The 72,089-nt window shown below is 43.0% G+C and overlaps 1 protein-coding gene across 2 annotated transcripts; it reads left to right on the top strand.

Annotated features, from left to right (window-relative positions):
- The first annotated feature begins 14,767 nt into the window (after window positions 1-14,767).
- Window positions 14,768-57,605, top strand: HTR1E (5-hydroxytryptamine receptor 1E). Of its 2 annotated transcripts, none has more exons than XM_054021476.1 (2): window positions 14,768-15,267; window positions 56,122-57,605. In XM_054021476.1, the coding sequence occupies exon 2, from the start codon at window positions 56,307-56,309 to the stop codon at window positions 57,399-57,401; it is 1,095 nt and encodes a 364-aa protein (XP_053877451.1). In that variant the 5' UTR covers window positions 14,768-15,267; window positions 56,122-56,306; the 3' UTR covers window positions 57,402-57,605. The 2 variants fall into 2 exon arrangements, with proteins under 2 accessions (XP_053877451.1, XP_053877452.1); XM_054021477.1 differs by lacking the exon at window positions 14,768-15,267 and adding an exon at window positions 53,270-53,348.
- The last annotated feature ends 14,484 nt before the right edge of the window (window positions 57,606-72,089 follow it).

Here is a 72,089-nt window from a genome sequence, read left to right as displayed (position 1 = left end):
AGGGCTGGTCCACACTAAGCCCCCAGTTCGAACTAAGATATGCAACCTCAGCTACGTGAATAACGTAGCTGAAGTCGAAGTATCTTAGTTCGAACTTAAAGGTACTTACCGCGGGTCCACATGCGGCAGGCAGGCTCCCCCGTCGACTCTGCCTATTCCTCTCGCGGAGCAGGATTACCGTTGTTGACGGCGAGCACTTCCGGGATTGATTTATCGCGTCTAGACAAGACGCGATAAATCGATCCCAGAAGATCGATTACTTGCCGCCGAACCAGCGGGTAAGTATAGAAGTACCCTAAGCTTATGTCTACTTAAGTTGTAAAACAAGTTTGATAAGATTTATGTTATAAAATGGATCTGTTAACAAATAAAACCTTTCGAAAAAGCAACAGGCATTCCCAATTCATTAGCATTAGGCCAAAAATGTTATCGGAAAGACATTTGAATTATGCTCAACCCACATTAGCAGAATGCATCGTGTTGTAGAGTCAGCAAGTTCTACATGCATCTCATGGGTATATAAGTAGCTATAACTGGCAAAATTGGTGTGGGAAGTCACCAAAATGAGTCAAGGTTTTGCAGAAGTTATTTTAAAAATACAGTTCTATAGTGCTTTCCATCCCAGAGGAGTTAACAAATTGTGGCCTTGTTCCTACATACACTTACTCATGTGCATAAAGTTATGCACATGAGTATCTCGTTGAGCTCTCTGTGAAAGTGATCTTGCTTTTTTACTATTCCAGTTGTCTTTCATCTACATTTTCTGTTGCTTTCAAGCGTCAAATTCAATCACAGAAAGCATCTACTTCTTCAGTGTTTTCGGCTTTTTAAAATTATTTTAAAAATTACACTTAGACATTTAGAATTATAAGGTTTTAATCTACTGTTCTTTAGATATTCATCTATTTGTTATCTGTGCATGTGAAAGTCACTTCAGAGAATTTCTGCTACATTCTCAGAACATCACTAAACTATTAAAAAAATACTTATAGACACTTAAAAGCTATCTGTCATTTTAATCTTTTTGGAATAGATTGCAATGTACATTTTAATACAAATCTATTTTCCCTTGTGAAATAGTCTGCCTATGCATACTGGCAGACATTTTGACTGATGTATTAGAATCTGCTCCTAATATACACTGTAATTGAATAAATTCAATATAAATTTTGAAATATTTATTTAGCAAGTCTGTAGTTTGCACAATGCTCATTTTCACAGGTTTTTTAAAAATGAATTTTCTTTCCAGTATCTCTTTTCCATCAGCAAGGATAAGTTTATATTTGATACCCTGCACAATTTACACTAGTGCCATACAAAGATAAGTGAACGGGATTATGGTGTAGGCCAGATCATTGCTACAATATTTGTGCTTAATATTGTTGGTGCTTAATGCATACTAACATATATAGTAGGGCTGTCAAGCGATTAAAAAAATTAATCGCAATTAATTGCACTCAAACAATAATAGAATACCATTTATTTAAATATTTTTGGATGTTTTCTACATTTTCAAATATATTGATTTCAATTACAACACAGAATACAAAGTGTACAGTGCTTACTATATATATGTATGTTTTTATTACACGTATTTGCACTGTAAAAAACAAAAGAAATAGTATTTTTCAATTCACCTCATACAAGTACTGTAGTGCAGTCTCTTTATCATGAAAGTTGAACTTACAAATGTAGAATTATGTACAAAAAAAATAAAACAATATAAAATTTTAGAGCCTGCAAGTCCACTCAGTCCTACTTCTTGTTCATACAATCGCTCAGACAAACAAGTTTGTTTACATTTACAGGAGATATTGCTGCCCACTTCTTGTTTACAATGTCACCTGAAAGTGAGAAAAGATGTTCTCATGGCACTGTTGTAGCCAGCGTCTCAAGATATTCATGTGCCAGATGCACTCAAGATTCATATGTCCCTTCATGTTTCAACCACCATTCCAGGGGACATGTGCCCATGCTGATGACGGGTTCTGGTCAATAACAATCCAAAGCAGACCAACGCATGTTCATTTTCATCATCTGAGTCAGATGCCACCAGTAGAAGGCTGATTTTCTTTTCTGGTGGTTCGGGTTCTGTAGTTTCCGCATCGGAATGTTTCTCTTTTAAGATTTCTGTGAGCATGGTCCATAACCTGTCCCTCTCAGATCTTAGAAGGCACTTCAGATTCTTAAACCTTGGGTTGAGTGCTGTAGCTATCTTCAGAAATCTCACATTGGTACCTTCTTTGCATTTTGTGAAATCTGCAGTGAAAGTGTTCTTAAAACAAACAACATGTCCTGGGTCATCATCTGAGTCTGCTATAACATGAAATATAAGGTAGAATGCAGGTAAAATGGAGCAGGGGACATACAATTCTCCCCCAACAAGTTGAGTCACAAATTTAATTAATGCATTATTTTTTAACGAGCATTATCAGCATGGAAGCATGTCCTCTGGAATGGTGGCTGAAGAATGAAGGGACATATGAATGTTTAGCATATCTGGCACATAAATACCTTGAAATGCCAGCTACAAAAGTGCCATGCAAATGCCTGTTGTCACTTTCTGGTGACACTGTAAATAAGAAGAGGGCAGCATTATCTCCTACAAATGTAAACAAACTTGTTAGTCTTAGTGATTGGCTGAACAAGGAGTAGGACTGAGTGGACTTGTAGGCTCTGAAATTTTATAATGTTTTGCTTTTGAGTGCAGTTATGTAACAAAACAAAATTGACATTTGTAAATTGCACTTTCACGACAAAGAGATTGCAATACAGTATTTGTATGAGGTGAATTGAAAAATACTTTTTCTTTTGTTTATCATTTTTACAGTGCAAATATTTGTAATAAATAATAATATACACTTTGATTTCCAATGTCAACACAGAATACAAAATATATGAAAATGTAGAAAAACATCCAAAATATTTAATAAATTTCATTGGTATTCTATTGATTAATTTTTTGAGTTAATCACGTGAGTTAACTGCGATTAATTGACAGCCCTAATATATAGATAGGGTCTGGATAATACATATTAATAATATGACATATATTTATTTGCTAGACAGCATATATTAGTCAACACAGTAGACAGCAGAAGCGCTTGGGCCTCTCTTCTATTAACATTCTTTTTCTTTCTCAGAGAATTGTACATAACAATTAATTGTACATAACAATTAAGGCCAGTGAATTTTGCAAAGTTTGACCAAAGGTCCATGTAGACTCCTGCTGAGATTATAGACATTGCATGGATGCTGCTGAGATTTCAAACAGTGCATGGATTCTTGAAGCCTCCCAGAAATTCTAACATTGCCACTTCCTCACATCCCTCCTCAAACACAAGCAACTGGAAAATATATAGGTGTTCCATCAGCTCCCTGGAACTTTTATAAAGTTCCATAAAGGATTGATGGATGTAAGAAAGTGGGCAAAAGTAATGTATAGTCCCAGACTTCACTGCAGGTGTGAACAGTGAGGAAATAGGGTTTGACCACTGAGGTTGAAAGTTTCTTTCCACCTACATACACAGAAATCCAGATTAATGCACCAAACTCATTGGTTCTCAGGCAAGGAGTTTCCTGCGCGGTGCCAGTGACCCTTGGAAGTTTCTCCACACACAACACTACAAACTCCACTAGAACCCAAAGCCTGGGGCATTTTACTAATTACCACATACCCAGAACTCCATTTCCAGGGATTTTAATGAGCATTGGAGATGCTGTGGTTCCAGAAGCATTTAATTTCCTTGTTTTATAGAAAAAAATCATTTTCCTAATAACATTATTTAATAATTCTAATTAGAGTACATCTACACAACTTTCAATAAACCTTGTAACTAGTTAATGGCATGGTTCATTCGAAACATGGTGTTCACACACCCAATATGGTTTAGGATGTCCCATGCCAACTCTGTCCACATATCTATTCAAGTGACATCATCATAGGACCTAATCACATCAGCCATACCATCAGGGGCTCGTTCACCTGCACATCTACCAATGTGATCTATGCCATCATGTGCCAGCAATGCCCCTCTGCCATGTACATTGGCCAAACCGGACAGTCTCTACGCAAAAGAATTAATGGACACAAATCTGACATCAGGAATCAAAATACTCAAAAACCAGTGGGAGAACACTTTAACCTGTCTGGTCATTCAGTGACAGACCTGCGGGTGGCTATATTACAACAGAAAAACTTCAAAAACAGACTCCAAAGAGAGACTGCAGAGCTAGAATTGATATGCAAACTAGACACAATTAACTCCGGTTTGAATAAGGACTGGGAATGGCTGAGCCATTACAAACGTTGACTATCTCCCCTTGTAAGTATTCTCACACTTCTTATCACACTGTCTGTACTCGGCTAGCTTGATTATCACTTCAAAAGTTTTTTTTTTTTTTTTTTTCTCTTAATTAATTGGCCTCTCAGAGTTAGTAAGACAACTCCCACCTGTTTATGCTCTCTGTATGTGTGTGTATATATATCTCCTCAATATATGTTCCATTCTATATGCATCCGAAGAAGTGGGCTGTAGTCCACGAAAGCTTATGCTCTAATAAATTTGTTAGTCTCTAAGGTGCCACAAGTACTCCTGTTCTTCTTTTTCCAGAGTTCATTGTTCAGGCACAATGCCATCCCGTATAATGTCCTCTGGGCATCTATCCCCCACTGAGGCAGAAAGGCTGAATGTCCAAATTTCCAAGATATGCACTGATACAGCTGTGCCTAGCATGGTAGTTGTGAATGCAAAAATATGATTGACAAATAGAATCATAGAAATGTAGGGCTAGAAAGAACTTTGAGAGGTCATCTACTCCACCACCACCACCACCACCACCACCCTCTTCGCCTTGCTGTTCAAGTATATCCTAGGATATCTCTGACAGGTGTTGTGGGAAAAGTCACACATGCATCACTTTGATCAGAGACTCAAGCCTGAGGCCCGTTTATTGAATGCATACCAACGCATTAGGGATAGCAGCTAGATACTGCGCCCCCGATACAAAGTACGCAGAGCTTTTTTAAAGCAAAAAACCGCAAACAAATTACACACCATTTTTGCAGAGATAACCATATTAGGAATAGGAGAGTTAGGGTCTTTCCATAATTTCCAGCACTCTTTTGCAATCGTCCCAGAATAGGGTGCAAATTGAGTGAAGGGCTTCTTGGTGGTTTCCAACAATGTCATTACTTTGCCTTATATGGAGTGCCCATTACACAAATGTTCCAGACAGGGTACAGTTACATAATGGGGGGCTTATGCAATTGGAGTAGGGGGAGGCATGGTTACACAAAAGGGGTAAGGGGCGGCATTATTAGACATTTTAGCTGATTGCTTTATGCTTATTGCTTCACACAAGCGGTTATTATATTTTAACAGTCATAGGCACATACACATGATTATTCCTGCTGGTGCGGCTTTTCATCCCTCTTTTCCCCGGCCCCCATCCCTCCTCTGGTCATAACCCTTGGCTGTCACTGTTAGTGAGTACAACACTTAGCTTGGTTCAGGCTTATGGCCTGCAGGGCAGGCCTATATTGATCCAAGGCTTAAACTAATAGGGCTGGCTTAATTTTCTCCCACACAGATGTTTGTCTAACCCAGTGGTTCCCAAACTTGTTCCGCCGCTTGTGCAGGAAAAGTCCCTGGCAGGCCAGGCCGGTTTGTTTACCTGCCGCGTCCGCAGGTTTGGCCGATCGTGGTTCCCAGTGGCTGCAGTTCACTGCTCCAGGCCAATGAGAGCTGCTGGAAGCGGCAGCCAGTATGTCACTCAGCCCGCATTGCTTCCAGCAGCTCCCATTGGCCTGGAGCAGCGAACTGCGGCCACTGGGAGCCACGATCGGCTGAACCTGCGGACGCGGCAGGTAAACAAACTGGCCCAGCCCACCAGGGGCTTTCCCTGTACAAGCGGCGGAATAATTTTGGGAACCACTGGTCTAACCTGTTCCTAAAAAACCTCCAAAGATAGGGATTCCACAACCTCTCTTGGTAACCTATTCCAGTACTTAACTATCCTTACAGTTAGAAAGTTTTTCCTAATAACTCAACTAAATCCCCTTTGCTGCAGATTAAGCCCATTAAATCCTACCTTCAGTGGAAATGGAGAACAATTGATCACCGTCCTCTTTATAACATTCCTTAACATATTTGAAGATTATTATTGGTTCCCCCCTTGGTCTTATTTTCTCAATACTAAACAGGCCGAGTTTGTTTTTAACCTTTCCTCATAGGTTTTCTAAACTTTTTATCCGCTCTGTATGCATCCGAAGAAGTGGGCTGTAGTCCACGAAAGCTTATGCTCTAATAAATTTGTTAGTCACTAAGGTGCCACAAGTACTCCTGTTCTTTTTGCGGATACAGACTAACACGGCTGCTACTCTGAAATTTATCATTTTGTTGCTCTCCTCTGGACTCTCTCCAATTTATCCACATCTTTCCTAAAGTGTGGTGCCTAAAACTGGACACAGTACTCCAGCTGAAACCTCACCAGAGACGATTAGAATGGAACAATTACCGCCCATGTCTAACTTACGACACTCCAGTTAATATACTCCAGAATGATATTAGCCTTTTTTTTACACCTGCATCATATTGTTGACTCATATTCAATTTACGATCCATTATAACTAAGGCTATGATTTTTTCACAGAGATCGCAGATTTTTTCACAGAGATCCAGTGACCTCTTTGAATTCAGCCCTGTCATCCACTGTGGCAGGGGGACCCTGCAGCTCCCCATGGCTGGGAATGCTGGTATAGGGCCATGCCACAGCCTGAGGCATGTATTTACCCGCACTCCTCTGGCATGCTAATTTATTCACCTTCTACTCGCCTTCAGACATGTGCTTCTGGGGTTTGTATGTGGCCAATAGAGAGGTTATGGCACAACCTTATGCATGAATACATGAACGGTTGCTAGTGCAGCCATAACCAAAGATAATCGCTAATTGTTCATCTGTTATTGTCTTGTGAAAAAAGCTGATGTGTGGACACAACTTAACCATGCTGCTTGTAATCAGATCTATCAAGAGTGTCAAACTATTTACAAGAACACTGACTTCCCATCAAGTGCCACATTCCTGACAAGTTTCAAATTTCAGCTGCTTTTGCTATAACACCATTTTAAAAAAACACTTTTCCCACTGTAAAACTAACATTCTTTTTTTCCCAGTATCCCATATCTCAAAAATAAAACCATCTTTGTCAGAGACCTCCACATGGAAAATGTCAGCCAAAAGTGAGCGTTTCTGAAAGGCACGGGCTTGTGAATACTGGATATTATACTGGAATCTTACATATATTCATGCAGCTTTAACTATAGTAAGCATGATCAATGCCTACTGCTCCAAATACAATGAAGGATGCTGTTTTGTTAATTGGCTTGTGGAGCAGTGAGTGGTGGAGAGTAAATTATTGAATGCTGAGGGTTCACTATTTCTAGCAACAGAGGGTCCTGTGGCACCTTTAAAACTAACAGAAGTATTGGGAGCATAAGCTTTCGTGGGTAAGAACCTCACTTCTTCAGATGCAAGCGAGGTTCTTACCCACGAAAGCTTATGCTCCCAATACTTCTGTTAGTCTTAAAGGTGCCACAGGACCCTCTGTTGCTTTTTACAGATTCAGACTAACACAGCTACCCCTCTGATACTTGACACTATTTCTAGATCATTCTTTTACATTAGATAACAGAGAACTTCTCCTAACACAGAAAACTGAACTGAATCCTGGGATCATTCTGATTAAGAAGATGTGACTATACAGGAACATAAGAACTGCCAAACTGAGTGACATCTAAGGTCCGCCTAGTTCAGTATTCTGTGTCTGACTGTAGATGACACCAGATGCTTCTGGGGAAGGTGCAAGATACCCTGAAGTAGACATTTGAGTTAATCTCCTACTGCTGAAGAATAAGACTCTGAGTAAGAGAGTAAACCTTTGGGGAGCACATAGTATATGTACTATATGCATGCATATTATATGTACGTGATCATGTGCACATGCATATTACATTGAAAACGCTAGATTTTTTTGTACATTATTTCTTTATCCCTTCTTCAGCGAGTGTCTTCTTTCAGAATTTTGGTTTAACTTGCTAGCTCAACATTATTCTTATTCACTTGGAAATTGTAAAGGGGTTCAGTTTTGTTGCTAAGTTACTGACTTATTTGATATGCAGTAAAGTTCCACTGGAATCTAATAATCTTTAATAGCTAGTGACTAAAGCAATTAGTTACAAGGAGGTTCCCATAGATTAATCGAATGACCTTTGAACTACAGTATGTTAATCTGCGAACATATATTAAGAAATTAATAAAGGCCAACAAGAAAAAGAAGGCTGGATGAGTCAGGAGATTGGTACTTGGATGAGGAATATTAGGTTTTCAGTTAAAGGTTATGTCTATATTGCTATTTTATTTGTTTCTAGTAGTGCCCACAATGTGCTCGCCACCGAAATAAACTGTTTGGTAGAAATGAGCTGGTTGTCTCAGTGCTGTTTATAGTAGAACATCACATTTAACCCTTGTTCGTAGAGTCAAAGGACTGAATGAGTATGGAGAACAGACTAGCCTCTTGCCCCTGGAAGTTGTCCCTTTTAGTTGCAGTTTAGGTACAATGACTTGCTGGAGAAGCAGCAGCAACCATGAACACAGAAGAAGGGAGTTGGATGGGAAAGGAACACTGAAAAACTAGAAAAAGAGAGAGAGAGAGAGAGAGAGAGAGTGTGTGTGTGTGTGTGTGTGTGTGTGTGTGAGCAAGCGCACATGTGTAAACTAGAGCCATTGTCTCTTTGCTAGATTTTACCAGCTGAGAATGAGATGGATCTAAATCGGAGGTTGTAGCCTGAAGCTCCAGAACCTCAGTGAACAAGATTAGCAGAAACCCAAGTAAAAAAGACATCACATTTTCCATCCCCCTCCTGTCTGACATGGATCTGCCCTGGTGGAGGCCTCCAGGCAATCTATGACTGAATGAATGCCTGAATCCAAGCAATCTTATCTGACAAGGAGATTTCCCTTCATAGTGAGAAACACTTTACAGTGCATCTAAAAGAAGGTCACTCCATTTCACCACACTGTCCAGCACCCATGTACAAATTCACCCTGCCAAGGATTGAATGTGCACAGATTAGGGTACGGGTACATTGCTAGAGCTATGTGGGAATGGTTTGCCAATACTGCCCATCTAACATGTGGCCCCCATTACTCTAGTATCTGACTGCCTCATGATAATGTCTTCATTCTCACAACAACTAATTGTGGTAGGGAAGTGCTATTATCCCTATTTTACAGCTAGAGAACTGACGCACACAGACTGAGCAGTTTGTCCAACATCACACAGGAAATCTGTGGCAGAACAAGAGCATCAAACTCGGGTCTCAGATGTCCCAGCCCAACATCTTAACCACTAAGAAGTCCATTCTTCTTCTGTATACATGTGATGAGAATGGACACCTGATTTCAGTAACTATAGCTGTCTTTCCAGCACCTTTCATAACAACTGAAATTCATTTAATCTTTAAAATTAAGAAAAGATAATTACAAGACTTAATTAGTTAATGATGTTTTCTTGACAGCCACTCCACCATAGCTGTGAGAAGCTCTTACCCATACAGCTCTGAGTGACTTGATATTTGTTCCTTTCACTGAGATTCCATTGTCTGAGTACAATGCTTCCTTGAATACTTTATTTGTTTAATATTGCTCTTTCACAATCAAGTAAGTTCTAAATTATATTATAACTATATTTTTATCATCCAGCACTTTGAGAAGTTTGGCTTGAAGGCTCTCAATAAGTAAATGATGGATGAATCCACATACTATCCTCTAAAGTAGTTAGACTGAATTGGGTGGAAATCATTTATTGTAGCTGTACTTGAAGTATGGCTTGGGAGCGAGGGTAGGATGCAGTAATCACTACTTGGGAGAGATGGTATTATATAGTTATATGACAAGATGTCTCACTCAGCCTAATGAGTATCTAAATAAATATTACCTTTAAATAGATTATTATTTGTATTTAGGTAGAGCTAAAGGCCCCAACTTAAACTAGGTCCCCAGGTGCTATGCACTATGAAAGAACATAATATGAAACACTCCTAATCCCCAAAAGTTTACAATATAAGTATACAAGACAGAAAGTGCTCTGAAAAGTCTGAATGTTAACCTCACAAGCTATGTTGCTAATAATATAAAGAATGCTAAAGAATATTTTCCAGTTTAATGAAAACAAATTGCATAATGGGATTTGCTTCTCTGCTCCCCACTTGGTGTCACAGGAAGAAAAGGCACCTGAGTTGGATGCTAGCTTATTTGTGAGTTGTTTATTTAAAGAGGTGCTCAGTGAAAGAAAGGAACCAGTTCTCAGGCTATGGCTTGGAGCTCAGGCAGTTAGGAGTGCTGCGGTCGCAGGGATAACTGCATCTCTGACAGAGCTGGCGCTAGACATAAGCAGACTATTGCTTAGGGCCCGAAGCAGCTCAAGAGCCCCCTTATTCACTTTTTTAGTATGTGCTGGGGGGGCGGAATATTCCTGCTGAGGGTCCCCAGTGGGGTCTGACCCCATCCATAGGCTCTGGTGCACTCCCTCAGGTCTCACACCTTCACCTCTCCGGGTGGAATCCCACAATTCTCCCACTCTGGGACTGCACCCTAGGCTACAGTACCCTGTGTATCAACCGTTCTTACCCTTCAGGTCTGACTGGGTTCAATATCTGCAAGTCTTCCCTTTGGGAATCTGTGACCGGGGCATTACCAAGACCCAAAGCAGCCTTCTTAAAACAAAAGTATTGTTTATTTAACTAGAGTAACAAAACCCAGCACAAGAAAAAAGGATTTTAAAATAAAAGGTTTGCTGTCAGAGGAGGGATGGCCCCTTTACATGAAGCAGGTCCAACTCCCCTGTGCTAGAACAACAAGGAGTCCGGTGGCACCTTAAAGACTAACAGATTTATTTGGGCATAAGCTTTCGTGGGTAAAAAACCTCACTTCTTCAGAGGCATCTGAAGTTTTTGTGGATACAGACTAACACGGCTACCCCTAATACTCGTTCCAGAACAGGTGTTCCAGTTTGGCCAGTTAAGAAGGCAGGGCAGCACCTGGGGATATAAAGAGCCAGACAGTCAGTAAGGAAGGGGCAGCAGCAGCAGCAGGGAGTTCCTAGGGAGAGGTGGCTTGAGGTCCCTGGGAGGGGGAGTCAGTGGGAAGCTGCTGGGGGAAGGGCGTGCAGGGAGAAAGCCCTGGGAAGTCGTGCTCACTGAAAAGAGCAAGGAAGAATCATTCAGTAGGCCCTGACGCAGGAGGGACTGAGAAAAGCAAAAAGGGGAGAATCCTCTGGGAGCTATAGCCCAGGGGGGGGCTAAGGGACTGTTGATCTGCTTTGCCCAAAATAAAATTGTGCCTGGAAAGAGACTCTGGATGTGGCAATGGGTCCTTCATTGGCTGGGTACAAACCAGCTCCATACATCTACACAAACCTCTGTTTTACCTACATTCTAATCATCCTCCAGAGGGGGACTCCCAATAGGCCTAGCTTCCCTCCAGATTCCCACAGCAGGCTCTGGCGTCTCCTTAGCCCAAAACCCTGTGTGACTCCTGGAGGGAGTGTCTCTCTCTCTTTAAACCCTCCTGGGTCTTTTTTACTGCCTCCCCACCAGGACCAAGTCACACTGGGGGAAACTGGCAGGCCCAGCAGGGGGCTGAGCCAGGGCATCAAAAAGTGAACGATTCTTGTATTTTCTTGCTGGTTGCTTGTTGAGAAGAGTCTAAAAGGATCTACTACAGCTCTCTCTTCCTGGGCACATTTCCTAGCAATCCTGAATTAACTCAACAGAGGCATATGGTAAGCACCACAAGAACCCAGTTACAGTATCCATCTACCATTACAGGCCGCTCCAAAGCCATCACAAGGGGACCTGCTACCTTCCTGCCTCTGTTCTGGATCCCTGAGAACAGAGCTTCAAAGGTACATCTACACTTTCAGCTTGCTCAGACATACCCGGGGTAGCTCCAATGGAGCTAAAGCTCTCAAAACAGCGGTGTAGCCATGGTGGTACAAGGAGCAGGAGGGTCTAGCCACCCGAGGAGGATCCCGCCTGAAATCCTTGGTACATATTTGGGTGGCTAGCACCTCCTGCTGCTGTGGCTACATTTCTACTTTTAGCATGTTAGCTCAATCAGCGCTAGCATGCATATGCCTACCTGAGCTGGGAATTGCACCTCCAAGCTCCAATATAGATGGACCCTTAGAGCAGCCAGGCTAGCTTACTGTTACCCTCTGTGGAGTGTCTGGCACCCTAGCAGGAGCACAGAGTGTCCAGCAGAGACTGACCTCACCAGGATTGGACTTGCTTTCACCACCGCCTGGGTACGTTAAACCCACATGGAGGTTATAAGTGAAGGCGCAATGAAGATTCCAATTGCCAAATGGCATTCTCAGAAGAAAACAGAGTTCATAGTTTGACGCAGATATCCCCATGGTCTGTAACTGTCACAGATTTCTCTGAGGTACTACTTCTCCCACCCCTTCCATGCTTACTGGCCTTATTTGGCTATTATTTGAGCAAGTTTCATCCCATCCATCCCTCACGGTGGAGAGAAGGCTATGGTCTCATATCTTCTGTTTGAAATAAGCATGACGTTTCCAAACATTATTATGTATATAAAGGGCAGAACATCTCTAACACTGTTTCAGCTTTCCCCCTGACTTCACTTGGCAGTATACCATTGAGATATGTTTAAATTTCAGACAATATGGTTGTGAAACAGAACAAGTAGAACCCTGGGCTGTTTATCAAAGGACAAATTCTGGCCATAGCTACATAAATGTTGCTCCCACTGACTTCAATAGGAACTGCACATGAGTAACCATCGGCTGACTACTGTCCTAAAGTGTTGTTATAAAACACTTTGACAATTTAATCCTTTATATCCATCAAAACATGATAATTTCATCACAAATTCAGATACATCAACTTGAAACAGGTCCTGTAATGGAATGGTAGAAAAATCACTGGGTAAGCAAGGGTAAGCTGAAATGTCTAGACACATAAAAGTAATAAGAAATTGATCAAACTACAAATACAACAGACGTAAAATAAATTAAAATAACCCCAAATAATTTTTTAGAAAACTGGATAGGCACAAAAAAATATGCTGAGTAAAACAAAGCAAGCATTACTCATTGGTTCAATTAGAAAGTAAAGGGGCATTTTTGTTCCAGGTACAGTTTTTATTCTTATTAAAGATGAATACAAAGTTATTTTCTTATAAAACTTATTACTTTGGTAGCTATTATGAGTACAGCTATGTTACCTAATGTTCTTATTAATTTGATCTTTCCTATCTACCTTTTAAAAAATTATAGCAGATGCTAGTCCAGGAAGGGGTCTAGCAATGTTGTTTAGGTGCTTTAGCCTGGTTTATATACTGACCCTAGAAATCCTGTTTTGCCTGTGCTAGAACACATTTTTAAAAAAATATTGGGTCATATTCTCAAATACAAATCAACTTCCACTGATTTCACTTCAGCTGAGCACATTTCTGCCTCTGAGTCCTGTCTCTGCTCTTTACCCTTCACTCACTCACTCTGCCAACCCTCCAACTGAACTGTTGTTTTTGCCAGTGATATTATTTCCTACCTAAACACGCCCTGTCTGGAGGATTAGGAATAGCTACATAGATACCAAGTTTAGATGGCAAAACTGGGGAGTATGCAGCCAAAAATCAGCTGAATTTGCAGGATACAGGTGCCAAATCAAAGTTTCCAGGATGTGTCGGGGTCCAGTTTTCTGTTTGTTTTGTTTAAGTAGTAAAAGCAACACTTGTTCTCATTTCGATGGTTCACAATTTACAATTGCCTGGTTTATGACCAAAATTTGGCAGGATCCAGATGCCAGATCCGAGTTCTTGTGCTACTGCTCTGCGGAGGGAGTCCAAGTTTTTAAGAGGCAGTAGGAATGGCTATAGACACAGTCTGTGGCTTAGGCATGCCAATTTGCCAGAGGAGGGTCAAAATCTGGCAGGACCCAGGTAATGCATTTGTGTGCAGATCATGTAGCTGGAATAAGGCTGGGTCTACACTACCCGCCTGAATCAACGGGTAGAAATCGACCTCTCGACAATTGATCCCCGAATCAACGCTCTTACTCCACCAGCGGAGGTGGGAGTAAGCGCCGTCGACGGGAAGCCGCAGAGGTTGATTTTGCCGCTGTCCTCACAGCGGGATAAGTCGGCTGCGATACCTCAAATTCAGCTACGCTATTCACGTAGCTGAATTTGCGTATCTTAAATCGACCCCCCCCCTGTAGTGTAGATGTAGCCTAATAGTGGCTAAACTCGTTCCCCGTTGAAGCCGTGGATTTGGGGAGAGGGGAGCCCCAAAGTGGTCAGGATCCAGCTGTCACTCAACCATGGATTTGCTTAGGGGGACTGGAGTTGTTGGGTGCACTCAGAGCAGCTGGGCTGTTACTGACTTAAGCAATGGGATTTGGGGGGTTGGGGCAGGGGCTGGCAGATCCCTGCTTTTATCTTCCCCTCGAACCAAAAACCTGCCTCACTGTCTGCGCTGCGCAAAGATTCAAGGGGGAGCTTTGCATTCCCTGCCCTGGGCAGCTCCGCTCTGCGCAGGCACCAGCGATTAAACCGGGACTGGTCCGCCTGCCGCTCTCCTCCCACCCGTATTGAATGGGAAGCGGTGCCCCCTAGTGTCCACGGTGGGACTGGCAGCAGCTGGTACAGGCTTCCCCGGCAGAGTTTTCCTCGCAGCCTGAGCAGCTAGAGAGAAGTCAGACCAGCAGCTCCCCAGCTCGCTGCTCCTCTCCTCTCTGGCACTCATACCTGCACTACCTCTCTTTCCTCCTCCTGCTTCTTTGTCTTTTTGCGCCCCTCTGTCCCCTCCCCTTTGGCAGCTGGCTCCCTTTTCCGACAGAGACTGGGATCAGATTACACTGTGTTTCCTGGACCCACTGCGACTTCCCAAGTGGATGTAAAAGGCTTCCAAACACCTAACTCGCTGTAGGAAGCTCTATCAGCTGCTGGGCTGTGACCGGGCGGGACCCGCTGCTGCCGCATGCCCTGCTCCTAGGGCTGCCACAGAACTAGGAGACCCTTGGAGGTTCTGCTTGGAGGGATCTGGCTTTGGGAGACTGGAGCTGAAATCAGCAAGGAGAGGGCATGTCACTTTAACAGCACAACAGACCGTGGTGTTGTGATGACAGCAGCGCGGCTCAAGCCCGCGGGAGCCTTGAAGAGCCTTGGTTTTCGAAGGTGAGTAACACGCAGTGTGTGTAATATCAAGCAGGTTACTGTAAAAAAATGTATCTCGGATCGTGGCTTAAACAGTTGATCCAGCACTGTGTAATCAGGCAGGGTTGGTGTGTGTGCTGGTTGTCTAACAGCTGGAGAGCCTTCAGCATAAGACATTTCACTTACTATAAAGTTCCTTTTGTTCTTAGCCTTATGCTTTTGATTTGTGAGGTGGGATTAATGGAATTAATGTGGCATCTAAAATTCAACCGAGAAAATGCTACTGAAAGTGTGAAATTTTCTCACTAGCAGGGAGGGAGGGTCCATGAGCTAATAGGTTTTGTCTTTTCCACCTCCAAAGTCGGTGGTCCTGTGAGATGGCAGGTGTGAGGAGACTGCACTTCGATAATGCTGGATTTGTAACACCCGTAACCGAAAAGAGTCGGCTAACTCAAAATTAACGGTGACACTGAGGTCCTCTTAACTGAGTCACCCAGCCATGAAGCAATGGAATGTCATGTCAGTTTTACCTTGCAAGAACACTCAAGGGCACATGTGTTAAGGATGGCTTGTCAGCCTAGATAATTATAGTTGAACAGCGCCACTGTCATCTTGCTTCATTTTGAGAGAATGTTTACAGGATTGTTGAATATACTGTTGTTAGAAGTTGTGAAAATAATGTGTTGGATCCGTATTTACAAAGAGAACATTGAATAACAATATCTGAATACTAAACTAACACATTTCTTATATTGTACTCATGCTATATATATATCTAATATAGTTTATACATAGGATTTCAGAGACAACATAGACACTTCTGTATGGAATGGGCACAAAACCAGATAATAGCTAAAATTAATATAAGGTGGAAAGACACACAAAAAGTACTGCATGTTGAATTTTGCTCCAAGCAGTATAAATGGCTTTGTTTATTATTCTCACCAAGGGGTTAGGAAAGAGACGTCAGGAGAGGATAATAATGGCATAGCTAATGGCCACCCCTTTGAAACCACTGTGAAATCCTCTAGCTTTGCACCCATTCAGATGCTGCAAAATACTTCTTTGGTCACAAACTATAGGGGACAAGCTATGAGTCCACTGTTAGCCAGTAGGCTGCATTGCAATTTCCTTTGAGCAGTGTTTATTCCATTTTGTTTTACAGTGGTGGCTTGCCTATTCTTATACCTAGATGAAGTGATTATTCGGTTTGAAAAATAAGTGGCAGTTTTCCTTTAAATTGCACATCCCTACCAGCCTAGGGACCTAGACAACAAAAGTGAAATAGCTGAGTGGTGTGCCACAGGTGAAAATACTGATACCATTGCGCTAAGTATTTTCTGTGCCCTATCATCCACTTGAGCCATGAAGGAATATGAAGATGAAGAATGACATGCAAAAATGGTCCAAAATCTGTTAAGTCCAAAGGCCCAAAATGAACATCATCCCCCACTTCCTCAGACACTGTGGGGATCATTTCATGGTAGCACAGAATGGGGCAGAAGGGAATCTGTGGATTTAGCGGGACATGGATACGTACGGCAGAATCTGGACGGGCAACTATTTGTTTTACATTCAATATTGCCAATCCTGTATTCACAAATCATGAGACTGACTCCAAAAATCATGAGATTTTTTCAGGTAATACATTTTGGTTTCTTTTTATTTGCCTTCTGGTTTTGAGCCCTTAGGGTTCACATTTTCAATCTTTTCTGACACTTTTAAAAAAGAAAGCTGAGATTATCATGTAGTCACATGACTCCAGGAGTTGGGGCTTTAAGAAAAACACCAAGTATCACAAGACTGACAATGAAATCATGAGAACTGGCAACTCTATACATCATCCTATGACAAATCCACAGGGAAATACTTCATGCTTCAATATGTATCTTAAGTACATGCTTAACATTAAGCACATGCTTAAGTCCCATTGACTTCAACAGGTCTGCTCACATGCCTGAAGTTGAGCATACACTTAAGTGCTTTGCCTAACCAGGTCCTGAATCCTAAGCCTATAAGCATTAATTCCTACTCCACGCATTCAGAAGCTCTTGACAGACAAACTAAAGACCAAGCACATATGGGACAGTATTGCCAGCCTGGCTGCATATGGAGCAGTACTGACAGAGGTTCTAGGAACTGTCATGAAGCAGCAAACCATCAACATAGACACTGGATTTTCCTTGCAGATCTTAGGACACATGAGATTGTGGAGGACCAGGCTCCTGACCACTCCCTGAGAAGGAAAACATTATCTCCATCCCCATTACTACATGATCTATCCCAGTAGATCTCTTATTTGGTAAAATTAATCTTCACAGTAGACATACAAATACCAGCCATAAATTAATGTCAACAATCTAAATACCTGACAGATAATTTTAAAGGAACACTATCAAAGCTGACAGGTCCAAAATGTAACATTTATTTCTAAATCTCCTGATTCTGAAAAGAAAGCTATGAGCCCCTCTAAAATTAAAATCTGAACTTTATTAAACTGACTTCTTTCTTCCACTCACCAACGATATATCTGGGATCCAGAATACATCTGTGATCCCTTCCAAGTTTCACCCCACTTTTCCCAGCTGCTCCATTTTGGGGAGCGCACAAGATACTAAAAATCAGAAATACTGCAGACTGAAACAAAAAAAATCTAATTTAAAGAATTTCACATAGAGTTAAAAAAAATCCAAGTTAGAAATAAAAGCAATTCAGCCATATAGAAATGTCACCTGTATAAAAATACCCTTTTTGGAAGGGATTTGGATATTTAAATGGTCAAGATACTCACTGAGACAAATTCACTATTGGCATTAGTGTGTGCAACTTTTTTATTCAGGGCCCTCATCTTCTTAGTGTCTGTAAGGGTCTCAGACACATTTGGGTACTTGTAACAGAATGGTCTTCTGCTGTCCTACCCTGTTAACACATCTCAGAAGAAACCTTCATAAAGCTGCTGAAATGTTGATGGCTGACTCATTGTGGCAAGCGCAGCTCCATCCTCTCACAGAGGAGAAGGGGAAGTCCCGGATGGAAATCCTAGGGCCAGCCATGCTCAGGGAGGAAGTTCAGGCTGAGGTTTATATTGTATTATTGTTTTTGCATTCCCGATGAAGCCAGGAAGGGAGCAAGTTCAGACACTGACTCAGGGGAAAGAATAGGGACTCCGTCCATTCACAGCAGTATATTAATAACAAGAAATATTTTTATTATGCCAATAGTGAATTTGGCCAACTACGTCCCTCCTACCCACTTCACAGCTGCCATATGTGATTCTGGGTTTGCTCCTGCATGCTTGTGCATTCAGAATGTCCACTGGAGCCAATGGGTATTTTGGCAGCTCTAAAAATAGTGGAGTAAACTATTAGTGTCTCTTTAAAGGCAGCTCTAACAATGCTAGATTGAATTATTAGTGTATCACTGGAAGAGGACTACACTATTGCTAATTATATCTTCCCTAACTCTAATTGCTTAGCTTTCCTTACATAGCTATTTTTATAGATCTACTGGTAAGATTATTAACTTGGCTTTTTTAATATACTGTACATCTTTTCTTATAATTTGGGGAGTTTAGATGCATGTGCACCCAAGCTCCTTCAGGTCTATTCAGATTTGAAGATCTTGTTGCACACACTTTCATTGACAAGCTCATTTTCCCTCGATTGCAAAGATCTGACACAAACTATATGTCCTGACAATTAATAGACCAATATCCATCCCTCACATGTACCTCCACTGATGGGATATGTTTTAGACCAGGTGACGTCAATCCTGCCTTCCCCTGCCCTACATCTGTGAGCATGGAGGGCCACGACTACTTCTTGTTCCATTGAGCAACATGATGTTGGGATCCAGTACAGGGAGCCCACAATCCCTCTTTTTCACAGAGTGCCAGGGGGGTTGCATTTGCTCCAGTTTATCAGGAACTAGAAAGGAAGGTAAGTGGAGGAAGAAGGAGGGGCCAGCACACCTGTGATTATGTGGCCTTGGAGTTTATACTCCAAACCCTATTGTAAAGAAAGCTTAAAAAGAGAGTTTAAAATGAGTTTGTGTAATCTCATTTTTTTAACATGCAGTGCAGCTTCATTTTACCTGTTCTCCTGTGGTGTCTAGTGAAATGCAGGTTCGAACCAGCTAGTCTATAGGAGGTTCCTGTAAGATCAAGATCCAAGGTAAAATAGTCCTATCAGAGCTAGACTTGTAGCCGAGAGCCTTCTCAACAGCACCGTGGCAGGCAATGATTTTAATACAAGGGTGGTATTTACAGTAATAACATTTCCATAAGTTCATATCTGAGCTTTTGTTTTGCAGCTAGGCACACAATGGGTATTTTACTAGGAAAACCAAAGGATATTATAGGTCTCACCTTAAAACCGTTCTATATTGTGTGCATGTGATGTCTGTTCTTAAAGAAAGGCTGTGTATATTTAACCCCAAGCAGATATCGCTACCAAAGCCTGTCTTCAGTCTATTATATGTGTTCTCTTGGAAACTGAATTTTACATTGATAAGTGCTAACTTCAATAAGCAAATCATGCAAGTAATTTTTATTTTGGGTATCTTAAGCAGATTGTGCATAAGCTGTCAGTGCAAGAAATTTTATGTATTGGCCTTTGAAGAACCTTACTAGCTAGTACAGCTATAGCAACAAGTTTTCATTCTGGGCTAGATACTAGATACTATCTTAAGCTATTGGCGGGGAGAAGAAAGCTTCTATGTACATTATGGCTATATATGTATCACAGGATAAATTAATGCAGCATGAACTTTAAAGTGATGCTGAAAATGTATAGGCTCAAAGTTTCATTTACTTCGGAATTGCTATAGTCTGATAGGGAAAGGCCACTGGATTTTAGGGGTCAGTTGATTTTAAAAGAAATTTGGGATGTGCAAGGAATGCAGGGTTGGACCCTAAATAGCTAGAGCCAGATTCTCCCAGGATCCATGGGAGCCTAAGGCTATTAGCTTGGAGGCCCATATATGCTGGCAGCCTCTTCTTTCCCCCAGCAGTGTAGTTCCATTGAGCCATGCTGCCAAGAACTCCTCCTTAGTTGTGACGGCTCTGAGGGACTAGAAGAGAACTCAATGGAAAAATTAATACAGCCTTCTGCCTGAAAGAACATCTATGATGAAGCTGGAAGCGAGACAACGTGCATGTCCCCTCTCCTCTGACCTGACTCTACCCCTTTCTTCTGATGGAGCCTGAACCATACCGAAAGCTGTCTGCGGGAAGTGAGGGGGATGAGAAGAGGAGTGGATGGGGCCTTAGCAGCTTCTTCTGCAGAGAGGAGGCGGGATACACACATAGAGGACCCCTCCATGCAGAGATCAGAATGAGCACAAAAGTGCTGCTTTCATGGATTTCCATGCCATTTCAGAGAAGCTGCCAAAACTGCCACTAGATTTAGGGGGGAGGCCTTAAAAACACATTTCTTTGTATCCCTTCTTCTGGCTCCTTAGCAGTTCAATGCTATTCACTGCAGAATTTAGACAGGCATTTTCACAAGTTTCTCCAAAGTCCTCGCTCTTCTGAAAATTGTTTATCCAGCTTTCTCACTGCCAGCCATATGATGAAGGAAGATTTGTATCCACGTAAAGAACTACTCAAGAGCCTAGTATAAGGGAATATTTATAAAACAGGCAGTTACTGAGCTACCGTAGGTATCTGGACTTCACGATAATCCCTTCATCTTCAAGTCTCTAAAGACATTGTCTCGCCTGACTGTAATGTGTAGCTTCTAAATAACATCCTTCACTTGGGGCTCAGGTACGAACAGGCTGAGCTGCTGTAGGACTGGTAGTTAACAGCTCTCCCTCAGCGAGTGGTGTCTGGAGGAGACCACAAACAGGTAGGAGCCTCCAGAGGAGCAGTGAGGGGCACAACTACCAGCTGCAGAGGGCACTTCTCCAAAAACAGCTCTGTAATCACCTGCCATTGCTCACTGGGACGGGGGAAACAAGACCACAGTTCCACGCTACCCAGACACCTCCCACAAGGTCACTGAGCAGTGCTGCTGGCAGCACCTTCCTTGTGCTCAGGTTGTTCATGCTATGGGTGAACGTGGCAATGGCCCACTCAGGTCGGCATCAGCTACGAGGCACTTGATATTTCAATCAAGGTAAGGTGTGCTCCACTACTTCTTGTCAATAGTTGGCTTCTTGACACAGTCATGGAATTCAACTAAAACCTCCCTCACTGAAACAGTGGGAAGCACTCCTTGTAAAATGGGTACCCATAAGAAATGAACAGAATTAATTCCCTCTCCTGTGGCCACACTCTCTCCTTATAACCCAGCATGACAGATTATCCAGCCCATTGTGACATATTCCCATGACCTGTGAATGCTAACTCCAATTCATATGCTAGTTTTTGCTCTAGAAATGTTGCTACTGTTTCCCCTAACTCCCACCAGGAGAGAAACAAACACTGAGGGTACATCTACACTACAGGGGGGAGTCAATTTAAGATACGCAAATTCAGCCACGTGAATAGCGTAGCTGAATTCGACGTATCGCAGCCGACTTACCCCGCTGTGAGGACGGCGGCAAAATCGACTTCTGCGGCTTTCTGTCAACGGCGCTTACTCCCACCTCCGCTGGTGGAGTAAGAGCGTCGATTCAGGGATCGATTGTCGCGTCCCGTTGGGACGCGATAAATCGATCCCCAAGAGGTTGATTTCTACCCGCCGATTCAGGCGGGTAGTGTAGACCTAGCCTGACATACAGACACTTGAGAGATGAATGGAATCGTTCAGGTGCTGAAGTGGTGACAAAATGAAGACTTGTTCCTAACAAAAAAACTAATGAGCAGTTTTCAGATGCTCCATTTGGTACCAGCATTAGTATCAATTATCCTCCTTTGGTAATATTACATCTTTTAATAAGGTTCAGTAATGTCATCATTTCTCAACACTAATCTGACAAGCAAAGGCCTCTTCAAAAGCATTGTCTTGCTGCGTCGAGATTTCTAACATTTCAGGCTGTCAATTACTGAATGATATCTCGTACAGACTTCAGCACCCGACAATTCCACTAATCTCAAGTGTCTGTATGTCAACTTTTTCTCTTTTGGTGGGAGTCTGGGATAAAAGCAACAATGTTTCCAGAGCTAAAAGGTATCATAATGTGTCTTAAAGTCCTCAGGTCAGAGGAACATGTCAAAGCGTGCCGGGTAATCTGTATTGTTGGGTCTTAAGGAGCAAGCATAGCTGCAGGCAATTTAATTCATTTTCAGTAAAGAATTAACACTGGGTTGCATCAAGACTGCTACTGCTTCAGGTCAGAGCCGCTGTTCTAAAACCGAACTGCCATCCTCTTTATTTCCAAAGGTGAAAGATTGTCATATTCAGTATACTAAGGTGCAAAGCCTGCTGGTTTTATAAGATCTGCGTTGTAATCCTAGCACAAACTTCTTTGGACATTTAACAAGACCTAACACTTTCAGGTCATTTGGTTTTCCCCATGCTGAAACAGGCTCTTGCCAGCTTCTTCACAGTGCCCTTCATGGTACGAAGTCACAACCTCTGATGCCCTTGGTCACGTATTAAAACCTTTGCTTTGCTTCTGACTCAGCCTCTTCTGAGCTCCAAGTTCAGCACCTTAACGGATCCTCCCAACTGAATTGTACCCAGTTTAACATCCTCCAGCTGAGCTTTACAAAGCTGAGTAGGGGATTTAGACACAATAACATATGTGTCTAAATCTCTGAAATGGCTTTGAAAATCCAGTGTCCACATGCAACTCTAGTGATTTTAAATAAATTCATAGAGTCATAGGATTGGAAGGGACCTTGAGAGGTCATCTAGTCCAGTCCCCTGCACTCATGGCATAAAATAAAAGCAGATTTTTAGTGGCACATTGCAGATGAGAACACAAATAGAACAAAATAAAGTCTGAATAAGCATAACTATATTTACTCAGTGGGTCTTAATGTAGCCCTCTCCTGGAGCAGCCCTCCTCTCCAAGCTTGATAGAGTCTACTTGCTCCTTTATGGCCCTGTGGCCCATCCTGGCAGTAGTGGGCTTTGGGCTCATTGTTCTCCTGGGGCTGATGGCAGGTGTTACTCTTTGCTTACTGGCCATGGGAACTAAACAGGATTTTTTTGTGTACGCTGCCTCCACCTAGTGGCAGGATTTACAAAGGTGTTTATGTGCCTGAAGACACTGTACATAGATGCCTGGTGGGATTTTCAAAAGCACCTAAATGAGATAGGCACTTAACTCCCATTGAAATCAATGAGAGTTAGGCACCTTAACTACTTAGGTGATTTTCTAAATTCCTACAGGCACCATCTGCAGCCCTAGACATCTAAATATCTTTGTAAATCTGGCCCTTTCTTCTGTCTCAGGCAACTGAGCAGACAGATCGTTGGGGCCCTTCTCTTCTCTGCTATCTCCAAAGTATCAGGCACTACACTACTACCCCTTACTCAGATGAAAATATGGAGGCTAAATTGTGTTGCTCCTATTGTGTTGCTCCTATTGAAATTAACCATTGATTTCAATGGGAGCAGAGTCAAGCACTTTTGAATACCCCATCCAATGGGAATAATGCATATCATCTTAAAATTCACTCCACCTAGCTGATCCTTTTAAACAACTTGTGATGGACAGCACCAGTGCAGATTGCCAGCTCTTAAGCCCAATAATGCCCTGCCGTGCGATGCAGTACAGAGCCTGTATGGATTCTGTGGTTGATGGAATTGAAAACTGTGCTACCTGGTAAAGTTCTCAGGACTGTATAACATATATTTTAAAAGGTTACAAAATCCTGCATTTTTGCAGAAAGTCTGGATGATTGAAGGCCCTGTAGGCTGGCACTGTTATCCTGCAGGAGACGTACCTCTGATGTAACATCACCGGCAGACTATGTGTCGAGGAGTCATTCAGACTGTGAGCTGCTGCTACACAATGGGCTTGGATGGCACAGAAATAAATAGAAAGGTGTCTTTAAAATCAATTACATGCTGAAATCCCCTTCTGATCTGATTATCTGGAGCATTCAGAATGTAATTTTGAGCTTGGTAAAGTTTGGGCAGGGTGAGTTACTGAAACATTTTCAGGTCACCTTTAAGAAAGGCTGAAATATCCTGCAATTTACTTTACAAGCTTTTTAGAGTAATCTGTGTCTCCTTTATCCTGTCACACCGATCATTTGGTGTGATGATGAGCAACGGAAAATGTCAGATGCTCCTAATAACAACAGTTTTCATGTGATGCACAAAGATGAAATTCAATTCATTCAAGATGCAATTCAAAATCTGTCCTGAAAAATAGGTTCAGGGTATCTGATCATCTGGGATCTACCACTACATCTCCTGAAGGACATACAAACAAGAATGGAAGGTGTTTGGAGAAGGGATAATGTTTTTTTGTGTCTTTATACAACACCTAGCACTACTGGGCCTGATCCAGTAATCTTTGATTTTTTCCCTCTCAGCACAATTCATCCCCAGCTACAAATTCAGCAAGGCATTTAACACATGCTTAACTTCAAGCATGTGAGTACTTCCATTGACTTCACCTGGAACTACCTGCACACTACAAGTTGAGTACTTGCTTAAGCGCTTGCTGAATTGGGGCCACAGTGCAGCAAAGCTCTGACCCAAAATTCAGTGAAGTCAGGGGGAGTCTTTCCATTGACATCTATGGGCTTTGATGTCAGAGCCCAAGAGAATATATTAGGGCAGGGGTTGGCAATCTGTGGCACGCGTGCCAAAGGCGGCACGCGAGCCAATTTTTACTGGCACGCTGCTGCCAGCCGGGGTCCCAGCTGCCGCCCCCACTCAGCCTACTGCTGGCCTGGGTGAACGGAACCCCAGGCCGGCAGCGGGCTGAGCGGGGCTGGCAGCCGGGACCCTGGCTGGCAGAAGCCGGCAGATGGAACACTACACCTGGGTAGAGAAGGCTGTGCCCCCTATCCACCCCCTCCCACTTCCTACCCCCTGACTGCCCCCCTCATAACCCTCACCCATCCAACCCCCCCACTCCTTGTCTCCTGACCGCCCCCTCCGGGACCCCCTGCCCCCTAACTGCTGTCCTCAGAACCCCCCCATCAACCCCCACCCCACTCCTTGTCTCCTGACTGGCCCCTCCTGGGATCCCCCCATCCCAATCCGCCTCCCCGGGACCCCACCCCCCCATCCAAGTCCCCCTGCTCCCTGTCCCGACTGCCCCAACCCCATCCACACCCCTGACAGGCCCCCCGGGACTTCCACGCCTATCCAATCACCCCTGTTCCCTGTCCCCTTACCATGCCACTCAGAGCATCAGGACTGGCAGCCATAAGTACTACACCGTAAGTAGCACATTCCTATGGGGAGCAATTTAATACACTACACCTGGCCCCGCTCAGCCCGCTGACTGTCTTGGGTTCTCAAAATACGTTCTCGCACCCCTTATCAAAATTTACACTATAATTAGCTTAAAAACTTGAAAACTTAAAAACTTTATTTGTATATTACAGTAATTATTAAAAAATGTATAATGTTAATAAATACATAGGTTTGGTGAAAAAGTAGTTGTACTTATGTGCCTGTGCTTAATTTGTGTTTTCGATGATTTACCTTCTAAAAAAATCTCGCATGTCTTGCACCCCCAGAAAGGGCATCTCGCACCCCCAGGGGGTGCATACACCCCAGCTTAAGAACCACTACACTAAACTGATAAGATCTGCATTTTAATTTAATTTTAAATGAAGCTTCTTAAACATTTTAAAAACCTTGTTTACTTTACATACAACAATAGTTTAGTTATATATTATAGACTTATAGAGAGAGACCTTCTAAAAACGTTAAAATGTATTACTGGCACGCGACACCTTAAATTAGAGTGAATAAATGATGACTCAGCATACCACCTCTGAAAGGTTGCCCACCCCTCTATTAGGGTGACAAGGTGACCTGCTCAGCATCTCTGAAAATCATGCCACTTTTATTGATATGAATTCAGGCCCCTAACTTTAGGTCTCAACTTTGAAACGTTGTCTTAAGTCACTTGGCCCATGTTACCCCTTAAATCAATGACAAAATTGGGAACAAACCCCTAATCCATCAGACTTCATCTGTCTCCACTAAAAATGAGCTTGGATGGCCACAAATTTAAATTAAATTCATCATCCCCGGTTGACTATTAAGTTCTAATATTCTTCCATTTACATTCTGTAAGTAGTTTTATGTTGTCCCATTTTCTTGTTCCTTTGTTCTCAGAAATTTAACTTTTATGATAGAGAATTGGAGTGGGGAAATTAAAGACATCATAGTTCCCTGCTCCTTATCACTGACAAGAGAATTTGAACAGATTTAGCTACAACTAAAAATTAGGAGTAACTTGCGAGTCACAATAAATTCTGGGGTGAAAACAGAGCATCCATGTTATATTGTCTGCTCTTGACCGAGTTGCAGGAGGACTCTGAGGTTTTGTAGTGATAATCCACACTATTGAAACTTTCTCTTTATGTGTTTTTATAGCCCGACATCCCATTCAAAAGTCACTTTAATAGGCCTCCAATTTATGGAAAAGTTATAGCAAATCCTTATAATAAAGACCCAGTTCAGGAAAGTGACAGATGAATGTTCTGTGCTACCCGTTCCTGGAACGGAGCTGGACTGGCAATGCCACTGGATGATGCCATATCCAATGTATTGTGGTTTTCATCAGTGTTGCTGTGGATGTTTGTTGCATTTTTTCCTACAGTTACAATTGGGACGCTAGATAACGGTTGTTTTAGATCACCTTCAATGGAAATTTAATATAAGGACTGGAACAACACCTATTAATGTAATACAATATAGGAATGGCCAAAGCTATGGCGAGACATAATAAAATGAGAATCTGAGCAGTGTAATGGCAAAATTTGTTCTCTTTTATGTTTTGTCCCTGTACTAATTTCCCAAGTGCGATTGCACTGATAATTTTTGCTTTGATTGAGGAGAGGTATTGTCCACTCACAAGATAAGAGAGCAGACAAGAAAATCCAACAGGCACTTGAATGAATCACAAAAAGGAAACCTTTCAGAATGATGTAGTCATTGATGACACCACAGTTCACATACACAGAAACAAGAACATATTCTTTAGGACAGAGGTTCTCAAACTGTAGTCTGGTGACACGCGCTCCATTCAGGTGGTCCGCGGATAGTTCCCTCTAAGGTGCGCGCCTAGGCGGTTGCACACAAAACAATGAAGGGCCACTATTACAAAACAATGAAGCTCCACTAATTAGGTGCCTGGACCCAGGGGAAGACGCACATGTAAGGTGAGGTGGTGGCCTTGGGGGGAATCGGAGGTAGGTGGGAGGGGGCAGTGGGGTGAGAAGAGGGGTTGGGGGGAATTTGGAACGTGCAGGGCTGCTGCGTCCAGAGAAAAAGGCAACTTTCCCCAGGTCCAGAGCTGTGGCTGCCGGGGAGAGACAGCCCTCCTTCCCAGCCTCAGCTCTGGTGCTGCTGTGGCCGGAGAGAGAGGGAGAGACCTCCGTCATTCCCAGCCCCATCTTGGGGCCTGCCATGGCTGGGGAGAAAGGTGGAGACCCTGCTCCTTCCCACCCCCAGCTCAGGGGCTGTTGCAGCAGTGGAGAGAGGGCACATTCATTACATTAGAAAGGTCAGACTACTGATATTAAAATATGAGTTGTGTGCTTTTATCTGTAGAACAAAAAAACCCGTAATTATTAAGGGTTTTTTTATATAGTGCTTTTATCCAAAGTGCTTTACAATAGTTAGCTAATGGTACAAACAACATTTGGAAAGTGGTCCGCCAAGACCTTCAGCAATTTTCAAGTGGTCCGCGGAAAAAAAAGTTTGAGAACCACTGGTTTAGGGAAAAGGGGCCTGTTCAAATGAAACCAGGGCTGGAACATCCCACGGAAGTGCACACGTACTACATCACGGAAGACAAAGGGGCCACTCTTAAACTTTGAAGGTATTTCTATGCACTTATTAAACTTCTTGAAAACAATTTGATAACACTATATGAAAATCATCAGAATTCTTAACTAGCATTCTGTATGTGATCATGCAGGAATCATGAAAACTGACTTCTTCAAGAATGAAATCAACAAGGAAACCAGTCCCATTTGTAAGATGGTATGAAAATAACTAAAAATCTTGCAGATTCTTTCAAGGTGAGTACCACCTAATTCATATGCAGTCAGGATTCCATGGGAGTATTAGGAGTGGTACAGCTGTTCATGCTTTCAATAAATATTGTTAATGTAATAAAAGCACACAAAACATCATGACTGGTCTCCTGAGGTGCCTAATATTTCTGTTACAGATGAGTGGCCTTTTGGCCTAAATACACATTGGTCACTGCGTTCATCACTGAAGGAAGAATAAAATGGATAAAAATTCCACCACAGTGAGTATATAGCCAGCATACCATTACTATGTGTTAGCAATCACTGCAGCATTCCTTATTCTCATTAAGCAATTTTGTCTTAACAGATCACCAGACTGGAAGCTCATTGAAGTGGTTTGGCACAAGATGCACCACCTGCATGCACATATTAAACTACTCCACAGGATGAATTGTTGGGTGGTATCCACAAATACCGGAATACGATTTTAACTTGAGAATTTGTAAACAAGTGCATGGACCTTACTGACAAAGAACTGCCAGCAAAAATCTAACCAAACTATTCTAAAGATATTTCTCAAGAATAAGAAAATATGCCAGTTGCTTCCTCAATGTCTAGCTTGTGTCTCACTAGTCCCCCCTCTCCTCCCCCCCCCCCCCCCCCCGATCTATTACACCACAGATTTTTTTATGCGGGACAGAACGCAAAGCCCAGTGGGGGCTGGGGGAGCCTTAAACTATCTTTGCACCCTTCTTATCTGGGCTGCTGTAGAGTTTGGCCCCCAGAGCATTTTGGGTAGCCCTACAGTGCTGCCTAAATTATGGCAACCTGTCCCCAGCTGCCTCTGGGTGGAAGAACCACCAATATTAGCTGCAACACTACATGCTGTAGTCTTACCCTTGCTTACCTCCAAAACACCCCTCCTGGCCAGGGCCGGCTCCAGGCACCAGCTTACCAAGCAGCTGCTTGAGGCGGCCACTCCAGAGAGGGGTGGCACGTCCAGCTATTCGGCGGCAATTCGGCGGACAGTCCCTCACTCCAGCTCGGAGTGAAGGACCTCCCGTCGAATTATCGCGGCTTTTTGGGGGGGGGCTGCTTGGGGCGGCCAAATCCCTGGAGACGGCCCTGCTCCTGGCCCAACCCCCATGCCTGATATACCCCCATGCCGGGGGCCTTGTTGGACAACATAAACTGTTGTGTGCAAAGCTGAAGCCGGGGGATTTCTCCCTTGGCTAGATTCAAGGCTGTAGAAACACAAAAGGGCCCTATCAGTGGGAGGATCCTTTCCTGTGCCCCCTGTAGCATTTAACAATAAATATAACCACTTATTTGCTAGTCTAAAGCTGTGGCTCTCAACCTTTCCAGACTACTGTACCCCTTGCAAAAGTCTGACTTGTCTTGAGTCACCCCAAGTTTCATCTCACTTAAAAACTACTTGCTTACAAAATCAGACATAAAAATACAAAAGTGTCACCGCACACTATTGCTGAAAAACTGCTTACTTTCTCATTTTACCATATCATTATAAAATAAATCACTTGGAATATAAATATTGTTCTTACATTTCAGTGTACAGTATATAGAGCAGTGTAAACAAATCACTGTCTATGACATTTTAGTTTGTACTGATTTCACTAGTGCTTTTTATGTAGCCTGTTGTAAAACTAGGCAAATATCTAGATGAGTTGATGTACCCCCTGGAAGATCTCTCCGTACCCCCAGGGGTACGTGTACCCTTGGTTAAGAATCACTGGTGTAAAGGGCTTATTATTAATATAGCATATAAAACTGCTTATTGTGACTTACAGTATTTAACTTAATGTGGTGGCTAAAGGTTGTTGCATCAGGTAGTTCAAAGGCACCCTTTGAAATGTGGCTCTGTAGTGTATGAACAGTGACTGCATAAGTGCAGTCAACAGGCCTGCTCCCTGTATCAGTTATCAGCAGGTTGTGAAACTTCACCACTATTCACAGCTTGTGCCTCTCCGGGAAAGGGTTAAACCACTCTTCACACTTTTACGTTCAGGAAAAAGTGCAGCTGCTCCAAGGACAAGCTGAGGGAGGGGAATGAGGAGTCTCATGGTCAGGGAGGGGAATGAGGAGTCTCATGGTCAGCAAGCTTTGGGCAAGAACTTTGCTGACCGCGCCTGCAGCAAGTACAAAGGACGAGACACAGAAGCCTGAACTGTCAGTGTGTAGCACATCCTCCGGAAAGCTGCAACACGAACCATAAGACAGCACTGGCTTGGCAAAAGGCCAATTCCTTGGTGATTCCTCAAGACAAAATGTTCCCTGTGACATTTTCCAGTTTGTAAAGGATGTGACTCCCTAGCCCCAGCAAGCCCTCTGTTCTGCATGTGCCCCACTGACAATAAGAGAGTTCACCTATCAGACAGGCAGCAATTCACTAGCCCACCCCACACTGCTGGGGCCCAGGAATTCACTCTTCAGACAGGGTGGGGATTCACTAAGCCCCTATGATCAGATGAGTAGGATGTCGAGTGCCTCACCACGTGGGAAGATGCTGTGGCAAAACCGTGATTCTTGGATTAATTGCACAGGGTTGTAAGTGACTTGGAGAGGGCTCATTCCGCAGGAAGGGTTTGTCTGCATGGGGATGTTTTACCAGTTACACTGATATAGTTATAACCCCCAGGGGACATTTATTCTGGTATAAAAGTAGCTTTTTGCAGCTTAGTTTAAACCCCTTCCCCAGGGACATAAACTACACTGAAAAAAGCCACTCTTCTACCAGTGTTCACCTGGGGAGCTAAACTGTGTGGGAGAATGCACTCACTGCTACCACACCTCCTCCTGGCTGGGTGCAGAGTAGCAGACTCCTTGCCTAGTGCCCCCGGCTGACAGCAGGCCCAGCCCTGCAGTTGTCTGCCTGTACTCCTGACTCAGCCCTCTGCTCAAATCATGCTTAGTCCTACCCCAATGGGGGTAAACAAAGACTCCAGTAAACTAAACTCAGCAAAACATAACTCTTCACCCCTAGCCAGACTCACTCCTCTGCTGTCTATTCATCCATTCCCAGGATCTGCAGGGTTGTCCTCCTGCTCTTGCATAGAGCGACACCTCTCAGGGCCTTCTCCCACGTGGCCCAGCTCCAAATTCAGCAGTCCTTCTTCTCCCCCTGGTGTCAGCGCCACTTTTCCCAATGGCCAGTAGGGGAACCCATCCCCTTCCTCTCCTCTGGGTGCCCTGTGGTGAGCAGCTAAGGTCTGCTCCCCCTGACTTCTCACTGCTTCTCTGGACTTCTTCCTATCTTGGCTTTCTTTCAGCCCCTTTCCCACAGCTCCTCGCAGGGCTTACTGTACCTCTGCCTCTCTCTAGGCCTTTCTTCCACTCTGTAGCAGTCAAGGAGGAACTGCATACTTCTTCCCTTCTCTCCCTGAAGCCCTCTTCTCATCAAGGCTTCCTTCCTTTATGCTCACTACTCAGTTCCTCCTAGGGTGACCAGACTGCAAGTGTAAAAAATCGGGACAAGGGGTGGGGGGGTAATAGGAGCCTATATAAGAAAAAGATCCAAAAATCGGGACATCTGGTCACCCTAGCTCCTCCCCCAGCTGGGCATTGTCTTCACTTGGGCCTGGCCCATCCTCCAGATACAAGCAGGTGCCATCATTAAGCTCTCTAGCTCCAGCTAAGCCTTTCAAGTGCCACTGTGCAGTATATACCCCTCATACACCAGTACAACTGTAGCAGCTGGAATTCACACCTTAAATTAAACTGAAAGAACTACCCAGTGTAGACAAGGCAAAACACTTGGTTTCAAAATAAGATAGAGATGGGGGCAGTCCATTTGAAATAACTCCGCAGCGTATATATTTTCTCAATACATGTGACAGTGACTGTAATGAGTATTTACCTGTAAGCGCAGAGGAGAGCATGTGAACTGAGACTCACACCCTGAGCTTGTAGTGTATACATAACCATAGAGGGCACTGCAGAACCTCTCATATCCATTTTCCCATGTAAGTTATAACAAGTACCATACAAATAGTCTAAAACTTCAGCCTGGTTAACCCATGTTAGTCCAATCAATATTTCCCCAATATTTCCATAGCCTACTATTATGTGACTAATATAATCAAAGACCCTCTGCCGCCCTTGCATATACGAATTCCGTGCAGGGGTATGGCAAGAGCTACCCAGCAAGAGAGAGGAGGACAGCAAATAGGGAGGGATTAGAGGAGTGCAGAGTGAGGTGATCTTATCTCTGCATTTCCTGAGCCTTGTGGGTTTACAACTTTAATGCTGTAGGTTGCAGGATTGATTTCACTCCTGGAGTGAGTGTCTGGCACCGAAGGCACTCCATGTTCCAGCACAACTTTTGTACACCCCAAAACCTTTTTAGAAGTGTATTCCTGGGGCTCTACCTTTTCAAGGGTTACCCAATTTACACCAGTGTTGAAACCAAGTTTCAGCTACTGTATGTTGGAAAGTAATATTGTGTAAAGTGGGTCTGTCTCAGCAACCGCTAAGTGATTTTTATTGCAGTAAGTAGCATCCAACAATAAACCAACAAACTTATTTGCTTGTTTACTGGCATGCTCATTATTATTATAGCATGTAACAACTACACTGCATATAGCATGATTCACAGTATTTTTACTTACTAGGCTTATGGCAAAAGGTGGTTGAAACAGGATTTTAAACATGCTTTTTAAAATGAGATGTCTGTGAAAAGGACTGTGTAAAAATGGTATCTTTTTACTCCAACCCATCTGCACCCTGAGGGTATTCCAAGGAATACGTGTAGACTTTTGAAAGCAAAATAAATGTTTATTTTTAATTCTTCTTGCATTGCAGAGATAACACAGCTAAGAGAGAGTGAGCTGGATTCTAGCCTTTCTTATGCATCAACAGAATTGTTTTCTCAGTTCTAATCAGTTACACCTGTGTAAACCCACTGCTGGCAAACAGGGTTGTACAGGTGTCACTGAGGGCACACTGATGTATGATTTTCAGATCCCAGGTGCAGTTTGCTGGGTAGATAGTAAGAGAAAATCTCTTCCTGCGAGCTGAGCAAATTTGATATGGAAATCAGTGAAAGAAAAATATCGAACCTGGGGTGCCACTCTTATCAGAGTTAGTCAAATAGAAAATTGAGGCACAAAATTATCCAGAAAAAAAAAGTCAACATTTGCAACAAATTATTCAGCTGGCTCTTATCTTTATAGTTACTTTCCAGAGCAACACTACTCTTCAGTGTTTAAAAAACTGAATGAAAGTAATAAATGTATTTCTATCAGTTTAGAAATCTAAATAAATAATCGCCTGATGCCCATCTTGTGCTCTTATAAAATTTTAAATTCACATCATATACGATAATATATGTATGTAAGAATGAATCATACAGACACTGTGAAACTTAAGACAGCCCTGGGGGCCAGTGTAAGTTACAGCAGCTGCTCCAGGATTGGCTGTTAGGCAACAACATTGCCCAGAATGTCCATGGTGCTACATGACAGGTTTCAGAGTAGCAGCCGTGTTAGTCTGTATCCGCAAAAAGAACAGGAGTACTTGTGGCACAAAGGATTGAATAAGGACTGGGAATGGCTGAGCCATTACAAACATTGACTCTATCTCCCCTTGTAAGTAATCTCACACTTATCAAACTGTCTGTACTGGGCTATCTTGATTATCACTTCAAAAGTTTTTTTTCTCTTAATTAATTGGCCTCTCAGAGTTGGTAAGACAACTCCCACCTGTTTATGCTCTCTGTATGTGTGTATATATATCTCCTCAATATATGTTCCATTCTATATGCATCCGAAGAAGTGGGCTGGAGTCCACGAAAGCTTATGCTCTAATAAATCTGTTAGTCTCTAAGGTGCCACAAGTACTCCTGTTCTTTTCACAGTGCTACATGCTGCTCTCCAGTCTCCAACATTCCCCCCATACCAGGGCTTGAAAGGGCTCCTCATAAGACAGCTTTATGATTGTCTTCTAGGTGCATCTGCCAGGATAATTTTCCCCTAGCTGGAATTTGGGGCTTTAAGGACCCTTTGCATGGCTCCAGCCCCTTTACCCAGCATAACCAAATGCATAATGATGCATTTCTAACCATCAGAAGAGTGAAGTCTTCCAGGGGGAGCAGTGCTGGCACAAAACCTAACTGGCTTCAAGACTGAGCTTGATAAGTTTATGGAGGGGATGGTATGATGAGACTGCCTACAATGACATGTAGCGGATCTGAGACTGCTAGCAGCAAATATCTCCTACTACCGGTGATGGGTCACTAGATAGGGAGAGCTCTGAGTTACTACAGACAATTCTTTCCCAGGTGTTTGGCTGGGGGGTCTTACTCACATGCTCAGGGTGTAACTGATCGCCATAATTGGGGTTTGGAAGGAATTTTCCCCCAGGTCAGATTGGTAGAGACCATGCAGGTTTTTTGCCTTCCTCTGAGGCATGGGGCACAGGTCACTTGCAGGTTTAAACTGGTGTAAATGGTGGAGTCTCTGTAAGGTGAAGTCTTGAACTTCAGTAACTCAGCTAGAGGTTAGGGGTCTATTACAGGAGTGGCTGGGTGAGGTTCTGTGGCATGCAACGTGCAGGAGTTCAGACTATATGATCACAGTGATCCCTTCTGACCTTAAAGTCTATAAGTCTAAAGGGGGTGGAGTGGGGGTGAGGATCTCACCCGTACTTATCATGGCTCCGATCCTGCAAACGCTTATGCATGTGTTCACAGTTAAGTATTTGCATAAATATTTACAGCATCAGAGCCTATATGGATGCATGATAAAGTGAAGTGGAGTTAATCCAGATGTACTCTAGGTTAAGTGGTATTAGTATCGGGCCCAAAGTGTCTGCTAGTAACTTACCCTGTCCAGAGGGCTTGCCCAAGGCCTATTATACCACAGGAGACCCACTTAAGCCCCAATATGAGGATGTGACATGTGGTCTAAAACTAAAAACAACTTCAGTATACAGAACATTGCATCCATGGCAGCATGCCATTCAGCTTTTAGTATTATGATACTCAGGGTTGTGATTCTCAGCATTTTCTTGTGAGTTTTGCAATATTTGCTGTTTTTCTTAATGCCACAGTGCCTCAAGTCATAATTATGTGGGACACTGCTAGGGTGACCAGATGTCCTGATTTTATAGAGACAGTCCCGATTTTTGGGTCTTTTTCTTCTATGGGCTCCTATTACCCCCCACCCCCGTCCCAATTTTTCACACTTGCTGTCTGGTCACCCTACACTCTGAGCCTTCTTTTTTTAAAAAAAAAAGAAGTAAGTTTCTAGCCTTTGTGGCTGTGGAAAAAACAGGAACCAAGTGCCCCTCCACCCCCCCAGGCTCAGAACCCAGAAGGCAAAGAAGAAGAATCCAACCTGTATTATTTTTTTAAAATCTCAGTTTTTCAATGCAATCGCATGATTTTGGGGACTGGATTCATGATTTCTGAATGGTCGGGGTTGGCATTGTGGAATACATTAAGCATAATTAATTTTGATATTTCTTTGTGGTTTATAGATTCACGGTGTAGAATAGTAACAATGATCTCTGACTCAGGCTCTTCCTGACAGATAGACTTGGAAGGAGTTGATTTTTATCGGTGTACATCAGTAAACGTCGATTTCACGCCCACACACAAACCGACAGAAACCTATTTCCAGCAATAATAACCAAAATTACAGACAGACAAAGTAAGAAAAATGCTGCTTGAGAACTGATTACAGTTTGATTAAAGGATATTTACTTTGTACATTTTGACATGCGATGTTGACAATTTGTGTTTTAACAGTTATAAAGGTTTCACTTTTTGAATCTCAACATCTACTGTCATTAAATAATTATTTAATTTCCTGCAACTGTGAAAACTTAAATTGATAAAAATGGAAAAAAGGCTTAAAAATAAATATCGATATGATCGGTACAAATTATGAAAAAATAAAAATTGAATTCTGCCACACCTGCTGCTGGATATGGGCTCTCTGGATTAAAGGCACAGAGCTTTAGTTCTCCCAACTGGTCATTAATTGCTGGGAAATGCCCTTCCCATCAGTTTTTATTGATGAATCTGGTTTTCATTTCAGACTATTTCCTTGTCTCGGTGTCACCACCTCATTGCTACATCATTAGTGTCCCAAAGCTAAATTGCTCCAGCCCTCCACGGACATATGGGGCCTTGATTTACAGAATTCAGGCCTGTCTGCATTTTGTGCATCTGTTTGACGTGTGTGTTTGTTGAATGTGCATGTGTAAACTTGGTATTTTGCATGTACACATGACTGTCTACCCCTGTGCATCTGCAAGCGCTTTATGCAGTACATCTACCCAATAGTCTACCCAGGGCTGGAGTCTGAAAATTAGGTGCCCCATGAACATTCTTGGAGAGAGAAGAGAGCATGTAACTGCATCCCAGGCTATTTTAGGACAGTACTTAGCACAATAGGACCTCAGTCTTGACTGGGGCTTCTCTATGCTACTACAATACAAATTATTACCAGTAATAATAAAAAATATAAACAGAGTTATACCAATGTTTAAATTGGATTTGATTTAAATATACAGTCTTGGCAAAGAAAAAGAAGTGAAGGGGGTCTCATGTAGAGTCTGATCTTGGATCAGCTCAAACAACATATCAGGTTTATGGTTATTTCATGGGGTGGTGGTGTTTATGGTGGTATGGGCATCTGAAAATCTGATTGTACTGCAAGTTAACTTTCCCATGATGGCAGTAATGTTCAGGATAATGCAGCCCAGCCCAGCATCTTGTGAGAAACTAGATAAGATGGCAATGAGTACACAGCATACATGAAACCAAGGTATTTGTGGGCATCTGCAAAATGTAATTTACTTGAAATCACTATTGTAAAATGAGCTGGGACAAGATGCCTTATATTCCATAATGCAGATGTTCTGTAGATTCAAATATGTGTTTCTGGGCCACTGATTTTCAGTGCGAAAGATGACAAAACTAATAACGCTTGAATATAACAAAAGGGTTTCTCTTTTAAGCCAAAGCTGCATGAAGCACTTTCTTTGAATTTCACAGCATGATGCAACTCACAGGCAGTGTTATAAAGCTGTAATTCATAAATGCAATCCACTTCTACATGGAGCTGGGAAATCTCTCTCTGATGGTTATGGTCAGAAAAAAAAAAGTAGAAATCCAAAATAAAGTCACCCTCCCTTGTGTGTCACTATATAAATATTTAATTGTGTACTATATTGAATCTTAGTCATTGTACAGGGGTTAGGTCATTTTGTAGCAGTTACAACTTAATGATATCAAGCAGAAAAGGACATTAAGGAAAATATTAGTCATTTTTACTTTTTCAAGTATATTGAGTGACAACATTTTTAGAACAAGTTTGCTGCAAACTTTTGAGAAAAGAGACTTGCATTTGATTAGAAAGGTTGTCATTATGGTTGAGATGTGATTTCTAATCTAACTTCTCTCCCTGCAACTCTTCAGCTGCTCAAAACTTTCTGAAACAAACTCCTTTTGAGGCTGGAATTTCCCATGTTTGGTTTCAGTTCAAAGGCAATTTTTTTTTTAAGTTTGAGCTCCTTCCTATGTCCTATATGAACATGGGAAAAATACACTTCTCCCAGATGTTACAAGTTAAAATGTTGGGCTTGCATAGCTCCAAAGTGTCTGATGCTAGAAACTTCAAAATTACTGCGTTTTATACTCCCTACTGAGGAAGGACAAACAAGGGAAGTTGAAAAATCAATTCTGTAAGAACATTTTTTAAATGAAAATCCTAATACAACAAAATATGCCTGCATCTTTCTGCAAGGTTATTATTCTATTCTAGATTCTATTTATTAGACATTTGACACTCTAGAACACATTCTTTTTTCCACTGAGAGTAGTTGGATTTCAAGAAGGAGTCTCAAAATGTTCCTTGTTGGGTGCTGGGATTGTGGGCCAGTTTTTCAAAACATGGCCTCCATTTTGGCAACATCCGTTTGTGGGCACAAAAAAGTGTGGGTGCAGTTAATGTCACTTGGCTGTGGAGGTACATGATTTGAGGCTGCTTTCATCCACCATGGCCTTGGGGAGACCTGATGAACAGTGTCCATACTTGAAAGAGTTGTATGGATGTTCAGCCTGGTAAGCTGTCTCCTAAGGAGTCTCAGGACCATTGTTCGGATAACACACAGCATGGGGTCCACTACTGTACACCCCACTAAGTTATCTCTGGCTGCAAGGCTGAGCAACTTGGGAGTTAATGCTCATCAGTGTATGTTATATGGGGGAGTCACACTTAAATTTCAAAGTTATTAAATTCAGCCTTTGTTAGGGGTTCTGCAGTACAGGGGGGGGTGTTTTGTTTTTAAAGACTTCTTCATATGTTTTATCGACTCAGGGTCAGATGGGGCAGTACACTTTTAACAGTTATCAAACATACTCTGCATTTATAAAAACATATTTAAGGAACTGTTTGGTCAAGAAGAAAAATCATGATAATCACCATATTTTCATGATATTTTGGAGGCATTTACTGGTAGATGTTGGTATGAACTTATTAAGATGGGAAAGCACCTGGCACTAATTTAAACATGAATTCCTTTATTAAGTCCAAAGTCCAAATGGTATTTTATACCAGTGGTTCTCAGCCAGGAATCCAGGGCCCCTGGGAGGCTGCAAGCACATTTCAGGGAGTCCGCCAAGCATGGCTGGCATTAGACTCGCTAGGGCCCAGGGCAGAAAGCCAAAGCCCTGCTGCGCAGGACTGCAGCCCAGGGCTCCAAACCCCACCAACAGGGGCTGAAGCCGAAGATGGAGCAACTTAGCTTCGTGATTCCCCCTGTGGCGTGGAGCCCTGGGCAATTGCCCTGCTTGCTACCCCTTAATGTTGGCCTTGGCTTTTATATGCAGAAAATCAGTTGCTCTGGCAGAGGTGGGCCATGGAGCTTTTATAGCATGTTGGGTAGGTTTACCATATTTCAATCCTGCGAAAAGAGGACACTCCACAGGGCCCCGGTCCCGCCCCCAACTCCGCCCCTTCCCCAAAGTCCCCGCCCCAACTCCACCCCTAGGGTGACCAGAGCAAAAAGAAAAAAAAAAAACGGCGGCAGAGAAAAAAAACAAAACAAAAGCACCCCCCACCACCACCATTCCTCCTCCCTCCGCAAGCGCTGGAGGGAGGCCCGGGAGACGCAGGGGAGCGCGGGGTCGGGGTGAGTGTGAGTCCGGCCTGGCCCCAAGCAGGCAGGACTCGGGCGCGGTACCTGGAGGGAGAGTAGGGGGGCAGCCCGGCAGGCCAGGTGGCGGCTGTTCTCCCCACCTGGGCAGTGGGACTCGGGAGCAGCCGCTGCTGCAGCTCCCACTGCCGCGGGAGGAGGAAGCGGCCAAGCACTTGGCGCTCCGCGGCTGCGACTCTGGCACCTGGGCCTGAACCCTCCAAGCCCGGGCCTGCTGTGGGGACCCAGCAGCGCGCACGCTGCGCCCAGCCCCTGGCCAGTCACGTCTGGGCTGGCTGCCCAACTGGTGCAATCCCGCGGGCGGCCCCGGGGCGGAGGCATCGGCAGCCCCGTTCATTCCCCTGCGGGACCCAAGCCCCCCTGCCCCCACTCCAGGGCCGCCCACAGGACTGCACCAGCTGGGTCCCTGCAGCAGGCCCGGGCTCAGGGGGTTAACGCCCCGGGCGCCAGAGCCGCAGCCGCCTAGCGCCACATGCTTGGTCGCTTCCCCCCGTGGCAGTGGGAACTGCAGCAGGACTGCTCCCGAGTCCGGCTGCCCAGGTGGGGAGGACGAACAGCCACCGCCTGGCCCCGGAAAGTTGGAGCCCGGGGAGGAGGCGGTCCCCTTACCATGCCTCCCTATTTTCCCGGACATGTCCTGCTTTTTGGAAATTCCTCCGGGACGGGGATTTGAGAACCAAAAAGCTGGACATGTCCGGGAAAATCCAGACATATGGTAACCCTAATGTTGGGGGAACCTCAGAAAGAAAAAGGTTGAGAACCCCTGTTTTATACATTTGCGCTAAACATGGCTAACAGCTTGAAAATAAGCAGTCACTACCCCTAATTCAATAACAAAGTATTCATAAGCATGTGATCAGTATACTTACAAATAGGCCAGACCTAGGGAAAACTGTCTCATCCTAGTATGCTCAGGCGTGATTAAGTAGGATCTGACAAAGAACTTTCAGATTCATGGCTCTCTTTGTACCCTTCAGTTAACTTGCTAGCTTTAGCAAAAAACTCAGTTTGAAGCAGTTCATCCCTGTTATTTTCCCTTCTCAAAGGCCTTTCTTTCTTACTCCTCCCCGCTCCTTGCTTACCAGTAGAACAGTGGGAAGATTTATGCTTGTTTCTTTTAAGACAGTTTTCCTTTGTCTTACTACTGCAGCTTTTCACTTTTATCAGTTACTTTTTGAACCATTCATCCTTCCTACTAGAAATAATAAGTAATACTACTAATTATTCTGACAACCTTCCTTTACTTGCTAATTAGAGTCTTTTTCTGCTTACTAGCCACAAACTATAAAGCAAATATATTATTTTTAACCAATCTTAATATCACTTTGATTTCCTAACTATCTCTACAAAACTAGAGCATGCACTTTATACATTTTTTAAATCATGTTCAATATCATAGTGCACTAATGAAAAATACAGCTTTGTTAACTTTGGCCTTGATCCTGCAATGAGTTCTGTGCAAGTGAGCCCCTATCCCTACGTAGAGTTCATTGCAAGATCAAGGCCTATCAGCAGATTGGTGTAAAAGAGGATGCATGCCCTGACCCGTCCTTTCCCTCCTGTCTTGTACCTCATGCCCCTCATTATTTGCTTTCTGAGGCCAAGTAAGCTTTGTTTGCACATGATTAAAAATACTCATTCCAAAAACTAATAAGAACAAGAAATGTATAACAACCATAAACATTACATGCACACTACATACATTTAACATGTCTTGTGTTCTCAAATTTAGTGTCCAAAATGCAGAGACAAGGCATAGGTTTCTTAAGATTATTTATTTGTTAACACAACACAGCTCTAACTCTGAGCTTCTCTGGCAAAACAGGAAGATTAACATACATACTAGCCTCTCTAAGTGGAGTACAGTGGTAACTATGGTCTCAAATTCAGCCTAGTAGCAGGATGTCATGTGTTCAACATATAGTCTTCTTTGTTCAGTACAAATAATATACTGTGAACAAGTATAAAATGTTTTGTATTGTCTCCAATGTGATTCACGGCTATACCTAAATAATACGTTCATTGAGATGTATAGCGGCAAAAGCTATACACTGAGTGTCAGTTGGTCCGTTTTTTCAGCACACGGGAGAACAGTTTTCCCGTTTTACCAAAAACAATTAGGCTGTGGGCCAAATACTGTCCTCTGATACACATACACTGCTCCCCCACATCAACGCATATAACAGAAGGCAAAACTTGGTTCACTGAGTTTTATTATATCCTTTAAAATGCTGCTTAATCTTTATAATACATTGCCTGTACATCTGTCATTATACTATAGCTACACTGGAACAAAGAACAGAGGCTATACGTATCGGATGGGGGACTCTGTCCTGGGAAGCAGTGTCCATGAAAAAGATTTGGGGGTTGTGGTGGATAATCAGCTGAACATGCACTCCCAATGGGACGCTGTGGCCAAAAGAGCTAATGTGATCATGGGATGCATAAAGAGAGGAATTCTGAGTAGGAGTAGAGAGGTTATTTTACCTCTGTACTCAGCACTGGTGTGACTGCTGCTGGAATACTGTGTCCAGTTCTGCTGCCCAAAATTCAAGAAGGATCTAGATAAATTAGAGAGGGTTCCGAGAAGAGTCATGAGAACAATGAAAGGATTAGAAAACATGTCTTGTAGTGATAGACTCAAGGAGCTCAATCTACAGCTTAATAAAGAGAAGGTTAAGGGGTGACATGATTACAGTCTATAAGTACCTACCTGGGGAATATTTAATAATGGACTCTTCGGTCTAGCAGAGAGAGGTATAACATGGTCCAAGCTGAAGATACACAAATTCAGACTAGAAATAAGACATACATTTTTAACAGTGAGAGTAATTAACCAGTGGAACAGTTTACCAAGGGTCATGGTGGATTCTCCATCACTAACTATTTTTAAATCACAATTGGATATTTTTCTAAAAAAGCTCTAAGAAGTATTTTGGGGAAGTTCTGTGGTCTGCATTATAGAGGAAGTCAGACTGGGTGATCACAGGGGTCCCTTCTAGCCTTAGAATCTCTGAATCTAATAATGCATTTATGCTGTAGTTATATTGTGCTTTTTGATAACAAATTACCACTAATTCATATAACTGGCTGGTTAACAACATGCCTGTTTATTTATTTTTCATTTGCTTTCATAATCGTGTATTTTTAGAATTCAGGTTCACTAACTACATTGTATTTACACTGAAATTACTCCATTCATGTGGGCACCCTATCAGTTATCTGAGTTTAGTAGCAATTAAAAGAATAAAAAACGTGTAAATATAGTTTAATTACACTGGAGAGTGGGCACTCGTAAAAAGTTTATTTTTGTTTTAGGGATAATAAAGGTTTCAGAGATATTCCCTATATTTACATGTGGACTATCACTAGAACTAGTAATCTCTAGCACCAAAATGAATTTTAAATTATCCAACTATAACTGCAGTGTAATTATAGTCATTGTATTATAACCAAAATATCTGTGTGTGGCCAAACTTCAATTATGCTCTGATGAGGGTCCAAAGGATCAGGTGACCTTTGCTATTAATAGCAAAAATAGCAGCTGCTATCTTGGATATATTTTTACATTTACAAAAACTTTAATTTACAGCGCTTCCCTTCCCATTTATTTTACAACTTTGTTTTTATTAAGAATGTTGTTGGGCACTGCACTGGGGAGAGGATTTTAAAGTCTTTTCCACATTGCTACATCAGTGTGAGCTAATGTAACTCCATTAATGTCAGAGTTCTAGCAGCTTTGCAACAGAGGAGAGAATCAGGTCCTTCCAAAACAGCAGTAGCAAACGAAGGCGGACATGTGTTGCATTCCACAAAGTATGGAATAAGGTCTACATGCAAGTTCTTGCAGCCCTATATGAACTGCAGCATCAGTTTTTTGCCTGTGTTCATGTGACAAACTGTGTTTGCATACAGACATCATGGTCTATGTTAGCACTTTTGTACCAACCACGACAGTATCTGAATGCCTGGGATTGGCACCTTTGGCAATGAGAGCACAGGTCTTTAAAATTTGAGCTAAAGGTAAACTCGTTAGTAACAAACCTGTCTCAATCTTTTTTTAAAGGGTATTTGCCCCTCCTTTGGGTTATCAGTAACTTATTTCCCCTCTCAGTTTGCAGTATGACCTTTTTGGCCATATTATCACCTTACTCTTCACCCAGCACCATTGGCTTCACTGGCATATGGTATTATTCAGCGTGAGGAGGGCATCACAATGTGACCCTTTACCATTACAGTAGAGTCAGCAATGAAACTGTTTTTATTTGCAATAGTCACTTTTCCTCTTTCAATACAATCTAAAGCTGTTTCATGAGTTAGCTATATTTTATCCAACCCAAATTGGACAGAGATTTACTAAGGTTTAATCCAACACTCAGTGCAGTCAGTGGAAGTCTTTCCATTGGTTTCAATGGGTTTTGACTCAAGTTCTAGCACAGTGAAACTCAGATAGGCTTGCGAGCCACAAGTGGCTCTTTAATGTGTCTCCTGCGACTCTTGGCAGCACATAATATTAAAGCACTGATTTAATTAACAACCAATCAGGATGATTTTACTGTGTTATTAACCAATTGTAGCTAATAAAATAATAATACTTCGACATTTTTCTCTGTGAATCATAGGCGCCGACTCCGTGGGTGCTCTGGGGCTGGAGCACCCACGGGGAAAAATTAGTGGGTGCTCTGCACCCACCGGCAGCCAAGCTCCCCTCAGCCCCCGCCCTCCTCCACTTCCCCGGCTGAGCGCGCCATGTCCCCACTCCTCTGCCTACCTCCCAGCGCTTCCCCTCCCCGCTCCTGCTAAACAACTGTTTGGCGGTGTTAGCACAGGGGGGAAGAACGGGAACGTGGCCCACTCAGGGGAGGAGGCGGGGCCGGGGTGGGGATTTGGGGAAGTAGTTGGAATAGGGGCAGGGAAGGGGTGGAGTTTGGGTGGGGACTTTGAGGAAGGGGTGAGAAGAGGCAGGGCAGGGACAGGGCCTCATGGAAGGTGGGTGGGGCCGAGGGGGGGTTGAGCTCCCAGGGGAAAGAGCGGAAGTCGGCGCCCATACTGTGAATAATATATATAATGTTTAAATATGAATATATAGTACTAGTGTAAACAAAGCAATGAATTCACACTACTGTGGCTCTTTTGAGTAATGTGGATCACTAATTTGGCTCCTGAACCACTGAGGTCTGTGTATCACTGTTCTACCACATTTTAGCAGAATTTGATTTTTTGTTCAAATTTTGATTGATAATCATGTTTATTTTAAGCATTTTATTTGTATCTATTTAAATTTTCAGTAGCAGGGAATTATGGGGAGGTCAGACAGTGGGGGGCAGGGTCAGACAATAATTATTTCATGACAGTAGATTTTAAGATTAGAAAAGTTAAAGCTTTAGAACCATTAAAACACAAACTGTCAACATCCTATGTCAAAATATAGAAAGTAAATATTCTCAAATCAAACCCTAATTAGTTGTCAAGCAGCATTTTTCTTACCTTGCCTATCCAGAAATGTCTATTAGTATTGAGAGAAATAATTTTTCTTTGGTTTGCATGTGTATGGTGAAATCAACATTTGTCAACATTTACCAATAAAAATCTACTCCTTCCAAGCCTATTTAATTATAAGAAGGTTTAACCTTTTTAATTTATACAGTTGGAGCTTTTAAGAATGATAGAACCAGAGTTGTGTATTGAACGGCATGTGTAGGTATAATAAATCATGTGTTAAAATAGTCCTTCAACCTCCTGACACAGAATAGTAAAGATATCATAAAGAAACAAACATTGACTTTAAAAACAAGGCATACATAGTGACATTTAGCTTGTACAAAATGATAGTCTCCATGTAAATGCAAGTAGGCCCATTTCCCCAGAGCTGAATAAATGACATTCACTGGTTCCGAGGTAAATATTTATGTGTTCGACATGTCTCTAATCAGCAGATAAGAAGTGAAGTGGAAAATGAATTCACAAGAGAAGGTTCCCACATTAAAAATGTATATGTCATTACTATTTTGCCCACAAAAGCTAAAAGCATCTGGGGGATTTGGGATAGCAGACTATGATACATTTCTTTTATTAGTTGGTGGCAGGGTGATCACCCATCCCAAATTGGATGGGACAGTCCCAAAATGCAGAGTTCAAGTCCCAGTCCTAGGCAGAATGAGTCCAGAACAGCCCCACTCCCCACGAGGCCCTGCCCCTGCTCCTCCTCTTCTCCCCGAGGACCCGACCCCTGGCCAGGCTAGAAGCCAAAGCTGCGCCATAGTAAGAGCCGCCCAGGGAGCCCAGGTCGCTGTGGGGAGCCATGGACCCTCCACCGGCCTTGGGTGGCACACCCTGGGGGGGCGGGGCATGGGCCTGGGGCTGCTCTTGGGCATCTCGGAACCCTGTCCACAGCAGGTGGAGGGTCTGAGGGTCCCCACAGTGGGCCAGGCTCTCTGGACAGGCTGACCAGGAGGCGTGGCCTTGGGGGGGGAAGAGAAAGAATGGGCATGGAGGCTTGGGGGGGAAGAGGAGGAGCTGGGGCCATGGAGGGGGTGGGGCTTCTGCATGTGTCCCGCTTTTGCCTTTTCAAAGGTTGTTACCCTAGTTGGTGGCTTAAATTGAAAATAGCTTGCATGACTTTAGTTCTCACTGCTAGTGTCATGATCCTAGCACACAAGCTCAGCTATAGAGTAAGGACTCAATCCTGAAAACACTTGTGGTAAAATTTTCAAAGGCGCCTGAGTGACTTAGGAGCCTAGGTCACAGTGACTTTCCATGAGACTTAGGCTCCTCAGTGCCTAAATCACTTTTGAAAATGGGACTTAGGGCCTTTTGAAAATTTCACCATTAGTACTGGGAGCAGTGCTTACCAATGGGAGTCAGTCAACCACACACTAGTAAGCAGTATATCTGGCAGCAAGTGGCTGAAGGACTGAGCCATCAGCTAGTGCCACAAGTCGTCATCATCATCGTGTTCCTATTATGCCTCAGGCGTTTAGGGCAGTGATGAAGCTCCTCCTTTCCTGTCTGTTTCTGGCAAATCTTTCAATCATTTCCCAGCTGTACCCCAGGTTTTTCATCTCGGCTTCCACAGCTCTTCGCCATGTTGTTTTTGGGCAGCCTCATTTTTGCTTGCCTTCAGGTGTCATCTTATTGCTACTCTGGTGATGGAATCAGTTTCCATCCGAAGCACATGACTGATCCATCTCCAACGCCTCCTGGCAATGATGGTGCTCAGATCCTCTTGGTTGCACTGTGTTAATAAATCTTGGTTTGAGATTGTTCTGGGCCAAAAGATACCAAAGAAAGGAACTCTCAGTGATTGTAATAACTGGTGTGGTATCACACTTTTATCTGTGCCAAGCAAAGTATTGTGTAAGACCATAGTCCAACATATATGAGAGACAGTTGATAGCGTTCTCAGAAAAGATCAAGCTGGTTTCAGAAACGGTGTGGATGCACAGACCAGATCTTCATTCTATGAAACATAATAGAACAGTGCTTAGAATGGCAATAGCAACTCTATATAAATTTCATAGACTTTGAGAAGGCTTTTGATAGGATTCACAGGACCAGCCTATGGCGCATTCTGCGGGTATATGGAATTCCTTTCCATATAATCAACGTCATCAAAAGCTTCTATTTCAACTTTACATGCAGTGTTGATCACAGTGGTGCCACAAGTGTGTGAGGCTTAATTCATTTCTGTAAAGTGCTTTGAGAACTTTGGATGGAATGATGTATAAGAGAAGACCATTATTAGTGACAGTAACATGTTCCACCTAGTAACTCTTGCTAGAGATGATTTGGCTTCCAGAAAGTTTAATTTGATAGCTGTCTTTCAAAGAACTAGAGGGGAAAACTAGGTTGTTAAAGATGCTCCACTGATGTGGCTTAACCAGGGGCTGTTGAACCACATTTGCTTTTAGAAGAGAAGAATAACCCTTTAATATGTTTCCTTCCACCATCCATGATTGCACTTCCACGAGTCTCTCTCTCTCATGCATCCCAGCCCGTATTGGTTGAGGCCTAAGCAGGTGCTTTGCTCAGCAAATAGAAAGCACCTGGATCTCTTCATCCCATCAGAAAGGCTCCCAAAAGTAGGGAACAAACCTAAAAATTGTACTATTCTATTCTGTATAGGTTCTTATATCATTCTCCTCACTGTAGTATCTGAGTGCTTTCCAGGAGTGTATTAAGTGAAGTGACTCACACCTATCACGAGTGGTTTGATTGCACTAAAGTAGTCATACAGATTCAGCTTCTTCCTCACCCCCAGAATCGTTCTCTCCAACTGAAGGAGGAGAAATGTTGGCCTCAAAGTCCAAAAAGTTGGAAACAGAATCCCAGCAGAGATTATTTCTTCCAAATTACTTAGACAACAGGCTATGCAAAAATAGCAAATATTTTTCATTTATGTTTTCCTAGGGTGACCAGATGTCCCGATTTTATAGGGACAGTCCCAATATTTGGGGCTTTGTCTTATATAGGCGCCTATTACGCCCCATACCCTGTCCCGATTTTTCACTCTTGCTGTCTGGTCACCCTATGTTTTCCTGAAATCTTCAATAAATAGTGGGATCTGCATCAAAGCATGCATTTGTGTATACTTTTCAAATCTTTGTTCAACAATAGAACCATTAATGAGTGGAAATGGGTCCTTTTCACTCAAAATTGTCCCTATTATTGACCCTAAAGAGAGGTCCTCTGGATCGTTCCTGGGTTGATCTGTTTACATCATGAACAAGAGCATTTCTCCAGAGAACAAAGCAGAGGCAAAGTTGGCAACACACTGAGTATGCGTGGCTAAACATAAGAACATGTGTGACTGGGCAGTTTCTTTTTTCTATGAATTAATATCTGCTGCCAAAGGAGGTCATCTGTATATAGAAGCTCCTCTGTTATTTCTGAAGGCACAAACATTTGTAATATCCTTAATTTTGGGAGAATGCTCTCGGAGGCAGGTAATTGTTGGATAAGCTCCTTCACCGTGTCTGTTGACTGACAGATTCAGTCGCATCCAGACACTGCAGTGAAGGGACTCACACTTCCTCCTCCTTCCTCCCCCCACTTCAATTGAGGATCAATAGACGTCAATTTCCTTTCACAGAAATTAATAAGAAAGGAAATTTAATCTCTCTCTTCTTTTGGTGCATGAGTGCAAACGCACATTGACAGTGATGTGAGTTACATGTGCATACTGAAGAGAAAATAAACCCTTTAATGTTTGCATCCTCACTCTGCAATTTAAACATATTAGCAAACTGTCCCTTAACCACTGTGCTCCAGACAATCAGTCAAATATAGTCCCCTCTGATCAGCTCTGTAAGTAATGAAGATGACACTCTCTCTATGAATTACAGGGAGTTCAGAACTTAGCTGTCAGCCTCTAATATGCTCTCTCATTATTTGAGCTGTCCTCCCACCAGTATTTCATCTGATTGCCGATCTTAGTCAAATATTCAATGAATAGTCTGAATGGAATTTTGAACAGGAGGAGGAAACATTATGGAAGACCCTGAGGACCTGCCAATCCTCAATATATTAAGTCTTACTTTATTGGCTCTATGAAGGGGAAAGTGTTTTTCTTTTCTTTGTGCTTCTAGAATCAAATAAAAAAGGGAAAAATGTAGTGTCAGGACATTGGAAAACAACAAGGCAAAAATAACTGCAGATCTCGTATATTTTGAAATGTCGGACTTTCAACAAAAGCTATGTTGCATTTCTTCACTATGAGCACCTGCACTACCCAAAGCAGAGATTCTGTTCCCCCATCAACATCTTCTACGTTCACAAGTTTTCCCGGAAGAAGATTTCCTTTCATTTGTTTTTAGAACGCCATCAGCATTACAAACATACAATCTGACAAAAACTTTATAAATTCCAAGAAAAAAAAATATTGTTAAACCAAAGTTAAGCTTTTAAGTAAATAAAACCTTAAGGAATGCACCTTAATAATATAGGTATAGCTAAACACACAAAAATATCTGCAAGGTAGGAAGTTAAAAAAAGATCATACTTTAATAATAAAAAAATTGGCTGAATTGAAATGCAAAGTTAGGGTAACACAACCACCTTAACTTTAAGTTTTGTTTAAAAAGATATTAACAGTGTAACAAATCCATGGCTAACTAGCCACCTGACAACTGTCACTATTGCACACAACAACCATTCAGTACTGCATGGAAGAAGCTGGATAGAAACAAGATCTTCCTGCTCAGAAAAATCATAGGCCTCCACCATTTGAGCTGAAAGAGCAGCATTCATAGGTTTCAGTAGTATAGGACCTATCACACAATTGATCTGTGTTAATTCTGTCCAGCAGATGCCACACACTTCATCAGGGCATTACAAAAGAAAAGTTTTTTTCTTTTGATTTGAACATTCCTCTTCAGTGTTAGCAGCCTAACCACTACAGCAGTGTGGGTTCTTGAGAGATGACATTGACTAAATGAAATGTGAAAAGTAAACAAACATTTTGTATGGTGGAAAATAAGTTAGATTTTTAAATGTTCAAATTCAGTAGTCTAAGGTGTTATCAACAGAGGTGCAGAATTATTTTTAAATGATTTTTAATCTGACAGTCTCTTTCTAGTTAATAATTAGAAATGGGGCATCTGCTGTATTTATCTACTGGCAACGTGGATATTTTACCATCTGTGAAGAATTGTATCCGTTACATACAACATGAAATCTGTGGTGCATGTTTATGTCAAATTGCAGCTCATCACTGTCTGACAGGCTTGCCTGAGATTTACTGACATTTTCTTAATAGAAGTGGGTAAAAATGAGTACTTATCTGTGAATGATAATTGTGCTGCTGCCCATGGGGGAAAGCGTAGTTTGAAGAGCAATACTAAGTATTGTTTCTCATTTGTATGTGAAGACCTACCGGGGAAAAGTTTACCTTTTATAGTGGAGTTCTGAAAACAACTCTCTAAAACTGGTGTTATGGATTTCCTTGTATATGGTCTTTCAGTGACTCCAGATCAGATTTATTCAGGCCTGGTTTACACACAGACTTGCATGAGTCTAATTACAGGTGCTTTTTTATACCGATTTAGTTAAGCCAATAATACTCTGTGTGGATATTCCTGAATCAATTTAAACTTTGCTTACATCAATTTAGCTTACAATGATTCTTTAGGAAATGCAGCTAAATTGATAGAAGCCTGGTTTAAATTGACTTAAAGGTCTCCATGTAGGGATTTTATATCAGTTTACATAAATCAATTTTTAAACAGCAGCTTGCGTGTAGACTGGCCCTCAGTTTTTAAATTTTCTAATTTCCAGCCCTGTGGATGCACTTGGGATCTCAGTTCTTTGTGTCTTGTGCATCATCTCCAAAAAAAGATTCTGTTAACTGTAAAGATTCATAATTTTGTTGATGATGGAAAAAAATCCAGCCCACCTTCTCACTGCTGTGTTAGCTCTGCAAGGCTAATACGGTTACACATTCAAAATGTTGCTTTTGTCAGAAAAGTAAGCAAATATAAGCCTGAATACGCATGTGTTTGACTAAAAGGGGGCAACTTTACATAGTCAATTTTCTCAACATAATTTCTGTTTAAAGTTTTTTGTTTCAATACTTAAAATTCAATGGATGCACATACAGACCTGTATAAAGCAGGTGAGTATTGTTTTAAAAGGTTTGCACATGTGACAAATTGTGGCTGCGTGCATATGCCACCTTTGTCAGCAAAGACGGAAGCCAAACTTTCACCACTAAAATCACAGACAAATTCTACCACTTCAGCTAAGGGAAAACTCCTTGGCTGTGCAGTCACAGAGATCAACCACTAGAGGGAGACATGCTCACAAAGATTAGGCCAGTGTGTTAAATTCTCCTGCTAGACAATCTTGCCCAAGCATCTGAGGTCAACAAAGTTCAAATCCTGATTGGGTGCTTTTTTTTTTTTTTTTTTTTTTTTTTTTTTTTAAAATGAACCATAGCCACATACACACATATCCCATGCTTGTCAGTAGGTTTAAACCCGGAGCCTTCAGCACCGGAAATACAGGCCTCCTACTTTGGCACCATAGCAGGGCTTTGTTTTTTAATGTTGAAGGTCCAGGCTCAGTCCCCATTGACAGCCAGGCTATCTGTACGTTTGGCCACAGTTTGCTCATATGTTCCCTGAGTCCATGTAAACAGTGATTTGTGTCCATCTAAAATAGATATAAACAATTAAAATCATGTTTTAAAATAGAGAGGGGCAGACAGAGCATGGCAAATGACTACAGGTAACAGTTCAAATTCAAGGAGCAAATTAAAATATGGTAAGGATTTCACTTTAAAAATGGGGCTTGTCATAAGATCAGCAGTGAAGGACCATGGACATAAACCAAGCAGACATTTAGGATGCTAGCTTTGTGGAATAGTAGTGACAAAATTAGTGCACTGCATTGACACTCAATGAAATTTTGTAAATTCTGCAAAAAGTGCCTAGGCTCCAATAGGTGTTCCATAAGTCATTAAAATTAAAACATAAATGATCTGTATTAATGTAATGTATTGTGAGGATACCAAATTCAATTGCTTCTGTCTTTTACAGATGATAGTCAGTATGGCCTCATCATTATATAAACACACAGTAGCAGGCCGCACGACACCAGAATTATTATGTACTGCATTACAGCAATTTGTGTACAAAGAGAGAGTGAATCTATTGGTGATAGTCAAACCCCAAAGTATACAGGCCTTCAGTATAGATAACCAGCTAGAAGGCCAGATGTTCCTCCAAACTGCTTTATTAAGGCTGTGCCCCAAGGCTTTGGATTTGCACAGTGTTGGTTCAGTTCGCCAGTTTGTACCCTAAAAAATGTAACTTGAAGGCTAGGATCCGACGTATGGTTTGTGCAAACCTCAGTGTGTTTTGCCACTGACTTCAATAAAAGCAGATTCGAGCCTTCATTGCAAAAGATTCATGCTGCCCTAACCTGGAGTCTCCATAACTGAGCTAGACATCTCATGAAGACAGGCTCTTGCGAAATTTCTGATACATTTCATTGATCTAGCACAAAAATAGCCTCTCTATTTATTACACTCCTGCAGTTTTACAGTACAGTAATGAAAACCACAGCAGACCCTCTCACAGCTTGTTTTCATTTTCTCTACAGTACAGCAGGCCCCAAAAATCTCACACTATAAGGAAGGTGGGAATGAAATGCAAGTTTACAGGGTTCGCTTGCTTTACATCTCTGACTATCCCCATTATCCTAGCTGCTGTACAAAACTTTTCCAATACTATTTGTTCAATATGAGGGGAAAATACTCTATGTTGTGCAGTCAATTAGAAAGGCTATGGTAGCATGACTCCTGTAGCATTCAACTCTATGGGAGTCTAAAAAAAGGACTAATGCCCTAGAATATAATGCATTTTAAAAATCAACTGCTTTCAATTAAGCCAAGCAATATGACTGGCAACTAAAAAGCAAACTGAGAAGACCAGTATGGGTTTTTCTGAAACAGAAATTTATCTGAATTTCTGGTTCACAGGAAATTTTTTTTTAATGGTTTTGTTCCGATTTGGAGTGAAACCAAATTTCAAAATATCATTTCTCGTGAACTGGAAATTCCACGTTTTGGCCAGTTGCAATATTGAGATTTAGTTAACATTTTACATCACTTTGAAAAATACAGTGTTATATAGGTGCTAAGCATTATGTTCCACAAGATAAATCACATTTTAATAAAGCAGCAATATTTTCTTCCCATTCACAGGTTCAGTCACAAAAGGGCCAGCAGGATAAAGTACTGAAACCAAGTCATGTTGTAAGGGAGATGCTTACACTTCAAATTGATCTAGTACTGCCAAGGGAACAGAGATGTATTATTTGTGTACTGTGGAGTCATAACCTAGAGGTAATTTTAAAACAAAAATCAAGGGAATCTGGACTGTCACCCAAGACAAAAATTGCTCATCTGAGAAGAGGACAACTTTGGAGAGCTTTGCATATGTGAACCCCTTTGAGACAAGACACTGGGCTAGATTCTCCATTGTAAGTGGCTCCACAGGCAGCATAACAACAGCACAAAGTGGGTGTACAATGCTACCAAATCATAATGGTAACAATTTACATGCACTTTGCACTGCTGTAAATAAACCCAAGTTGCAAGGCCATGGAGAATCTGGCCCACTGTATCAAAGCAAGTAAAGAATTTTAGAAAACATAGATCGACTCCGATCTAAGAACCACTGGGGGTGGAAAGAGGGATGAGTGGGAGGGGATACATATCTGGCAAGGAGTTGGGGCTCAGGGGGAGAACTGAGGCTGGTTTGGCAAAGAGATTGGGACTTGGACCATGGAGACTGGAACAATGAGCCAGGGGGACTGAGATTGGATGAGGAGTCTGGGACTGGGAGCCAAGAAGCAGGAGGGAAAAGACAGACTGGGCAAGAAGCCAGGAAAGGAGAATTGAGATTGGTTGTGCAAGGCAACTTGGGGCAAGGAGTTTGGTGGGAGGTTCAAACTGGGACTGGCTGTGCAAGGAGACTGGGACTGGGCTGAGAAGACTGAGGAGTGAAGACTGGGACTGGGTAGGTTAGGAGAATGGGACAGAGAGTCGGGGTAGGGAAGAGACAGAACTGGGACAGGTTGGAGGGGAGGGAGAAGAAGGGGTCAAGATTGGTGGCACAGGCATCATTGTCTGTCTTTGTGATAAAAACTCCTGTTCTTTTTGTGAATACAGACTAACACGGCTGCTACTCTGAAACCTGTCTTTGTGATGGGGTTTTCACCCCACACATGCTGGGAAAGGGCCTGAGATGTCCCTTAACCTGTCTGTTCACCCCTGGAGGGTGGGCCAGGCCTAATTCGAAATAAAGCCCAGCTCGGGGAGAGCAAGGTTTGTCTCCATATAGAGCAGGGTGAGCCCAGCTGTGGGGAGGAGAACTCGAGAGAAGGCAGAAAGTTCAATCTCTCTGGGAAGCAGCATGAATGAAGGGTGAGAAGGAGACCAGACCAGACAGGCTACTCCAAGGGTGAGCTGGAAGCCTGAATGGAGGCAGGGACCCTGAGGGAGCTGTAGCCTGTCTGAACCCTGAGTGAGGGAAGGAGTGTGCCAGCTCCTGGGCTGTGGGGCAGTTATCTCCAAAGACTTGTCTTTTGGCTTATTCCAACTAACAATCATTTTAACCCAACCACACCACGAATCTGATATGTGAGCTTCTATCACTCTTCTCACACTTTTTTTTAATGAAGAGAACTAACTTTTTATCCAAGGGTAGTTATATGACAGAAAAGGACTTAGCTTTCGGGAGGTCTCTTTTGCTTTCATTTAGACCAAACCTTTAAAACTCTTCCTATTTTGTTTATGTACAACATGAGATTATAGATCTACTTTCCACCATTAAAGTCAGATCCAGGTCCTGCTGATGTCAGTGGGAGTCTTTCCATTGACTTGATTTAATGAAGCAGGCCTTAAATTTGCCATGTCCTCTGTATTCAGCTTAATTATAACTCGTACAACAAAGTCACTTTTGAAAGCCTTCCTGGGAATTTAGAGCTGCCTACTGCAGCTGTTGCTAATGTAACCCACGCACCTCCTGGGTGTGGTGCTGTGTCCCATCTAGTGGCACTGAGACCACTTAAAGATTAATGACTCTGCTATAGCCTTAGCTAAGGGCCCCATGACTTTTAGCTCACGCAGTGGAGACTCATACACTAAGCTCCAGAGATCCCAGGTTCAATCCTGATGACCGGAGTCTGTCGGTGTTACGCTAACAGCAAATTCAGTCCTGCACATCAGGAGTACACAGCATTCTCACTGACACCAGTGGGCTTGAGATGTAAAAGGAATATGGCATTAGGTCTGAAATCTGTAATTGTCATTTGAACTTTTTCAAAATAAAATACTATCAAAAAATTTTCAAAATAGGATCTTTTGAGATTTCTTGGTGCTTATCTCACTGGCTTGTGTGACAGTGAGAAGAAGTTGATGTAAACCTCAAAGCAAAGGCATATGCTTTTTGTCTCTCCTCCAAAGGCATGCACAGTAAGATGTGTCAAATGTCAGCAGTAATTACACAAAACTGCATAGCTTCTTAGCAACACTAATGTACTGTGTGAAGCTGAATATTTGTTATGAACCTTTAAACATTTGTTTGAAGGCTGCTTATTATAAAATAATCTGGTTGTTTTTTTTTAAAACGTGCTGTTTCCAGGATATTAAAGACAGACATGTGAATATGAAAAATTAATTGAAATCTATAAAAACTAGTAAGCATTAGTTGAAATGAGCTTTTGTTTTAAAAAAGATATGCAGGGGTAATGCGTTTTAAGACAGCAATTAAAGTAACAGGATAGATTTTCTCTACTCATGTTTTGGAATTTGATTTGCAAGGAAAGAAAAGAACCGGATCCTAAGAGGGTGTAAACTGGCATAGATCTACTGAAGTCACTGGAGCTACACCAGTTTATACCAGCTGAGGATCTAGCCCCAAAGTGTTCTTTGGGACTATGCAGTAGCAGGAAAAGTGAACAGCAGCGAGGAAGAAATGGGCAGGGGGTGGAGGGAGAGAGAAGGAAATTACCAACATTCTTGTTTGAGGCAATAACATTAAAAGACTAGGATTTTTACAGAAGAAAAGTTGGATTTTCTACATTGATTAACTGATATAATTTTTATCTTCTAGGAACACTGGATGTTCTGGGCAAAAGGAAAACTGGATGTTTTGAGCTGATCTAGTGAAAATGGGACATAAATAAATAATTTCACATCTGAAGCTTTTCTCAAATGGAGGAATTTTGAATGGGAGCCATTAACATCTAGAAGTGGCAGCCTTTTTCTCTGTGTATCCTGGGGCAGGGGGAGGGGGGAATGAATTTCACAAACTGCACAACAGAAGCCAACGTGGCTGTCAAACCCAAAACAGTCACCGAAAAGATGCTTATTACCCTGACCTTGGCCATAATCACAATTTTGACTATGCTGCTGAACTCTGCCGTAATTACAGCAATTGGCACCACCAAGAAACTACACCAGCCTGCAAATTACTTAATATGTTCACTAGCTGTGACAGATCTGCTTGTTGCTCTTTTAGTCATGCCCTTGAGTATTACATACATAGTGATGGATACGTGGACACTGGGATATTTCATCTGTGAGATATGGCTTAGCGTTGACATGACCTGTTGCACGTGTTCAATTCTTCATCTTTGCGTCATTGCACTAGATAGATACTGGGCGATCACAGATGCTATTGAATATGCCAGGAAAAGAACGGCAAAAAGGGCCGGGCTTATGATAGTCACTGTATGGACTATATCCATTTTCATTTCGATGCCACCTTTGTTTTGGAGAAATCATCACAGCGTCACAATTCCCAGTGAGTGTCGCATTCAACATGATCACGTGATCTACACTATTTACTCCACTTTTGGGGCATTTTATATCCCCTTGACGCTAATACTGATCCTCTATTACAGAATTTACCACGCTGCAAAAAGCCTATACCAAAAACGGGGATCAAGCCGCCACCTAAGCAACAGGAGCACCGACAGCCAAAATTCTTTTGCCAGTTGTAAGCTCACGCAGACGTTCTGCGTGTCAGACTTCTCGACATCTGACCCAACCACGGAATTTGATAAAATACACGCGTCAGTGAGACTTCCTCCTATTGATAACGACCTGGAGTTGGCTGGTGACCGTCAGCAGATTTCCAGTACACGGGAACGAAAGGCTGCTCGCATCCTGGGACTGATCTTAGGGGCTTTCATCTTGTCGTGGTTGCCATTTTTCATTAAGGAGCTTATTGTGGGCCTGAGCGTTCGCACGGTGTCTGCAGAAGTAGCTGACTTTTTGACATGGCTTGGCTATGTCAACTCCCTTATCAACCCTCTGCTGTACACTAGTTTTAATGAAGATTTTAAGCTGGCCTTTAAAAAGCTTATTCGGTGCTGGGAAAATTCTTAAAAGCACCTAAAGGTAGATATGACGTGACGCCCTGGCCTTAAGAATGAGTAAAATGCGCTGAATTTGGTAACGTTTTGCTTGGTAAAGGGGATTTTTGTGTTTGTCTTTATGCTTGACTTCTCTTTGGCCTGTAACTTGTTTTGCTGTTTTCTACCTCTCGTGTTATTATGGTACATAGTTTCAAATAAATTTTATTATATTGAGGCACAGAAGAATTCTTGAGAAAATAAACCAAAAACCCCAATTATCCATTCATTTTAAAAATATCTTATTTAAGCAACAATTTAAAAAATACATCTTTATAAAACAAATGGTTGATTTAACTTGCACTATGACATGGAGGCTTATAATCTATATCCACATAAGTACTTATCTGGTAAAGAATAAACTCAGCTCTTGATCATATCACTTAATGAGCGCAAAGTGAGCTGTAAACCTGTAACGTGGCATTCAGAGAAAACTAGTTATTTTCCTTCTGAATGAATGGCAATTTTCAACTTAGTTTATTCCCAAATAAACCTGCTCAGAACACATTCTGCTCTCCTTACACAACTACTAATCTGGAGTAAATCCAGATAACGCAGCAATACTTGGCTCATTCCTTCTAAAAAAGGAGCCTGGCATATACTCAAAGAAAACTTCTTGTTTTAGTTGGTGCCTCTTTAAAGTCACACAGCTAGCTTCATGCAGCTAGGGAATCCAGCTTCAGAACTGGTCCTTATTATTGAAAGTCCTTCCTGTGTGGGAAAAAGAGTGGAGGTGCTGACTGCCATCTATTTTATTATCAGAAGCCCTGGTCTTGCAGGCCAGGGCCCCCCAACATGGAGATACCAGAACAACATCTGCATTCTCTTTCCTTCTCTGAATCACTTTAGACATTGTGGGGAACAGGAGACATGTACATAGTAATCCTCTGAACCATGGTTGCAAGACCACATCTGTGGCTACTGCTTCCTGATTCCCTCCATTGGGAATAGAACCCTGGAACCCTTGTATTGTGCCCAGAAGCAAAGAGACCGAAACAGCCAATAATCTACTCTAATACCTTGACAGGTTTCAGAGTGGTAGCTGTGTTAGTCTGTATCAGCAAAAACAACGAGGAGTCCTTGTGGCACCTTAGAGACTTAGAAATTTATTTGGGCATAAGTTTGCGTGGGCTAGAGCCCACTTCATCAGATGCATGAAGTGAAAAATACAGGAGCAGGTATAAATACATGAAAGGATGGGGGTTGCTTTACCAAGTGTGAGGTCAGTCTAACGAGATAAATCAATTAACACCAGGATATCAAGGGAGGAAAAATAACTTTTGAAGCGGTAAGAGAGTGGCCCATTACAAACAGTTGACAAGAAGGTGTGACTAACAGTAGGGAAAAATTAGTAATGGGGAAATTAAGTTTAGGTTTTGTAATGACCCAACCACTCCCAGTCTTTATTCAGGCCTAATCTGATGGTATCCAGTTTGCAAATTAATTCCAGTTCTGCAGTTTCACATTGGAGTCTGTTTTTGAAGTTTTTGTTGTTGAAGAATTGCCACTTTTAGGTCTGTTATTGAGTGGAATTAATTTGCAAACTGGATACCATCAGATTAAGCCTATCTATCACTTGTCTGCTCAGCTAGTCTGCTTGAACATCCAACTTCCCTTTTACATGCAGGGCTCAAAAGGACAATAGGCTCTTCTCCACCCATAAGCAGAGAAGATTTGAGTTCCCTCAGGAAGTGGGGCGGGTCTGATACAAACCACTGCCAAGGTATTGTGGCCATAACTAGCACAGCCCAGCTGACAAGGTTGGGCACCAATGCCATTAAGGCATATCTGACTGCTCTGAACTTGAAACAATCGATACTTCGCTGGAACACCCTTCTTGTCCTATATGGACTTGGTCCCCTTGAGGATGGCACTAGTTGTCATCACAATGCTCTCTGACTCTGAAACTTCTCCTGCAGCTGCCAAAGCAGGGATTTTGAAACTTTTTGGCACTGGCACCAGGGAGTCAGATGACTGTTCCTGGGCTTGACTCCCTCCTGGCAGGGCAGGTGTGCTAATCACATGCCCCTGTGCCAAGGGGGCCACTATGTCCACCATTTGTCCCTAGGGCTCACACATCAAAGAAGGGTGCCCAATGCTTTAGATGCAGATAGGCTCCAGAGGTGCCCTTTTGACAGAGGCTCATGCCTTGACCATTGTGTCCATACTCCCTCCTCAGCTAGTGCTTAGAGCTGCACTCGCTTGTTGAAGGGCCCCAGCTGGGTGGGGGTTGTGGGCAGCCTACACAGCCATGCCCCTCCAGTTAGACTTTCCACTAGAGGAAACCTTTCCAACACTGTAACATAGGGGCAAATATAGCCTGTTTAAATTACACACACACACACACACACACACACACACACACACACTTCTCTCTGACATGAGAAGGAGAGGGGAAAGGAACTGAAGTGGCTGCACCGGGGAGAGGCGTTTCAACAGTAATTTCTTGATTTAAAGTATTAGGTGGCCTGTACTGATACTTGTCTAAAGAGACAAGTAGTGCTGGAGGATAGAAAATTTGCTAATCACTCTTTCACAGCAGCTATTGTAGGTATGCAGAAGGCTTCCAAAACAGATACAAAAGCTGTAAAATTCAAGAGCTGCACAACATTAATTTCTTTTCATTGCATCCTCTTCCCTCCAGCAACTTACTGCCACAACCACTCAAACTACCAATTAGTGTTAGGTTTAAGATTTTATTTAATTTTAATACTCCGAGATAATTAATAGTAAAAACAGATGGAAACATAACTTTCACATTTTCCTGTTAAATAATGACTTGAGCGGCGAACAGCAGAGGCTAACAGCGGGAGTTTGCCTGGGAGCTGTCCGAGAGGAGGTACGCTAAGTGCTGCATTAGGGGGGCTGTGTTGGTGAGTATCTGAGTGTCTGCTGCTGGGACAGTTGGTCAGTTTGACCGTGTGCTTGATTGCTTGCTTGTTTGTTTGAAAAGTGTGAATTGGGAGTGCTTTGTTCCAGCTGGGCCTTGAGTGGGCCTGACTGGTATATAAGGGCAGTCAGCAGCGAACCAGCTGAGCGGCGAACAGCAGAGGCTAACAGCGGGAGTTTGCCTGGGAGCTGTCCGAGAGGAGGTACGCTAAGTGCTGCATTAGGGGGGCTGTGTTGGTGAGTATCTGAGTGTCTGCTGCTGGGACAGTTGGTCAGTTTGACCGTGTGCTTGATTGCTTGCTTGTTTGTTTGAAAAGTGTGAATTGGGAGTGCTTTGTTCCAGCTGGGCCTTGAGTGGGCCTGACTGGTATATAAGGGCAGTCAGCAGCGAACCAGCTGAGCGGCGAACAGCAGAGGCTAACAGCGGGAGTTTGCCTGGGAGCTGTCCGAGAGGAGGTACGCTAAGTGCTGCATTAGGGGGGCTGTGTTGGTGAGTATCTGAGTGTCTGCTGCTGGGACAGTTGGTCAGTTTGACCGTGTGCTTGATTGCTTGCTTGTTTGTTTGAAAAGTGTGAATTGGGAGTGCTTTGTTCCAGCTGGGCCTTGAGTGGGCCTGACTGGTATATAAGGGCAGTCAGCAGCGAACCAGCTGAGCGGCGAACAGCAGAGGCTAACAGCGGGAGTTTGCCTGGGAGCTGTCCGAGAGGAGGTACGCTAAGTGCTGCATTAGGGGGGCTGTGTTGGTGAGTATCTGAGTGTCTGCTGCTGGGACAGTTGGTCAGTTTGACCGTGTGCTTGATTGCTTGCTTGTTTGTTTGAAAAGTGTGAATTGGGAGTGCTTTGTTCCAGCTGGGCCTTGAGTGGGCCTGACTGGTATATAAGGGCAGTCAGCAGCGAACCAGCTGAGCGGCGAACAGCAGAGGCTAACAGCGGGAGTTTGCCTGGGAGCTGTCCGAGAGGAGGTACGCTAAGTGCTGCATTAGGGGGGCTGTGTTGGTGAGTATCTGAGTGTCTGCTGCTGGGACAGTTGGTCAGTTTGACCGTGTGCTTGATTGCTTGCTTGTTTGTTTGAAAAGTGTGAATTGGGAGTGCTTTGTTCCAGCTGGGCCTTGAGTGGGCCTGACTGGTATATAAGGGCAGTCAGCAGCGAACCAGCTGAGCGGCGAACAGCAGAGGCTAACAGCGGGAGTTTGCCTGGGAGCTGTCCGAGAGGAGGTACGCTAAGTGCTGCATTAGGGGGGCTGTGTTGGTGAGTATCTGAGTGTCTGCTGCTGGGACAGTTGGTCAGTTTGACCGTGTGCTTGATTGCTTGCTTGTTTGTTTGAAAAGTGTGAATTGGGAGTGCTTTGTTCCAGCTGGGCCTTGAGTGGGCCTGACTGGTATATAAGGGCAGTCAGCAGCGAACCAGCTGAGCGGCGAACAGCAGAGGCTAACAGCGGGAGTTTGCCTGGGAGTTCGCGTTGGGAGAGCGCACTGAGGCTTTCATCTGCAGGTTTCTCCGAGTAATTCCTGCAACAGCTGAGGAAGCTCCTAAGAGGACGGTGATATGGAAGGTGAGCGATCAGCTGTTGTAACCTGCACAGGTTGTGCCATGTTTGTCTTTCTTCCGCAGGACAGAAGCGACTTTGTCTGCACAAAATGCAAGCTGGTCTCCATATTGGAAGAGAAGGTTCGAGGGCTGGAGAAACAAGTATCGACTCTGCGTTGCATAAGGGAAAATGAAGATTTCCTGGACAGACGTCAGGAGATGCTTCTACGGCCACAATGTTCTGAAGATTCAGAGCAGGCGCAGCAGGGACAGAAGGATTGTGAGGAGGTTTGGCAGCATGTGACCTCCAGAAGAAGAAAGAGGAGCGTCCATGCACCAGCAATGGAGATACAGGTGAGGAATCGTTTCCATGTTCTCTCTACAGGTGCTAATGCGGAGAGTGGACTAGATGGCCCATCTGAGGGAAGGGAGCAGAAGGAGACTCCACCGATTGGAAGGCAAAAGATGCACTGTCCTAGGGATGGGGGTTCCACGACCACCACTCCCAAGAGGAGGAGGAGGGTGGTGGTGGTCGGGGACTCCCTCCTCAGGGGGACTGAGTCATCTATCTGCCGTCCTGACCGGGAAAACCGAGAGGTCTGCTGCTTGCCAGGAGCTAGGATACACGATGTGACGGAGAGACTGCCGAGACTCATCAAGCCCTCGGATCGCTACCCCTTCCTGCTTCTCCACGTGGGCACCAATGATACTGCCAAGAATGACCTTGAGCGGATCACTGCAGACTACGTGGCTCTGGGAAGAAGGATAAAGGAGTTTGAGGCGCAAGTGGTGTTCTCGTCCATCCTCCCTGTGCAAGGAAAAGGCCGGGGTAGAGACCGTCGAATCGTGGAAGTCAACGAATGGCTACGCAGGTGGTGTCGGAGAGAAGGCTTTGGATTCTTCGACCATGGGATGGTGTTCCAAGAAGGAGTGCTAGGCAGAGACGGGCTCCACCTAACGAAGAGAGGGAAGAGCATCTTCGCCAGCAGGCTGGCTAACCTAGTGAGGAGGGCTTTAAACTAGGTTCACCGGGGGAAGGAGACCAAAGCCCTGAGGTAAGTGGGGAAATGGGATCCTGGGAGGAAGCACAAGCAGGAGAGCGCAACAGGGGAGGACTCCTGTCTCATGCTGAGAAAGAGGGACGATCGTTGAGTTATCTTAAGTGCCTATACACAAATGCAAGAAGCCTGGGAAACAAGCAGGGAGAACTGGAAGTCCTGGCACAGTCAGGGAACTATGATGTGATTGGAATAACAGAGACTTGGTGGGATAACTCACATGACTGGAGTACTGTCATGGATGGATATAAACTGTTCAGGAAGGACAGGCAGGGCAGAAAAGGTGGGGGAGTTGCGTTGTATGTAAGAGAGGAGTATGACTGCTCAGAGCTCCGGTATGATACTGCAGAAAAACCTGAGAGTCTCTGGATAAAGTTGAGAAGTGTGAGCAACAAGGGTGATGTCGTGGTTGGAGTCTGCTATAGACCACCAGACCAGGGGGACGAGGTGGACGAGGCTTTCTTCTGGCAACTAGCAGAAGTTGCTAGATCACAGGCCCTGGTTCTCATGGGAGACTTTAATCACCCTGATATCTGCTGGGAGAGCAATACAGCGGTGCACAGGCAATCCAGGAAATTTTTGGAAAGTGTAGGGGACAATTTCCTGGTGCAAGTGCTGGAGGAACCAACTAGGGGCAAAGCTTTTCTTGACCTGCTGCTCACAAACAGGGAAGAACTAGTAGGGGAAGCAAAAGTGGATGGGAACCTGGGAGGCAGTGACCATGAGATGGTCGAGTTCAGGATCCTGACACAAGGAAGAAAGGAGAGCAGCAGAATACGGACCCTGGACTTCAGAAAAGCAGACTTTGACTCCCTCAGGGAACAGATGGGCAGGATCCCCTGGGAGAATAACATGAAGGGCAAAGGGGTCCAGGAGAGCTGGCTGTATTTTAAAGAATCCTTATTGAGGTTGCAGGAACAAACCATCCCGATGTGTAGAAAGAATAGTAAATATGGCAGGCGACCAGCTTGGCTAAACAGTGAAATCCTTGCTGATCTTAAACGCAAAAAAGAGGCTTATAAGGAGTGGAAGATTGGACAAATGACCAGGGAGGAGTATAAAAATATTGCTCAGGCGTGCAGGAGTGAAATCAGGAAGGCCAAATCACACTTGGAGTTGCAGTTAGCAAGAGATGTTAAGAGTAACAAGAAGGGTTTCTTCAGGTATGTTAGCAACAAGAAGAAAATCAAGGAAAGTGTGGGCCCCTTACTGAATGAGGGAGGCAACCTAGTGACCGAGGATGTGGAAAAAGCTAATGTACTCAATGATTTTTTTGCCTCTGTCTTCACGCACAAGGTCAGCTCCCAGATTGCTGCACTGGGCAGTACAGCATGGGGAGAAGGTGGCCAACCCTCTGTGGAGAAAGAAGTGGTTCGGGACTATTTAGAAAAACTGGACGTGCACAAGTCCATGGGGCCGGATGCGCTGCATCCGAGGGTGCTAAAGGAGTTGGCGGGTGAGATTGCAGAGCCATTAGCCATTATTTTTGAAAACTCATGGCGATCGGGGGAGGTCCCAGATGACTGGAAAAAGGCTAATGTAGTGCCCATCTTTAAAAAAGGGAAGAAGGAGGATCCGGGGAACTACAGGCCAGTCAGCCTCACCTCAGTCCCTGGAAAAATCATGGAGCAGGTCCTCAAGGAATCAATTATGAAACATTTAGAGGAGAGGAAAGTGATCAGGAACAGTCAGCATGGATTCACGAAGGGGAAGTCGTGCCTGACTAACCTAATTGCCTTCTATGATGAGATAACTGGCTCTGTGGATGAGGGGAAAGCAGTGGATGTGTTATTTCTTGACTTTAGCAAAGCTTTTGATACTGTCTCCCACAGTATTCTTGCCACCAAGTTAAAGAAGTATGGGCTGGATGAATGGACTGTAAGGTGGATAGAAAGCTGGCTAGATCGTCGGGCTCAACGGGTAGTGATCAATGGCTCCATGTCTAGTTGGCAGCCGGTTTCAAGTGGAGTGCCCCAAGGGTCGGTCCTGGGGCCGGTTTTGTTTAATATCTTTATTAATGATCTGGAGGATGGTGTGGACTGCACTCTCAGCAAGTTTGCAGATGACACTAAACTAGGAGGCGTGGTAGATACACTAGAGGGTAGGGATCAGATACAGAGGGACCTAGACAAATTAGAGGATTGGGCAGAAAAAAACCTGATGAGGTTCAACAAGGACAAGTGCAGAGTCCTGCACTTAGGACGGAAGAATCCCATGCACTGCTACAGACTAGGGACCGAATGGCTAGGTAGCAGTTCTGCTGAAAAGGACCTAGGGGTCACAGTGGACGAGAAGCTGGATATGAGTCAACAGTGTGCTCTTGTTGCCAAGAAGGCTAACGGCATTTTGGGCTGTATAAGTAGGGGCATTGCCAGCAGATCGAGGAACGTGATCGTTCCCCTTTATTCGACATTGGTGAGGCCTCATCTGGAATACTGTGTCCAGTTTTGGTCCCCACACTACAAGAAGGATGTGGAAAAATTGGAAAGAGTCCAGCGGAGGGCAACAAAAATGATTAGGGGTCTGGAGCACATGACTTATGAGGAGAGGCTGAGAGAACTGGGATTGTTTAGTCTCCAGAAGAGAAGAATGAGGGGGGATTTGATAGCAGCCTTCAACTACCTGAAGGGGGGTTCCAAAGAGGATGGAGCTCGGCTGTTCTCAGTGGTGGCAGATGACAGAACAAGGAGCAATGGTCTCAAGTTGCAGTGGGGGAGGTCCAGGTTGGATATCAGGAAAAACTATTTCACTAGGAGGGTGGTGAAACACTGGAATGCGTTACCTAGGGAGGTGGTGGAGTCTCCTTCCTTGGAGGTTTTTAAGGCCCGGCTTGACAAAGCCCTGGCTGGGATGATTTAGCTGGGAATTGGTCCTGCTTTGAGCAGGGGGTTGGACTAGATGACCTCTTGAGGTCCCTTCCAACTCTGATATTCTATGATTCTATGATTCTATGACTTAACATTCATTGCCAGCTGACTAGAGATTTTCTAATTAAATCATCGGCTAAACACAGAGTTACATTTTCTAACAAATGATGAAGACACCACATTGATGAAGACCTCCTGTACAGGGGTTGTACCGTATGACTGGAGAATTGCTAACAGTTCCTATTTTTAAGAAAGGGGGGGCGGGAAATGATCCAGGTAACTACAGGCTTGTTAGTTTGACATCTGTAGTATGCAAGGTCTTGGAAAAAAATTTGAAGGAGAAAGTAGTTAAGGACATTGAGATCAATGGTAATTGGGACAAAATACAACATGGTTTTACAAAAGGTAGATCGTGCCAAACCAACCTGATCTCCTTCTTTGAGAAGGTAACAGATTTTTTAGACAAAGGAAACACAGTGGATCTAATTTACCTCTATTTCAGTAAGACATTTGATACGGTTCCACATGGGAATTACTAGCTAAATTGGAAAAGATGGGGATCAATATGAAAATTTAAAAGTGGATAAGGAACTGGTTAAAGGGGAGACTACAACGGGTCAAACTGAAAGGTTAACTGTCAGGCTAGAGGGAGGTTACTAATGGAGTTCCTCAGGGATCAGTTTGGGGACCAATCTTATTTAATCTTTTTATTACTGACCTTGGCACAACAAGTGGGAGTGTGCTAATAAAGTTTGCGGATGACACAAAGCTGGGAGATATTGCCAATACAGAGAAGGACCAGGATATCATACAGGAAGATCTGGATGACCGTGTAAACTGGAATAATAGTAATAGGATGAAATTTAATAATGAAAAGTGCAAGGTCATGCATTTAGGGATTCATAACAATTTTTGTTATAAGCAGGGGACGCATCAGTTGGAAGTAACAGAGGAGGAGAAGGACCTCGGAGTATTGGTTGATCACAGGATGACTATGAGCCACCAATGTGATATGGCCGTGAAAAAAGCTAACGTGGTCTTCAGATGCATTAGGCAAGGTATTTCCAGTAGAGATAAGGAGGTGTTAGTACCGTTATACAAGGCACTGGTGAGACCTCATCTGGAATACTGTGTGCAGTTCTGGTCTCCCATGTTTAAGAAGGATGAATTCAAACTGGAACAGTAGAGAAGGGCTACTAGGATGATCCGAGGAATGGAAAACCTGTCTTATGAAAGGAGACTCAAAGAGCTTGGCTTGTTTGACCTAACCAAAGAAGGCTGAGGGGAGATATGATTGCCCTCTATAAATATATCAGAGGAATAAATACCAGGGAGGGAGAGGAATTATTTAAGCTCAGTACCAATGTGGACACAAGAACAAATGGATATAAACTGGCCATCAGGAAGTTTAGACTTGAAATTAGACGAAGGTTTCTAACCATCAGAGGAGTCAAGTTCTGGAACAGCCTTCCAAGGGGAGCAGTGGGGGCAAAAGACATATCTGGCTTCAAGACTATGCTTGATAAGTTTATGGAGGGGATGGTATGATGGGATCGCCTAATTTTGGCAATTAATTGATCTTTGACTATTAGCGGTAAATATGCCCAATGGCCTGTGATGGGATGTTAGATGGGGTGGGATCTGAGTTACTACAGAGAATTCTTTCCTGAGTGTCTGGCTGGTGAGTCTTGCCCACATGCTCAGGATTTATCTGATCACCATATTTGGGGTTGGGAAGGAATTTTCCTCCAGGGCAGATTGACAGAGGCCCTGGGGGGTTTTCGCCTTCCTCTGCAGCGTGGAGCATGGGTCACTTGCTGGAGGATTCTCTGCACCTTGAAGTCTTTAAGCCACGGTTTGAATACTTCAATAGCTCAGACATAGGTTAGGGGTTTGATACAGGAGTGGGCGGGTGAGACTCTGTGGCTTGCGTTGTGCAGGAGGTCAGACTAGACGATCATAATGGTCCCTTCTGACCTTAAAGTCTATGATTCTATGATTCCCCCCCCCCCACACACACACACACACCAACCAAAACTGAAAACAGTTCCACTAAGCATTTAACTTGATTGGAACTAATTGATGCAAATAAAAAACATTCATTAACATGGCACCACTGTTTCGTAACTTCGTTTTATGGTTTCAGTCTCCGTTGATTTATACAGGGGTAGAGAACAATTGAGAACTTTTTGCTTTGTGATTGCTGCAACCATTGCTTCAGATACCTCCCTCCCGTTCCATCCTGGATGCTCCCCAGTCAGGCTTCCAACCATTCCACACCACTGAAACTGCTCTCATCAAGATCTGTAATGACCACTTCATCGTCAAATCCCAGGGCCCCCACTTTATCTTCCTCCTTCCTGACCTCTCTGCTGCTTTTCACACTGTTAATCACATCCATCTTCCTTCAAAATCATGTCCTTTTGTTTTCAAATATACTGTCCTTGGCTGCTTCTCTTCCTACCTCTCGTGTGATTCTTTCTGCATCTATTTGCTTAGATCTTCTCCCATTTGTCTTTCCTACTCTCTGATGGGATCACACAGATCTGTTCTTGACCCCTTCCTCTTCACTGCCTACACTTTTCTTTGGCTGATCTCTACTTACACAGCTTCAACCACCATCTTTACACTGCCAACTCACAAATCTACCTTTCCACTCCTGACTCTTTCTAACCAGTCCTATTTCTCACCCATCTCTCTCACATTTCCTCCTGGATGTCTCTCTGCCAACCTAAGTTTAACATGGGCCAAACAATGCCTGATTTTTCCTCCCAGGCCTTCCCAATGCCCCCAGTATCTTCCATTGTTAACAGTATTACAGTATAAGAGTCATTCAAGCCTGGTCAGGCATACAGAAAAAAGCAAATTCATGATGAACTCAAAGTAGCCAACTGGGCCTTATAGTCCATAACAAAACAATAGTTCTCTTGATTTTAGGCCCCTGACTGGACCAGGATAGGACAAGGTTCTGGCTTCACGCAAAGCTAGCCCCTAGCCTAGTAGAAGCAGCCAGCCCTTTTTATCTGGCCTGCTGGATTCTGATTGGCATCTGCCTGCTCCCAGCCCTTCTAGGCACTGGAGGACCAACTCTCGCTGTTCTGCCTATAGCTGATTATGGGAGGCCTCTCTAGACAACCTCTGGAGATCCAAACTCACTGTTCTTCCCTTCCAGCAGGACCCCTTTTTATGGAGGGGTGAACCAAGAGCGCAGAGCCTCTGGCAGGGGCAGCAAACACAATAGTACAATGAAGATTAGCATGCTGATCTTCAAGGAGGCAGAGATGATGTTGAGCCTGCACCTTTAAGAGACAGTTAAAAAGAAAATCCCTGCCCGAAAAAGCTTCAAGTATAAAAGGCTAATTGTTAATATCTTATTACCAAGCCCCTGAGTCACCCAGCCCCCCATAGTTGTCATATACTATTTTTCCACCTACGTGCAGCCTTTTTCCTGTACATTTAACAAGGAGTGAAGCAAACTACTGCCAGAATCACTGGGTTCATTTTGACACTAGATGTTAAGAGAACAAGTATTTTTAGTAATTCTATTTCCTGCTTTTACAGACCATTCCATTTTATCCGTATTTAGTTTCCATTATCAGAAAACAAACAGTACTACAGTGTTGAGGGGAAATACAATCTTCCAGTACAAGCGGAGAGATTGCTTGTGTGCTTTGTGTAGTCTGTTTAATCACTTCAAACGTCAATATCAGATATGCTGTTTTAGTTCACATTTTATACATCTAAGTGATCTATGGGAAGAACTATCTTAAATTGCTTTATTGCTTTAGTGGACATGGTAGATATAGTGATACCTTTTATTAGACTAGCCAATAATTTACAAGCATGTCTTACATAAGAATCCAGCTGAAAACAATATTCCCTTTGTAATTACTATCTGTTCTACTCCTGAGGCCCACTCATTTTTTAAAAATTTATTTAGTTGGCTAAATGCTAGTTTATCAGCTGGAAAGTTATTCTTTAAGGTGCCTATATATTACCCTAAAGATGAACGTGTTATACTGACAAGATCTACTTGTTTTTCCACAGGAACTTTTTCACTTCTTTTTAAATTACAAGATTGTCTGATGTGCTAAAAATATTTGTTCCCCCTCTCCCTACAATCTAATACCGCACTTGCAAAACTCATTTCAAAATGAATTAGAATGAGGTGTCTAATCATATCAACAAGATCTTGTGAATAAATCAGTAAGATTTAACATAATTTAACTCGGGTTCTAGCCCAACCATGTAATTCAACAAGGACCACTACTTAGTCATTGTGGATCTGACCCAATGCTCACTGAAGTGAGCAGAAAGAATCCCATTGACTTCAGTGAGCATTATCAAGACTTGGAAGCATAGTTTCCTCCCAATTATGCCATCTCTCATCCTATATTTTTAATGGGCAAGATCTTCAGATGACATCACTGCATTGAATCAGTTGATTTACCCCTGCAGAGGATCTTGCCCAGTGGTGACTGGAGTTTACTTTATATATTCATCTTCTTAAATATTTCTACATCTATTATTCTGAGTAAAAAAAATATAACTACCATCTTATTGAAAACATGTACTGGATGACAATATGAACCCTTATTTTTATGATCTAAAGAAAATATTGCTTTCACATCTTCCCTTCTTAATCACTAATCACACTACACTCAGATTCTTTGGTATCTTCTTCCTCCTGGATTTTCATACACTCCTAACTTTTAGGAGGAATAAACCATTATTTGTATTACAGTAGCATTTAGGAACTGTAATGAAGGACCAGGACCCCATTGTGCTAAGCTATCACATGCTAGCTAACCCCTACCTTCTTCCTATTGTAGCTACAAGGTAACACCATGCATCTTAATTTCAGGTGGTGGAGTTGCAGATTAGGATCTGGTTTGTGAACCCAAACTACTGTAGTGTTGCTGTACATATCCCATAATATCATGTAGTTTTCTGGAAAATGACACTATTTCAGTGGTAGCTAAGTGATAGCCATATACTGTATGTGATTTGTAAAATGCTTTGTGATCCTTTAGAATGAAAGGTATAATACATCATTAACACTAACAGTGGGTCACCATAACCCCATACCTCTTAAAAGCTCACTCTCTGGTACTTCTGTAGACAGAAATTACAGCTCCTCTTGTGCTGCCTTCTAAGGCCTTGGATATCTCCTGACACGTTAACCCTGACTGGTCTCACTTCTTCCCCCAAGGTCAGATTCTTTCACTTCCCAAGATATTCAGTGAACTTGACTGGAGTGGGAGAGATGAGAAACTCTCAAATTCAAACCTAGCTTTGAATCTTTTAGTTTTTTCCATGTGCACATTTTGGTTTCCACAAAATAAACCAATAAAATAGGGCAGGTAATTTTATAACACATTTTGTCCCACTCCAATCACCAGCATCATGCTGAAGAGAAAACATACAGAACAGCTACTTCACGTTTTGTTGAGTAATTTGTCATGCAGGAAGTTACTTCAATTAGGCACAAGCTCCCATGTTCTTGGGGTACTCAAATCTTTTCAAGTACTGTATCTTATGACTATACATGGACATTTTTGGAATCAGGGCCGCCCAGGGGGCGGGGGGGTATGGCAAGTGGGACAATTGTCCCAGCCCCACAGGGGCCCCCACAAGAATATAGTATTCTATAGTATTGCAACTTCTTTTTATGGAAAGGGCCCCCGAAATTGCTTTGCCCCAGGCCCCCTGAATCCTCTGGGTGACCCTGTTTGGATTAGATGAGTTAAAAAAAAAAAAAAAAAAAAAGAGAGAGAGAGAGAGAGAGAGAGACTGTTCTTTCAACAACACTTTATAAACCACATTCCTTTCCTCAGTTCAGAAATAAAATCTACCTTGGGGAGAAGGAGGGGAGAGTTCCTTTGTAAACCATTGTTTTATACTTGGATGACAGTTTAAGATGGAATGGTGCAACTGCCAGCTATCAGTTTTTAAAAGAGCACAAAGAAATTCATCCAAGACATCACAGGGTACAAGTCTTAATTACTGGCAATTAACAGAGGTGACCTTTCCAGGAGTCTAACAAGAAGTTATTGTTTCCTTCCAAGATTATCCACAATAACTTGCTCAGAGCAATAAAATGTTCCAGGCAACTGACTCTCTTTTGTGATACAACCAGAAACAATCTCACTCATTTATAACAGAAGCAATCTGACAAGCTACTGGGGTGCATGGATAAGCCCAGACAGGCTTATTTTTCTGCTATATAACAAATCAGCCTCTCACATTCTGAATTTTTCCCATTAGCTTCAAGTTTACTGGTCTCTATTATGGTTTTCCTTTTACTTATGTACATTTTA

Source organism: Malaclemys terrapin, chromosome 3 (assembly GCF_027887155.1).
Source record: "Malaclemys terrapin pileata isolate rMalTer1 chromosome 3, rMalTer1.hap1, whole genome shotgun sequence".
Lineage (NCBI taxonomy): Eukaryota > Metazoa > Chordata > Testudines > Emydidae > Malaclemys > Malaclemys terrapin.
Note: the sequence above shows the minus strand (reverse complement) of the source record. Positions and strands in the feature narration are given on the sequence as shown.

Bases quoted from the DNA above. Each gene is read 5' to 3' on its own strand.
- HTR1E (XM_054021476.1), top strand. From the start codon at position 56,307: ATGAATTTCACAAACTGCACAACAGAAGCCAACGTGGCTGTCAAACCC.